The sequence below is a fragment of the Vulpes vulpes genome, chromosome 4 (genome assembly GCF_048418805.1).
Source record: "Vulpes vulpes isolate BD-2025 chromosome 4, VulVul3, whole genome shotgun sequence".
Classification (NCBI taxonomy): Eukaryota; Metazoa; Chordata; class Mammalia; order Carnivora; family Canidae; genus Vulpes; species Vulpes vulpes.
Window position 1 is genome coordinate 138,279,740 of NC_132783.1, and position 72,089 is coordinate 138,351,828.

The window sequence follows — 72,089 nt, forward strand, 5'->3', positions numbered from 1 at the left end:
ACAATGTTCCATAGTGACAGATTAGATAAGTGCCAGAGAAATATATAGGCCTGAAACAAGAATTACTAAGCAGACATCTTCAAATATGCTTCTTAAGCAGGGACATTTTAAATGGTGGTATTTATCATTAATATGTTTATAGGATCTTTTAAATTTTATTTAACTTTTGACATATCTCAAAGAATGCAATCTATCAGATAACCCAGTATTTAACAATTTCTCTTGAATATGATGCTAAAGAGGCCCAGCTTAGATGAGAGAATATGGTGTTTCCACACAAATTTGATGCTTTCTGTCCCGAAATGTTTTATCATTATCCTATTTTTTTTTCATTTGTTGGCTTTCATACTGTTCTCCAAAAGTCTAGTTTTACAATGGAATCCCATTAATAAATAATTTAGCATATAGTCATATAAGAACTTAGGATTTTGAAGATTTCAGGGGATAACCAAACAAAGTGACAAGGGACAGGCATTTCTGAAGATGAAATAGAGGAAACGTGTAATAAGAGAAATACATTTGGGCACTATTTTCCCACTGGTCTATGCAAACTCAGAATGACCTTAACTTCTTCACACCTATTAAACTCAGAAGTAAAACTAGTGATTTATTTTTGATGCATATGTCTGAACTCAAGCATTTCCTCCCTTTTTCTTTTCTTTTTTTTTTTTTTTTGTTTTTCTTCTATGCTACTCTCTATCTGTTGCATTGCTGCCCAAAACACGTGGTGTTTATGAATGATTAATTTGATAAAATAAAATATGTAACGCCATGAACTACTGTCACTGCATTTTGTGAGCTAATATAGATTTTCATTCTTTTACTGGAGTAATAGGAGTAAAGTGCACTAACTTTAACACTGAAATTTTTATTTTGTATACACCCATGTAATCATACTTAAATGGGGCAGGTGGGACGCCTGGGTGGCTCAGCAGTTGAGCACCTGCCTTTTGCCAGGGCATGATCCTGGAGTCCGGGGGTTGAGTGAGTCCCACATCGGGCTCCACGCAGAGAGCCTGCTTCTCTCTCTGCCTGTGTCTCTCATGAATAAATAAATAAATAAAGTCTTAAAAAACAAAAACAAAAACAAAAAAACCTTAAAGGGGGAAGGTAAAAATAATTGCAGGACCATGGATGACTGCCTCTTGACATCACAGTCAATATTCACCTCAAGTTAACATATTCTAGCTTCCCTCAAAATTGATTTATTTTGCTTGTGCTTAAACTTATATTAATTGAATCAAAGAGTATATAATGCAGTTATTTCATTTTATAAGTTTCTATGAAATATATTTTATTCTTTGTAACTATAATTTTGTTTTAACGTGCTGTGTAGTATTCTTTCATTGAGTATATAAAATTATTTCAATATTACCTTTTTAACTTTCTTTTCTCTTCCAGAGCAAGTAAGCTTTATTTTTTAAATATTTATTTAAATTTCTGTTAGTTAACATAAAAATTGAGTAAATAATACAGACTGCCCACATATTCCCTTCCCCCTTGGCCCTCATAGTTTCCCATTGTTAATACTTTGCATCAGTATGGTACATTTGCTGCAATTGGTGAACCAATAGTAATATGATCTTATTGACTAAAATCCATAGTTTGTATGAAAATTTATTCTTTATGTTGTACAGTTTCATGGGTTTTGACAAAGTGTCATGTATCCACTGTTACAATATCACATGGAAGAGACTCACTGGCCTAGATTCCCATTCTATTGCCTTAAAAAAACACCACCACCACCTGACCAAGCTGCTCATTAGTGGAGCAAGTAATACTATCTGTAGTGGACTGATATGAAGACACATGATAAGAGCCTGATGCAAGAAAGAGTAAATAATAACAAGCAATAATGAAATATAATATAGAGCAGTTGGTACATTTTCACTTAATATAGTCACGGACATTTAGGTTCAAATCTATCATAAAAGTATTTGTTCCTTTTTATCCTTTCTGAGATTTGTTCATTTTCTTTCCTTTTGTGACCATCATGAATTTAAAAATTTTCTTTTATTGTCCCATTTTCTCTATTAACATGATAATTATACATTACTTTTAGCCATATACCCTGAGTCCTTGACTTTTGGTACTGAATCTTAAATCAGTTCTTTTACTTTGCATACAAAGCCTGGCTCTTCCAGCCAAGTAATACAAGAACATAATATTCTGCATTTATTTACTCCCTTCTCACCAATAATGATATCATTGTCATATATTTTAATACAATATATTTTTAATCCTCCAGCATAGCATTAGTAACAATTAATCATATTAAATGCATCCACGCATTTTATGTGTCCTATGCTTTTCACTACCTCCTGTTGCTCAGCTATGTGATATACTTTAAATTTTGCCTAAATAACTTTAATATTTCCTTTAAGATTGCTTTGCCTTTCTTTTAAAGATTTTATTTATTTGACAGAGCACAAGCAGGAGGAGTGGCAGACAGAGGAGAGGTGGAAGCAGGGCTGGACCCCAGCACCCCAGGATCATGACCTGAGCTGAAGGCAGACATTTAATCAACTGAGGGACCCACACAGGCACCACTAGGATTGCTTTGCTGATGAGTATCTTAGTTCTTATCATCTAGTCATGACTCTCTTTACTGTTACTTGTAAAGGGTATTTTCCTTTGTTACAGAATTCTGGTTTGGTATTTGATTTTTAAGTATACTAACAACTTCATCTTATCATCTTATTACTTATAACATTTAGGTTGAAAAATAAGATTATTGCTCTTACTGCTATTTTTTTTTTTTTTTTTATGGTACCATGTCTTGGTTCCTCTGGTTGATATAAAGATTTCCTCTTTGTCTAAGTCTTTCCATAGTAGTATTACTATGCATGTGGTAGGCTGAAAAATGCTCCCCCAATCATCCAAAATATAATTCATTTTCTAAGCTCTAGAATCTGTAAATAATATCTTCTCTGGCAAGTAAGGAAATTAAATTAAGGATCTTGAGAGAAAGAATTTATCCTGAATTATGCAGGTGGACTCTAAATGCAATCATATGTATCCTAATAGAAGAGAGACAGAGATTGTTTTGACACAGACACATGGAAAAGATGATGTGAATATGGAGGCCACGACTGGACTGATGTGGCCACAAGCCAAGGAAAGCCAAGACATGCTGGGCAGCCACCCAAAGCTAGAAGACGTGAGAAATGGATTCCTCCCACAGCCTCCAAAGAGAGAGCACAACCCTGCTGGCCTATCAATTTTAGACTGCTGCCCTCTGGAACTGAGAGACAAAAAAAAAAAAAAAAAAAAAAATTCTGTTATTTTATGCCACTAAATTTGTGGTAATTTGTTGCGAAAACCAAAAAAAAAAAAATTTTCTTTCTTGATGCAGTTTTTATATTCAAACTCCATGAGTTTGTGGAGAATCAGGAAAACATAGAGTGATATATTTCAGAAGGTTGTTTTTTCATTTGGTTTAGTTTTCATTGTTTCTCAGACTCTTTCTATTCCTCTCTCCTCTCCTCCTGGGAATTCAGTTATCGCATGTAAGAATATTTCACTGTTTTGACATATCTTTTAATCTCTGTTATGTTTCCCTTTTTGCCCCACCCTATGTGCTTGCATCTTTATATTTTCTATTACATATTTCCTGACTTATTCTCTTTTCTCCAAGGTCTTATTTGCAGTTTAGGCCACACTTTACAATCTATATTGCATTACGGTATTTTGGATATTGTTCTATTAGCTTTTAAAAAATTGACTTCATGCTCTGGTGAAATTATCTACTTTTGCAATTTCCTTTCTTGAAAATATAATTTGTATTTACTTTTTAATCTGGATTTAATAACATATCTTGAGAATCTATTTATGGTATTCTGATATCTGCTGTCTTTTCCTGAGATGTATGTTCATTGGTAGTGTTTCATATCACATTTGATAAATTTTTGACCACACAAATTGTGAATGAGTAAGTACGGACTCTCTGGATGGTGTTATCTTCCAATTATAATGATTTGAGATAAGTTTATAGGGAGATCATGAAAACCAGAGGAGGGTGATATGTTACCAGATTGGCCCAAATTACTGAATTGCATCCTAAGGGCCTAAGACATAAAGGGTCTCAAAAGTATTCCAATGACTAGATTATGTTTTCTAGGCTTCTTAGAAATCTGTGAGCCCACATTTTTATTGCCCAAGGCACATGAAGCTTAGCATTTATCCTTTAAGCAACATGCACTACCTTAGCTTTCACAACTTTCCAAGGGCTGTATTGCTTAGTGTAAATGATTTTATCAAGGGGAAATTGCAAGCAGGATAAAATCTTACCTATCTGTAGCTTTATGTTCTTCAGAAACTTGTGTCTTCGTGTACTGGCTTTTTGGTATCTCTGTATCTACGTTTTATTTACCTAGTCTAAAGACTCTGCCATAGGTTTTGGTGCCCAATTTAGTTTGGTCTCTATGCTATAATGAGAATCAGAAAGTTCCCTGGAAAGAACAATTATTTTGAATGCAGGGTCCAAATTGTCATCATATTTTTATTTATTCCTGGAATTTCCTGGTTATGCTAATTGTTTCTGATACCTATAAACAATTAGGTTGGGTTTTTTTTTGTTTTTGTTTTACCTTTTATAACTCTCAGCAAAGATTACTGTAGCAGGATCCTAGAACCATTATTTTAAATAGAGCAGCTATGGCAATGTCCTGAATATACAATGACTGTCTGTACATTAAACTGGAATAAAATATTTTGGGTTAGAGCTATGCTTTTTATGACTAAATATTATTCGTCTAAATTAAATTCTCACAAATGTATTAAATGATTAATATTTTGATAAACCTTGTTGAAAAGTCTGTTGCAGGGATGCCTGGGTGGCTCAGTGGTTGAGCATCTGCCTTAGACTCCCGTCGTGATCCCAGGTCAGGGGATCGAGTCCCACATTGGTCTCCCTGTGGGGAGCCTGCTTCTCCCTCTGCCTATGTCTCTGCCTCTCTCTCTGTGTCTCTCATGATAAACAAATAAAACCTTTTAAAAAAAATCTGTTGCATATCTGGGTAACCTATGGAAAGTGAAGTTGAAGTTAATTTTGGAGGGTGGGGGGTGTTTTTAGCACCTATCAAAAGGTACTTAAAATAGATAAATGATATTGAATAATTGTTTAAATCTATGGAAGTGACAGGCAAAATTTAAATAATATACAAACTGTTGGTATAATATATGCATTTTAGAGTACAGAAGTCAAGTAAATTCGTAGGATAATTTTGTAAATATAAATCATGCCAAATATATTTATGTATTTATTTTATATGTTAGAATAATCAGCCTTGGTTTTAATGACACAGCAGATTTTCTATATTCCCAGCCCCTTCTCTGTGTCATTTCAGGATGCCATAGTAAGTTTCTATTTCTCTTCAGCAGAGGGAGTTAAACTTTAACCAGCAGATAAGTTATACAAGCCTGTTTCAGATACGTCTATTACAGAGCTTCATGGATAAAAGGGATTTGATTTGAAACAGAAGAAAAATCTGGTACATTCAATGTCTGGTGAAATCTTCTAGAGGCGCTCAAGTACACAAGTAAGCAAAATGTTAAATCATGATATGGTCAAGGAGATTAAATGAAGTCTCTGAAGCACAGAAATAGATCACCCATTGAAGATATTTGGCTAAGAGCTTGACTATAACCACATGGAAGAACAGTTAATACCATTTCAGTTACTAATGAGTAAGCAGAAACCAGAAATGTCATTACAGGCTTGGCGTATCCCTGCTTCTTCACGAGTCCCTGCCCTCTTCATGTATGATCCTAGAAATAGTTAGATGGCCCTATATTAAGGGTCTGAGCCCTTGTCATACCTAGAGCTTTTTCTGCAGAACCCTTGGATCGTTTAGCATTTTACTTATTTGCATACATCAGATATCACTAGAGTGGTTTGACCAAATAAAACTTGATTTCTCTCACTGTGTTCAACAGTTTGTGACCTACAGCTGTTCAAAAAATAACATTGCCTCCCTCTCTGCTCTTCTTAACATACAATTTCTTTTCATAACTGTAAGGGGGCTGGCTCCACCTTTACGTACCATTTTCAAATCATACCAGGAAAAAGAGTGAAGATAAAAATGCAAAAGGAATTCTGTTCCTTTTTATATGGAAAAACTGAATGGTTTAAAAAGGGTAGTACTTTTGTTTTTACATATCATTAGGCATAAGTGCACATGTGGCTAGATAAAGCTGTAAGAAATTGGGTTTATAAAGTTAGATGTACTTGTTTTCTCATTAACCATAGCATTTTTTATTTAATCAACAACAAAAAAACGCGAATTGGTAACTGGCTGTATCTGTACAACTCTCTGAAGATAAAAAGCAGTTACCTGCTATCCATCTCTTACAGTCACTTGCCAGGAAGACCCAGGTCCTAGCAATATATACTCTAATGACCATCATGGAAACCCATGTGTACAACTACACAAAATTCCTTATAATATGGTTTGGGTCTGACTTATAAAGACTTAAAATACAGTGGTTAAACATGATACAGCTCTATTTCTTTTTCAGTTACTCTATCCCAGGTTGATAAGGCAGCAGTAGTAACAGCCCAAGTACCAGCTTTCTCCTTCAGAAGCTTCCTCCAAAAAAAAAAAAAAAAAAAAAAAAGAAGCTTCCTCCAAGCCAATAAAAAGCACTACTGTTTATCTGCAGTCCTTAAAATTTAATCACTTGGTATGTTCACCTTAAATTTAATCACTTGGTATGTTCAACTTCAAGGGAGGATGAGAAGTGGAGTCTTGATTATTGGAAATCAGTTAATAAATGAATATTGATGGTCTGAGGAACCCTAGTAGGGTCTCTGCCACAGCCATTTTTTTTTTTAATACAAACGTGATCATTCCTACTCAGCTTATGTTAATTTCAAGAAGGTTTCTATGCTTGTTTTATGCAAGGATACTGTCTACGATGATGGAAATACATGGTGGCCACCAGCCACATCCAGCTACTGAGTACATGGAATGTATTTAGACTGGCTGGATAACTTAATATCTAGTTCAACTTTAAACAATCGCAGATAGATGGTGGCTTTCACTCCTGGACAATGCAGGTCTAGATATTCCCAATAAAGGGACTAAGTTCCTCAAATGTGTGCCAGCCTCTGGCAATAAAGGTAACCCTTCAAACTATATTCACTAGAGAAACAACAGCAAAAATAATTTAAAGATCCATCAAGATATCTTTATATCAATAATTTGCTCTCTGAGCTTTTAATCTGTCATTGTGTTACACTCTTAGGCAGTGGAAAACTAAACAACCAATGACTCCATAGGTGGTTGACTAAGTAAATGTTAGCTAAGAACAAATGGAAAATGATAGCAAGTTTTTTTTTTTTAGGTGTGTGTGTGTGTGTGTGTGTGTGTGTGTGTGTGTGTGTTTATTTTAAGGCAGAGCTTTAGCTCAGGTTTTCAGAGAATAAGAACATGTCCCTAAACACCCTTCTACTTTGTCCTTTCCACTGTAAGATCCTTATATAAATCTGTGAAGGTGACCTGCAAAGCTATAACTTGCTGAAATGAGCCCTCAGAGTCTTGTTTAGAATCTAGAGCCCACAATGAATGATTATTGATGTTTTCAGCAGAAAAGCTGTCAATTAGATGTACAGTTTGCCATAACAGCTCCAGGGTATAAACCTGAACTCTTCTGTGAATTTACCGGAACTTCTGTGCAGCCACAGGGCCAAGCACACAACTCTCCATTTGCTTCAGGAGATCCAGATGTTCACCTTATTTGGTACTGTGCCGGAAATTGGATTGTGAGTTTGATGTATTTTTGTCTTATAGCATTGCAGGGTTTTAGTCTGTTTATTTTTAAAAGTATGTTTATTTTTTTTCTGACTATGAAATAATACATGTTCAATGTAGCTAATTTAGAATGTATGAAAAATATGAACAAAATTATAGTTACTTGTAATTCTACAACATAGTGATAATAACTGTTATATTTTCTGTAGGTTGAGAAAACTGCTATTTTCATTAACTTTGCTTTACGATGTAATGTTTTAAAAGCATTTTGTTCCCCCTGTCTCTGTTCCCTCATTTATCATTCACACTTCTCAATGCACTGCCATCTGGCTTTCTTGCTGTCAATCCATCGTAGCTTTGTTGCCAAGGTCACCAATGGTTTTTGTCACTAATTTGAATGGACACTATTTAGTCTTTATCTTACTTGAATTCTCTCCAATAGTTCAGAATCCTGTCCCACCACCTAAAGAAGTTTATAAAAGCTGCTGAGTCAGACTGCTTCCAAATTATTGTTTAAGCTTCTGGGACTAAACCCAGTTAACTTTTTGTGCCAAGAATGAATTAGAACTAAGTCTATTTGCCTCATATGCTACTAGTTTACCTCAAAAATTTCCAAAAGGACAAATGTATTTGCTCAATTCTTATAAAACAGCTATCTGTAGCACTGCATTTTGCTCATTATCTCCCCATGGCTATCTTATCTCCCAGAACACATCACTCTGGTAAGGCAGTCAGTCAAATGGTCAACTATAGCCAATACCAGAATGGACATATAAGTGGGGTACCTGGTGGCTCAGTTGGTTAAGCGTCTGCCCTCAGCTCAGGTCATGATCCCAGGGCCCTGGGATCAAGCCCCACATTGAGCCCCACATCACACTCCCTGCTCATCAGAGACTCTGCTTTCCTTCTTCCTCTGCCCCTCCCCCTGCTAGTGCTCTGTTTTGGTCTCTCTCAAATAAATAGATACAATCTTAAAAAAAAAAAAAAAAGAATGGACATAGAAGTCACAGCAGTCTTTTTGAATTCCAGTTCTCTAGAGCAGTGGTTTCTACAGGGTTGAACACATGTCTTAAGCAGCAGTGATCAGAGAAATCTGGAGGGTACTGATGTATATGATAAATACTATGGACTTATTGAGGCCCATTTTTACACATTAGAAAGAACTTGCCGGAAATTAAAGCCAACACAAAAGAGAGAAAAGTATAAATAAGAGAAAATAAGATAACCTGATGATGCAGTTTGAGCCCTGAAATATAGGTAGTTCTTGGTATTTTACTTACAAGAAGCCAGTAAACTACTTGTCCTGCTCTCTTTTCCTCCATACCAATCTACATACCTATCTAGCTAGATAGCTAGGTACCTATCTAATCAAGATGCTAAAAGGAACTGCCCTAAACACTCATCCTAATACCTTCACATAACTTCATATGAACCAACTCCCATCTCTCTCCTTTTTATATTTCATCTGGAAATCCATGATTTTAAAAAAAAAAAGTATTTATTTTAGATTTTCCTATTCCTTTCTTTTCTAAGAACTGGTTGTTCATTTGAGGACCTGAAGTTGCCCAAACTGCTTGGTTTGGCCTATACTGGAATCACCAGGATGGTTTATTAAAATACAGATTGCTGGGCTCCACCCCAGAGTGTCTGCCTATTTGTTCTGGGGTGAGACCCAAGAATTTACATTTCTAAAAAAAAGCAGTATTACTGCTGATCTTGTGACCAAAGTTTTACTCATTAGCATTATTAGGAAAGAGTGAGGACTTCCAAGTTCTTGTAAGCCAGACCAGGAACCCAAAGTCTAAGTCAGACTTTATTAGATTTGTGTGAAGGTTTACCAATGATCTTCTATTCTCTGAAGATATACTATAGAAATTACCACAAATAGAAAAAAATAATACAGTAGCCTTTATAAAACTAAAAAATAATTTGAACATAAGAAGTTAAGCAATCATCACATTTATTTTAAATCGAACTAATATAGAAATTAAAATGAAAATTATGATTCTGTCAGTAATCTGAAGACATACTCATATATTAATAAAACATGGCCTTCAAAACTGATAATATGACTAAAACTGTACCTAGCAATACATACCTGTAAAAATAACATTGAAAGTGCTAACCACCTCTTAGGTTTTGTGATTAGGATATTTTCAAATGTAAAATCCTTATATAGTTTCCAAACTTTCAAAAAAAATTCCAACTATATTAAGCCTTTTGCTGTTATACTAACAATTATTTCTTTACATGTTAGGAAAAAATTAATATAGTAGGTATGATTGCTCACTCCCTGCATATCTCCAAGAGAACCTGGAATCATGATTGGCCCTTGGCCAACTTCTGGGAACGTGGCCTTTAGAAAGTTCTTAATGCTAGTGATTGATGATTTCGTTATTTAACTGGAACAATATACCGTGCTGTACCAGTTTCTCAGGCTTGCTTTGTACAAACCTCAAGATTGATGATGCCTACTTTGTTTGGTTGTTGGGGGTCCTGACTTTCTGTTGCTATGGCTGAGAGTATAACACCATGTGTCTATGTGACCTGCCCTGAATTAATCCCCAGATTCTTAGACTTCAGTGAGTTTCTCTAAGCAGAGACATTCCACACATATGCCTGTAGTATGCTTCTAGAAAGAATGTTCTGTGTAGCCTTAGGTGAGGAAGTGGGAAGCCTTTGTCTTCTTTCTGGACTCTATTCAATGTGCATTTGTTTTCTGCTGCTTTTGCTTAATATCTGTTGCTTTTATAAACCTTGGCCATGAGTATAACTTACTATTATATAGAATCTCGTGTGGTCTTCCAGTAAATCATCAAATATGAGGCGGTCATTTAACCTCCAAACAATATACGTGTTTGTGTAAGTGTCGGTGTGTATGTGTGTGTGATGAGTACACAACAAATGATTATCTAATAGTTTATTCTCTCTCTCTGACAGGAAAATTAAATGCTTTATTAGAAATATAAAGGACTAAGTATGCAAATTACTAAACAATTTAATCAGTCACACCTGTAAGTCCCCTGAAAATTCTCATTCATTTATGCATGCATTTACTTATGTAACAAATATTTAACAGAAATATTTGTTAAATATATATACTACATGCTATGTGTTTGATATATAATAAGGAAAAAACAGTCCTGTCTTTACTTTTAGTTCTCGTTTCCAAAGGAAAAAGACACATGCATGGAACACTGCAATTCAAAGTTAAAAGTTACATCAGTAAAGGAAATCATCACCCTCATTATTGTTAGTGCTAGTCTATATACGGTGAGCAGTTACTCCATGCCAGTCCTGTTTTAGCCCTAAGCATTACTATATAATATTTTAATTAAGGTCATAATAATGTATCTGATGATATCCAATTATGATTCAAATTTTGCAGGTGCAGAATTGAGTCACTAAAAAACTGAGTGGTTTATAAAACATCACAAGGTCAGTAATCTGGGTACTGTCATTTGAACCCAGACAGTTTATTCTGATCCCAGAACCTATATCATCACTACGTCAATGCCACAAGGTGCTTCAGAGATGCAGAGAGGCTTTGAAAAGGCTAGCTGAAAAATATACCATAGATTAATTAACCTGTACGTTTGAAAAAAAAAAAAAAGCATGGCTAGAGCAAATTTTACAATAAGTATTGGAGTTTATAGGAAGGAAGAGGATAAGTATTCCAGGTAGTTGGAAACTCAAGAAAGCAAGGATGGCTTCAGGGACATGTTCTTAAAAGGTCCCTCAATTGGCTATTAGTGATCTAGCATTATCATTCTAAAATGTTTAATAATTTGGTATTTGAATTGTGTTTTAAGAGAAGTTTGCTGAGACAATGTTAACATTTGATGTGGGCTCCCAATGCTACTTCCCTATCCAGAGTCCAAGACACCTCAATTAGCTTCCCTTTCACAGCCTTGAACCAGTGAATTCTCCACGCTTAGATTGTGGTGGGGGCCAGGGCTTTCATGCAGGAAGGATCGGGACTGGCAAGGGGACAATCCCCTGCAGCCAAGGTGCACAGCATGCTGACAGCAGCCATCTCTGCCATGGAGTAACAGTGACACAGACATTCCCAGAGTTGCTTGGTGGAAGTCAGCCTGTCACCCATCACCAACCCAGGTATGTGTCCTGGCATGGAGTTTCCAATCTCTTGGTTATTTCTCTATGCACAGGAAAGTGGAATCATAAGAAAGGAAGATGCCCATGGGTGAGGCAATTTGATTTTAAATAGCAAATGAAAAACATCATGATGGATTGAGAGAGAGGCCCTAGAAGAAAGGAAAAATGTTTATATGTTAATACGATCAGTGGGCATTGTTCACTGGCTTTTGAAGAAGGCTACCACACTCTTTCATTTTGCGCCGAGCCCTCCAAATCATGCTGTGATCCTGTGTGAGAGTCCATGGTATGCCATGCTTTAGTAACTGAAAGAATTTCACTCTGAGTGTTTCAGATGGCATTTAATGACATGGCTGAATTCTAGAGCGAAAAAGAAAAAAAACAAATTAATACATATCAAGAAGTTATATTCTAATGACAATAAAGAGTGAGTGAGGTGTTTCAGGTATAAGAATCTGGTGAACGTATTTGTAAAATAAACAGCTAATTCTCACATCATTGAGATGGATTTTATAAAAACAATTCTATGATCAGGAAGGTTTATTTGAATTCCATTACTCTCACTTAGATAGTAGATTGTTACAACTTGAATGAAGTAATGACAATAAAGGAAAGAGCTGGAGTAACTTAAAAAAAAATTTGGAGGGGTACCTGGTTCAGTCAGTTAAGTACCCAGGGTCTTGGGATAGAGCCCCACATTTGGGCTCCCTGCTCAGCTGGGAGTCTGCTTATTCCCCGCCTTGCCTCTCTCCCCAGTTCGTGTGTACTCTTTCTCTAAGCTCAAATAAATAAATAAATAAATAAATAAATAAATAAATAAACAAACAAATAAATAAATAAAATCTTTAAAAAAAGATTTTGGAGATGTAATAGACATTTTTGAATGAGAAGATGTGGGGGAGGGATCTTGCAGTGTCAAAAAATAAAATTGCGGCAAAATCTTACCTGAAGATATAGTTTGGAAATTATTCAATAGAAAAATAAGTGTTTAATAAGCAATGGGAATAAATTAAATGACCTGGGAATGTGTGTTATTTGAAAAGTTAGGAATGACAAGTTATTACCTCTAAACTCATGTTGTCCATTACAGTAGTCACTAGTCATCTGTGGTTATTTTCTTAATTAAATAAGATCAATAAAATTTAAAAATTACTTCCTTAGATGAACTAGTCACATTTTAGGAGCTCAATAGCCACACGTGACTACCGCTACTCCATTAGCACAGATTATAGAACATTTCCATCGCTACAAAATGTTTTAATGGACAGCACTGCCTAAAACCTCTGGAATTCAGGGATAGATCAAAAGACAGCAGCTATCATACAAGAATGAGACTCAGTAACTAAAAAAAGAAGGAGAAAAACAGAGAAATGATGGAAAGCTTTTCAAGGGAAGAATGGTCAACCATCTCATATGCTAAGAAGAGTTCAAAAATTAGAAACTAAATGGTCCTTACTCAATCCCAAAACATTTAACTGGTTTTATTACTGATCTTCAAATCAAGCATAGTAACAGGATAAAAGGTGCTTAGGCAAATGAGATTTAGAAGGTAACTTCTGAAAATTTTTGCTTCCTCACTCATTTTTCTACACTTAACTAACCACTGGTGTTTATACACTTCCAAGAAGATATGAACAGAAAAATACAAACTGTTATGTTTACATACTGACCAAACAGATTTTCAAAGATTGTTGTGTTTCTCTAAGCAGATTAAGATACATGTACAAAAAAACCCATTTCTAGGAAAAATTAAGAATCATAAATATTATTAAACAGAAATAACACTTATCATAAAAGTGAGGCTTACATACACACATATTTTCTTTCTACACTTTAAAAATGTTGCTACAGTAGAGGCTAAACTTCTCATCTCTTTCACTTCAAAATATTGGTGAAGAAAATAGTTTTGAGAGGCACTAAAGTATATTCCACTTGCTTTGATTTTAAGATAAGAGTTCTTGAAAATGCTTTGCATACCTCTTATTACACATAATTGTTTTATTCCTAGAGACTTTTGTCCCTTTTTTATTATACTGATAGTATTTTATTTCCATGTGGGCTTTACATGTTTCTTCTTTCAATATATAATATTGAGTATATCTCCTTTATTTAATATTTCATACAGAATTACCTTCATAGCTACCTGTGAATGCCAAATTCTCCTGACATTTACCATTTTTCTCCCCCCTCTAAGATCTATTTAATGTTAGGGAAATATTTTCACATTGTTAAAATGGTAACTTTCTGGGAAAGAACTGAATGTGTAGAAATAAGACAAGCCACGGAAAAGGAGAAAAAAAGAATTAAGAGCATATTAACATATACACAGCTAGAAGCAAAGAAACAGATGTTTATGTATATGTTTATGTGCATATACTTACACACACATAAATAAATACATTTAAAATCAACACAAACGAAGACTGAATAGTAGTGATCCATTTCATAAGAAGTATAATAATCGTAGAAGTTCTTGAAGACAAAGAAAATGCAATTACGCTTCTGGAAACAGATTTAGGATTTATAAAACATAATTATAATTCAATAAAATCTATATTTATGTGACACTTATTAAAACAGTCTATGATTTCTAGAAATTAACTTGTACTTAGCATGAAAGTGAAATATTAAAATTAATGAAATTATAAGTGCTTGTGAACAATCATTCTGGAACTGATATGCCAAATAAAAAGTAAAAGCTAATAAAATGATATGTATAATCTACCATGTTTATTTGACTTTGAAAAAGCTGCTTAACTTAATCAACATCTTATATTCTATTAAAACTTTCAACCTGTTTGTTTATGTACATGATTTTTTAAAGTGGAAATTACACCCTTTTCACTAAAGATAAGCTTTATGATGAGAAAAGACAACCATAGAATGAAATAATCAAAACATATAAGTCTATATTTCATTATTTTTCTTAGTTGATTTTCCCCTTATTGACACGAATGAAGAAACAAATACTATACAATATTTATTAAGCCAAAATGTGTTTTTTAACGCAGTACTACCTTCAACCGAATATATCTAAAATATAAATATTCTATATAGTATTATGTAAAAATTAGCAACAGATAAAAGCTAGTAAATATTTTTTTTTAGTTCTCTTTCAATATTTGTCTTGTCAGTTACTCAGATAAAAAATATCTAAGAAAATATCCTTTTGAGTACTGTGCAACTTTCAGTACTCCACTCTACTGTACATCTCACCCTGGACATTACAGGGTTAGTCTCAAATCCTTTGGCTTGCTACAATATGTCTTTGGGAAAGTTTCTTTGCCTCACCTGTATCATTTATAAAGGAAGGACAATAATGCATAACCACTGTTAAGATATTAAGCAATAATACACTTAAAACATTTAGTACAGAATGTTACACTAAATATTTGTATGTTATTTCTCTTGGTATACTCAAAACATGTGCAAATTAAGCTGGTAGGCTTTGACTTTAAGGAACTGTTAAGCAGGCATTTTTCCTAGGTCTACTGTATTTTTACATTGCTTGCTATTAGTAACAGCAACACTTGTATTTAGTAAAATGTCTATACTATTCATGAAGGATACACTTGTAAAGTGCTAGTGAAGATAGAATATATCTGCACAAAATGGTGATTATTGTGAACATTTAAAAACATTTATATGATATAATCAACAAAAAAGTTTAACCATATTTAAATTATTTTTTATTCCTGAAGGGGTCATCTGTTTTTTGAAAAAAACTGGGGAGAAAAAAAATATTAAACAGAATTTCATGGAGACATGATTTCCCAGATTAAAATTTGAATTAGAATGAGATAACTCACCGAGTTTCCTTAGACTGTCCTTTTAAAAGAACTGTTCACTATCATTTTATATTCATAAAGCTATCCAATTTAATACTGAAAAAGGAAATCAAAATTCTCAAAGGTACAAGAAAACAGATTGTTGATGAGGTTTTTTGTGTATGAAACAGAATATTTTCTGCTGAACAGAATAATCCTGATTGTCTTTTAGTACATAAAGTGTTTTCCTTTGTATTATCTGAATAACACATATATGCACAAACTAAAGAAAACTCTTTTAATCACTATGTGATTATCAGATGTCCTCACTTTGAAAAAAATGATATAATAAATAATCCATCAATTTTCAATATCCCTGAATAGTATGCTTGCTTGAATATACACATATTTTTATATATTTATGTGACATAATTTCTATGAAACATCAATAGGAATTCCTAATTTAATCATTCATTCTTTAGCCAGTGTCATGAAGAGTTTACATTTACATTCTCCAAACTCTGTAACATTTTAAATAGATATACTTAGGGAAAAAGAAAATTATCTTGACAAACTATATACTTTGAATTGAGTAACTTGTTACTGTCATATTTTGTATAATTGTTGAGATTATGATATAAAATTAGCATCAAAAAATAATGGAAACATTTTTATGAGATATTCAGGTAAGTAACTTCTAATGTTTAGATATAAAATAATTTGTAATGAAAATATTCAATGTGTTAAAATAAGAATATGTGAATGTAAAGGGAATATTTAACAAAATATTAATAATTACTTAATATTATTATTTGTGTTTTAATTTATCTAATATACTGAGAACTTTCCTTTGTAATAGATGTATCTAAACAAAGATCCTATTCAGAACAACATTTCATTTTGTCATTGTGTCTCTTTTAATTTAGAAAAATACATTTCTTTGCAGGTACTTGATCTGGTGTAATTTACCATGTTCCAGAACTTTTACAATCTGTACTCATGGACTCAGTTAGCTACTCTTCTCTCACTTCTATTACCTACTATGCAAAATTTGTATCTGCCAGCATTCTTAAATCCAAGTGAAACATTTTTGGCAATACATCTCACGTGATATTATGCATATGCTGCTCATAGAAAAACTAATATTTGTGTTCCATTATTTGTGTCCTAACAAATTTATTAGAAAGGTGTAATTTTTTCTCCCTTGAGAAAATTGTTGAATTCCTCATCAAACATATTGGATTTAATATCAATTGATAATACCTGTGTGAAAAAATATTTCATTAGATTTTCAAAATGATTCAATAATTTCTCATTTATTTGTCATTCTTCTAACGAACTCTAGGGTTAGGAGATCTGTGTCACTGTATGATTTTATTAAATTAAAATTTGTAAGTGAAACACACTGTGCAGGATGGTGAGCCTCAACTCAACAAAAAACACAAGAGAAATTGAAATAATAATTTTCTGACTCACAGAGTCTCAGAGACAATAAATGGCACACCTGGAGGAACCACAGGGGCAGGTGAAGTCAGGGTGCAGGCATAAAGGCCCACAACTGAGGGCATGTGATTCGATTAGGACCCAAGGTAGAGTGCTTTGAGGTTCCCACGCTAGGCTAGATAAGTCAATTCAAACCAAAAAGAATGGGTTTTCATAAGCTTCAGGGGGTCCTACCTAAGAAGTGCACATGGAGAAGGTGCTGGGAGGTGGAGGAGACTGTTTATCACAGGTCTGCTATAGTCACGTGAGAAACCTACATTAGCTAGCGCTTCTTCAGGCTTTTTGGGTACCTGCTGGCAAGAGGAGGCCGGTGTCCGTTTAAAGCACCCCTGCAGGCCGCTAGATGCCAAGGCAGAAGCTAAGTCTACATGGTCACCTCCTGTGTCAGCTAGCCTACTGTCAGTGCGAACGGCTCATCTCTTTGTCTCCCCTAGAGGCAACTCTAGAGACAACACTTTGAGATGAGAGATGTTGATGGCAAGCAGATCCCTGAATCACATAATCAAAATGGTTTAGAGAGTCACACGACCCAAAACAGACTTGCATGAGGAAGAGATATTTTCACGGTTCATATTAAACCACTGCTTATGTGCTGCAGTAACAAGCCTGATTCAATGGGATAAGAAAAATACTCATTTAGTCTTTTCCTACTGGGTTATTAGTGGTTTTTTTCTTCTGAATTCCTAGGAGTCCTCTATATATTCAAGAGGATATGTCTTTCTCCCTCTCTTTTTCAGTAATATAAGCTGTACATACTTTTTCTAAGCTTCTTATTCGTTAACCTTTTATTTTGTAGCTTTATTTTTTAATCATAGTTAGAAAAAATTTCATCTGCCCATTCATCTAGTAATTTTGGTTTAAATTTTTTACATTCAAATATTTCATTTTTTAGTTAAGTCTGGTTATGTCATGAGGCACAGATTAAATTAACATTTCCACATCTTTGAGATAGACTATGCAATTTCTATTCTTTTACTAATTCATCTGAATATTTATGTTAATAGGTTTTCTAATAACCTAATAGTTACTAATCTTTTAAATCATGAAATATACTTACTTGATTATGTGTGATAATTTTAAATGCAGTTTATTGTGTTTGAGAGTCATATGGGCATTCTATGTCTATATTAATATGAGACATTGGTTGCTGTTTTAATTCCAACTGGCATTCATTTATATGGATTCCTTCATTAACTACTCTCAAAAATGGTGTAAACATAGTGGGATTTTTTGCCATTAACAAACTGAGATGAATGATCTAAAATATCCTACTCTGCTCTTTTTGGGGATTATTTTTTAAAAACTTTGTTTTTCATAGGGTAATAGATCCATTAGACTATACCTCCACTACTGTGAATTCTGATAAAATATTTTCCAAAATGTATACTTCAGACTTCCAAATTTATTTTAAAATGTGGTGGCACCAATTAATCACATTACTTATGATTAATTGTACCTCTTTTAGTGGTTATTTTCTCCTTGTTTTATCTTATTTTGAATATGTGTGCTTTCTTTTTCGTGACTAGATGAGCTCATAGTTTTTTTTAAGTTGTTTTTAAATACTGGGTTTTTCCCCCTGAAATTTCTTTCTACTGTGTTCTAATTCATTGATATCTGCTTAAAATGTATTTATCATTTCTTTCTTTTCTTTCTGTCTACATTGTTGTTCTTCACTTAACTTTTTTCATATATACATAATGTAAATGTAATATATAATGTACATAAAATAATTAATACATATAATATTGGTATTGACTTTAAGTGTTTAAAGCTTTAAGTATATTCCTGGGTACTGAGTTATCTTTTTCACACATACATTAATATATGATATTTTCAATATGATTATTTCAAAAAATTCTATAATTTGTTTTGGCCAAGATTTTTTTTTAAGATTTTATTTATTTACTTGACAGAGAGAGAAAGACATCATAAGCAGGCAGAGTGGCAGGCAGAAGAGGGAGAAGCAGGCTCCCCACTGAGCAGAGAGCCCCATGTGGGGCTCCATCCCAGGGCCCTGAGATCATGACCTGAGCCAAAGGAGACACATAACCAAAGGAGCCACCCAGGTGCCGCTGTCCAAGATGTATTTGATAAGAGTTTTTGTGTTGTTTTGTCTTGTGTGTGTTTTGGTTTTTAACCCAAAGTTGCCATAGAATGCTGTTCATATTTTTTTTTCTAATTTAATAAACTTAGTAAATTGCTCTGTTTTCCTTTTTAGTATACAGAAAATCTCCATGAGTTTCCATTGCTATTTGCCAAAAATGTTTATTTTTTAATGAAAATTACAGCTTTTAATACATATATCTATATGATTTTTACCAGTTTAGATTATCCATACTTTTTATTTTTTTATCACTTCATTTCCCTTGAATTTAGAAAATGTTTTAAAAATTAGCATACACTAGGTTAAATTTTCTTACATGTCCTATTGTCCTTATTATATTAAGAATATGTATGCTATTTGGTGCATAGATATCTCTAAATTTTTTTAAGATTTTATTTATTTATTCATGAGAAACAGAGAGAGAGAGATAGAGAGAAAGGCAGAGTCACAGGCAGAAGGAGAAGCAGGCTCCATGCAGGTTGCCCAATGTGGGAATTGATCCCAGGACTCTAGGATCACGCACTGAGCTGAAGGCAGACATTCAACCACTGAGCCCCCCAGGCATCCTGATATCTCTAAATTTCAAAGTGTCTTTGTAAATTGTATACATGAGCCATAATTTTTCTTTGTAATAAGCACCAGTAAAATTGATAAAACTTTTTTTTTAATGAAACGTTTAGAAGTCTGATTAAATGAAAAATACAGGAAAGGAGAAAAAACACATAGATATTGGAAACAAAAAAGAATTCTAATATAATACTTCAAGCAACTCTAGAAAAATTAGAAATCCTGGAAGCAATAGTAAATTTTGAGCAAAATATAAATACTAATAAATAAAAACCCAAGACTATAATTTTTTCCTGAGGAAATAGTTTCAAGCTTTGTAAATTCAGACAACTTATTTCTCCCATCCAATCTTCTATGTTTTTTATTTGAAAAAATAGTGATTATGATGGCATCAATTTCACAGGATTTTTGTAATAATTAAATGAGTTAGTATATGAAAGTTCTTAAAACAGATCAGCATAATTTAAGTGGCATATACATATATACTGTTATTATATGTATTAATACTAGATAGCTACTTTTTTTGAAACTAGAAATCAATGATAGTATAAGTGGACTTTATTAAAATTTCCAATATTTTATTTCTACTTACTTATTTGTTCTTATTTATGACTTTGTAAATCCAAAAAATGACTGAAATCTGCATTTTTTTTTTAATTTTTAAGAAACCAGCAAAGAATTTTTCTTAAAATATACTAAGGTTAGTATCAAGAGGAGAATATTCTATTCTTTTTTTAATGAGCATGTATTCACAAATTAAATAATCAAATTAAAAATTAAGTAATTCACTAATACACTATAATATATAATACACTATATAATATACAATAGTGTATATTATATAATGTATACTACATATTACAATATATTATATACTATAATATTCAATATACTATAATATATAATACACTATAATATACAATAATGTACAATACACTATAATATACAATATACTGTATTTTAACATAACTAAAATATAATAATACATATTGTATGAAAAAATAAACACAATTCACTAAGTAGGTTCTAGTTCATCTATACAAGGGTAGCTTAATACAAAGTCAATTTTTTTAATTTCTAGAAAATAGAAATGGAGTAACTGAACAAAAGTTATTACTTATGAATTGGAAGTCTATAAATTGGATTAAATCATTTAGTATTCCAAAGCCATAAAAATGGTCTGAGGATTGAGACTAGAGACTTCTGAAAATCAGCAACATAGTAGAATAGTTAGGACGACAAATTCTGGAATCAACTATCTGGGTTTAACTTCTGAAAATACAAACTGGTACTATTTCCCTCATCTATAAAATAGAGATGATGACGTTGATGATGGTGGTGGGGGTGGTGATGGTGGGGGTGGTAGTGTGGTTATCACAACATAAAATGGGATTTTATGAGAATTAGTTAGGAAAATGAATTGTAAAAGTCTCAGAACAGTGCTTGGCACGTAGTAAGGACAGATTGTTTGCTGAGTAAATAAAAATTTAAAACTTATGTCATATAGGCTCTGGACTTAAAATGCAGAAGTACGATTAAATAATGATGTTAATGGCATAGAGGCCAACAACATTATTGGTGAAAGAGATCAGAAACACCCAAAGTAGTTCACTTGACATGCCAGTACATCATCACTTGCTTACACTGAGATCTATCCTCCTCTACTCCCATTCCTGCTCATTACTTCTTTGGCTAGTGTCTACCCAGGGATCTTTTTCCCACTCATGTTCAACACCACTAATTATTGAACTATTATTTGATAATATATTAAACTACCATTTGATAGTACTAAACCACACGAATGAGAAGCATTATAGTGTACTACCATTCCTGTTCATTATGAATGAAATTATTGGTACATGTATATATTAATTTTTATAAACAAATAATGGCAAAAAAAATATCTTACTCCCTGGTCTTAATTATTAGTTATTATTTTGAAATAAAGTGAAAGTTTTGTTTCCACATTCTATAGATCAGTACAGGAAGACATCTGTATGCTACAAAGACTATTCCATTTTAAGAATGAATAAATCAGTGTTACTATTCTTGGTATTGCTGTCAAAAAAATTACGATTCTTCTCTTTAGGAAGATCTAGCTCTTTGTATCAAACGAAAGGTTGAACACACAAAATAAAATGTAACAAAATTCTCTAGGGGCTTGTGATAGTGATTAGGTGTCAGAGAAGATGGTATTTCTCATTCCCATTTTAGTTAGATTAAACTCCTTTGACTGAATGAATCCTAGCTAATGAGATGAGGGTGGAAGAGATGTACAGAACTTTCAGGCCATGGAACCAGGATACCCTCATTAACCACTGTACCACCACCACCCTCCCTTTCCCCATTTTTCAATGACTATAAGAACTGTGTATCATAAGATGGAAGAGGTCACAATTACCTATCTAATTTTAGAGAATTTAAATACACTAACTGGAGGAGTACCACCAAGGATAGTGATTCAACTTGCCCTGTAAAGGGGTGTGAAGCAAAAATAAAGTTTTGTTGAGATTTCTTTACCAAGACTGAGGAGTATTTGCTACAAAGAGCTACTATTGCTAATTATGCTACACAATACCAAGACATCTAACTTAGTATGATAGACACAAATACTTTTCCTTTTTTTAATATTTTATTTATTTGAGAGAGAAAGCATGAGCAGGGAGGAAGGGCAGAGGGAGAGGGAGAAGCAGACTCCCTGCTGAGTGCAGAGTCCAACACAGGGCTCAGTTCCAGGACTCTGAGACCAAGACCTGAGCCGATGCCAGACAGTTAACCAACTGAGCCACCTAGGCAACCCAATGGACACAAGTATCGATCAGTATCCACCAAAAGTGTTTAAAAAGGAAAAAAATTAAATCATTTTACATTAACTAATACATATATAAATGTATCTATTTATTGGAAGATAAAGGCTCAACTTCTTTTCCTGAAAAATGGATGTTCTCCATTAGTATGCCTTTTTTTCCCTATATAAATTAACTTGATAGTGTAAAACTGACAAACTTTGATTCTTTAAAGTGAAACAAGAAGTCAAAGATAAAGAGGAATAGTTTGAGTGAATAGGCAGGTTTATATGAACCGCTTCCTTTTGTTTTTATATTGTCTCACCCTAACCTAAATAGATACCATCTTTTTATCATCTTGTTTTCAAAGAGATTTTCCCATAAATACATTTTTCACACACATTATTTAATGTTTAAAAATGAACGATTTTCTATATACGGTCATTCTACTACAGTGCTTTCTTTAAACAGGAATTTGCTCTAACAGTATTGATATACTAGGGAATATTTTGAGCACAAGGCTAATTTCAAATTTGTGTATGTGTGATTTCATATCCAAGAACCACTTGGTGATCAAATAAAAATGCACCCAGCAGAACTGAGCCTTCTAGGAATATAAAAGCACACACATATACAAGCATGCACAGACACGGGCACATACAAACATCTTCCACTTACCACAGTTCATTGTATGTGCAATAAGCCCTGCCCATGGGCATCAGACATTACAATTTCCTTCCGATTTCAGATAACCCTACTACCACCTTTTCATAACAACTAGAAAGACACAACTCTCTGGCACTCAAAAATTTAAGGGCTTTTTCAAGGTGAAATGCCGTATCTATCATATTTATGCATTTAACTGTTAACATGTATAAATCTGTGCTATCATTTTTATTACATTACTCTCAATTTTGCATGTGTCACTGATAATGTTTCTGATGGTTTGGCCCCCACCCGATTTTTCACTGTGCACAACTGTGCATAGTAGGATAACCTTTAGGAGCACATATATTATAATATAATATAACTGAATAGAAATATAACTGATCCCATCTGTCTGAATATCAAGAAGAAATTGAAAAGAATCAGTCAGCCTGGAAAGACAAGTAATTGAGATTTGGTTTAGAAATTCTAATGTAAAACAAAACACAGTTGTATGAATAAGATAGCACTCCTTACTCTGGAATATTTACCCATAATAGTTGTGCTTCCAGAGCTGAGTGTGTTGTCATGGATTTTTCCTCAGTTATTCCAAGATCCTGAAATTTGTCATCATTCCAAAAAGCCACAGAAAACCTTTTTCAGATGTTACTGTTTAAGAAGGTTGCCTGATAGGTGTATACTTCCCTATACTACCCTCAAAATTCAATTCACAATATTTACATATGCCAGTATGTGTGTAGTATACTGCATAAAGAAATGTGTGATGTCAACAAACAAGATAATTTCAGGACACCGGTCATAATGGATTAGGGCCCATTGTAATGACCACAAATAACCTTAATTACCTCTGTTCTGAAATTAATGGGGGTTATGAGTTCAATGTATGAATTTTTATGGGTACAAAATTCAGCCCGTAATACCGTATCACAAAATTCTTATTATTATTACTAACTACATAAAATAAGCATACACTTTACCAAGGGATGTGGGTAAATACTTCATATTTTTCTCATTTATTTATAAAATTAATAATTTAATAATTTAGAGAGTTAATCTGAAGTAGATTGTGTCTCTAATCCAGAAAAAATGTTTCACTTTGATTTTTATAACATCGTTATCCTCACTTCATAAAAGGAATTAAAGTAATTTATTTTCTTTGCCTCTTAATCACAAAAGAACACCATAATATACAATATTTCTTGAAGAGTTATTTTTTTCAAATGCCATTAAAATCCTTATTTTCTGAACTTAAATGTTGCTACAGGGACATACGGTCTTCTAGAATGCATTCTATCTTTTTAGAGATTTGCTTCTTCTGTGAAAAAAAAATACTATCTCCTTAGTTTTTAAGTTTGTTACTTTCCTTAATTTAACATTTAACCTTTTAACTTATATTTCCCTAACTCATTTTAAGTGTTTCCATATTTAGAAAATATAATTGCACCTCTTATATTCATTTACTTCAAGAAAGCATTTTAAAATTACATCTTAAACTATTTTCATATATTATGTAATGCTATTTTATTTTTCAAGAATACCAGTTCTCCTCATGTGGAATGCCCATTTATCTGAATACAGTTATTTTCTAATAATTTCCCATTTTGTTCCTTTTTCATTTTACACCAAATCCTGAAACATTTTATGTCCATGAATTTATTTTTAGCCAAGTCTGTTCTTTCTTTCTGTAACATGTGGTTTTGTTAAATAACTAAAATAGGCATATCTTCCATTCCTTTTTTGAATCTTTTCAGTGCATTTTAACTTCTTTTATTATTTATTCTTTCTTAAATATCTTACTTAGATATTTGTAAATTATTTTATTTTCCTCATAACGAGTTGTAATTATGTGCTTGAAATTTTTTTTCAGTCATGAAAACATTCTTCCTGTTATATATTCATCTAGCACTTTTTAAAATTTTTGTAGTTTATTCCATTTTCTTTATAATATCTATGCATGAATATACTTTTTGCTTAATAGCAATATTAGAATGGGTACATATTTGTCTACACCTCTACTCACTCAAGGAAAATATCTGTGTTTGAGGCAGTGGCCTCGGAGGTAGGAAACTAGGTAGCTGGCAGGTTTAATTTTGGTTTATTTTTTAGAATAGATTATCTCTCATCATTCAGCTATTCCTTCATTGGAGCCATATGTCTCTCTGCACTTCAAGAACTCCTTTTGGGATGAGCATATGCTCCAGGTAGGAGATCATCATGATGACAAACTGTAGTCAGAGTGCTCTCTTTGGTGATGTAGAGTGCATTCATTATTCTTCAACCAAGTTGCAGAAATAATTACAGAGGCCATGGAAACTGATCTCTTTTCTTCCATGATCTCACTTCCAGGCCATTTTTCTTGGTTTATCTTGCCCATGATGTGGTAATGGGTCAAACTAGAAGAGTTCCTCCTCCTTGCCATGTCCCAACCACATCTTTGAACCGAAGAGCATCATTGGTGTTTGCTTGCCTTTTTTTTTTTTTTTTCCTTTTCAGGACCATTTCACTTGGCTTTGTTCTAATTTCATCCGAATTTCAGTTATTTGATAGCTATTATTAAGCTTTATTCTTTATAGCTGTATCATTTATAATATGGAAGATTTTTCTAATTTTGTAATTTGTTTTCAGAAAAATATAGAAAAAGAATAAAAATGGCTGTGTTTTTGCTACCTTTATTAAAATATTGCATATTATAATTTTAAGGTCTTATTCTAAAGAACTATAAACTGTATTTGGATTCCTACTCATCAGTTACATTTTATGAATATGATTAAATCTGTCTTTATAAAACATAAGGGAAGAAGTATGTAATGTTCATGCATAGATATACAAACATAGTTTTCATAAATGTCTTCTAATCTTCCCAATTGTACTTTAAAATACAATAGAGTTGTGTACATATTTTTTTTTAAGAAACATTTCCAAAGCACTGTAATTCTGACCAGCTATATTCCACCAATCTTCCCTCCTGTGCTTGGTTATGGTGAAAAGAAACTATGTTAACTCTTTAGAAATTAAGACTGCATAGAAATGCTTTTCTTTATTATATCCAATAATATAAGTAAGCAATCTCTAAAGTAATAATCACTTTAAACAGTGTCAGAAACCAATAACTTAGTTTATATAGGATGTTCCTATTTACTTAATTGTAGGATGTTACTAGATATATAGCAACCATCCGATTAATAAGCACACATTTTCCCCTAGTCCTTGATTTCTTCAAGAATAGACAGTTATCAGGAAGTTTTATTAAGTCTGAACCTAACAAACTGAAAGTTGTTGTAATTGTGGTTGGAAAGTTTGCTCACTCTCGATTCCTCCTAGATTTCTTCCTCTGAGGAGCACCCACACACTACAGGCAGCAGAGTCACGGCAGCTGTATGGACAAGCAACTTTCTTTCCTGTCTCCAGGCTGACTTCAGGCCGACTTCAGGCCATGCTCCCTTTGAAAGCTAGCACATTCTATTATGGGGTGTGCAGAGAAACCCCCTAACTGTGCTGTCATTACATGGCAGAAAAAATCATTCCCTCTACATACTGCTCCTATTACTACCAATACATGACATGAATAGCCTCACCTTTTTTTTCCTATACATTTATAGTTTTGGGAGTGTTTTCCATATTTCTATTAATTAAATAGAAATTTAAAAGCACAGAGAAAAATGGAAAGATAGTATACCAAGCATCTATATGCTTGCCATTTAATCAAAGATTTACCAACAGTATAATCATCTTATTTGTTCTACTTTCTGTGGTTTGCAATTGTGCTGGCATTTTTTAAAGCAAGCCCGTGACTTTTTTTGTTATTCAAATAAATGCCTCAATATGAATTATCTACCTGATAAGGAATTTACTATGTGCTAACAGCTAAATCATGTAATTTCTCCCAGAGTGTTCTCTCTGACTTCTATTTTTCACCCAAGTTTGGACCACCATTATTATACTTATTTTCCTGAAACAGATGGCTAGCTATTTTTTTTTCTTCTCTGGTAATGTTTTTCTGTAATCTTCTACTTAAAGAGCACCTGCTGTGGTCTTTTGAAAAGCAGATCTGATCATGTCACTCCTAAGTTTAATAACTTTTAAGAGTTATTACCTTCTAAATAATGTCTAGACTCCTTAATATGTGTCATATGTTCTTTGTAACTTGGCAACTGATAACTTCATCAGCCTTTCAACTGATTCAATTTAATGCAGTGTAGTCAATATTTTCTCTCTGTTAGTCACTGGATGTTTACATATCCTATTTGTTGGCTGGAATAACTGATGCCCAGTCATGAGCCTTTTAGGTTTAGCTCAAATGCCCCTTTCTGCAGGGCGTATTAACTGGCCTCCCAAGTCCTGGTTATCTGTCCTTTCCAAATGCTCACATAGCACATTATAATTACCTCATCACTTATACTGCAAAACAAGGTCCTAAGCACTTGTCTCTATCATTCTTGATTTATCTTTTAACTCTACAGCTATTCAGTTAGTAAACTTGCTTGATCTTACCTGCAAAACAAGTTCAATGTTTTCACTTCTCTGCTTATCCACTGTTTCTAACTGAACCAAGCCACCAAATGTTATGACTGAATTACTGGTCTCTCTGCTCCATTTCTTACTTTAACTCTACAATTATTATCTACAATTAAAAAAATCAAGGGAATCTTCCTATCAAATCATTAAAAAAAATCCCCACGATAATGATTCATCTTGGAGTAATTTATTTTTTTCCAGTATGATCTTTGTGGCCTGGCCCTTGCTAAATCCCCTTACATTATCATTCTAGGTCATTGTCTACTTTCCACATACTGTTCAAGCCCAATTTTCTTTGTTACTGGAAAGTGTTAAGATTTTCTTTATCAATTCAAGGGAAACTACTACTTCTCTAGAACGTGTTTCCAACAACTTTTGCAAAGATGGCGCCTTCCTATCCTATCCTTCATGTAAATGTTATGATGAGAGAAATCTTTGAATTCTGCCATTTTTCTCAATACCGCTTTGGATTTACGCCCTATTAAATTTGCGGACTAAAGGATACCAGGTTTCCTTTGTTGTTTGTGAGTATTCTGCAGATCCTTAAAAAGAAGGAGTATTCTCCTTTACTGGAGGTGAGCATTAGAGTTCTTCAGAGAAACAAAACAAACAGGAGGTGTATAAATACAGAAGCCGACTTATTATAAGGAACTGGCTAACGGTTCCAGAAGCTGGCACATACAAAATGTGTTGTGTGGTCCAGCAAACTGGAAACCCAGAAAGGCTGATGTTCCAATCCAAAGGTTGTCTGCTAAAGAACCTTCTCTTCCTCAGGGGAGGGTTAGTCATTTTATTTATAATGCCTTCAAGTGATTGGATGAAGCCCACTGACATTAGAGAACAATCTGTTTTACTCAAAATCCATCAATATAAATGTTAATTTCATTCAGAAACACTCTCACAGAAACACCTAAAATGTTTGGCCGTACCATGGCCCAGCCAGGTTGATGTGTAAAATTAACCTTCACAGAGTCCAAGTGCCATAGTTATATGTAAGACTCCTTTAACAATTATGATTATGTGGTGTAGGTCCACTTGACCCATATATTTGTTCCCATACTTTTCATATTCAGATTGGAAGAAGTGTAATGAAGATGTATATTGTTACTATGTTACTTTTTTTTTTCCTTTGCATCTCCTATGGTTTCAGATTTATGACAATTGGGGAGCTGGTTTAGTAGATAAATAATTATTCATATTCTATGAACTTCACTGTGTATATCCTATACTATAAAAAATCCACTTTTGTCTCCTTTACTGATACTATATTTAACTCTATTTTGTCAAATATGAAGAGTATGATCCCTATTTCTGTATTTTTCTGCTATATATTTGACTGTTACTTAGTTTTCACCTTTTAAATATCCCTATATGTGTTGCTTCTGTACAGAAACATCTTAGACATCTTTAACAGTCAATCTGAATTTTTTATCAATAAGTACTGCATTCTTATATGTGCTGTCTTTTTAGAAAAAAAAATGTTAAGATTTATTTATTTGAGAGAGAGAGAGAGAAAATGAGTATGAGTGGAAGGGGCAAAGGGAGAGAGATAATCTCAAGCAGACTCCACATTGAGCACAGCATCTGATGCATGACTCGATCTCATAACCATCTCATAACTCTGAAATCACAACCTGAGGCAAAACCAAGAGTCATACCTTTAACCAACTGCACCACCCAGACACCCCACCCTGGTGCTGTCTTTTTTTAAAGTGTGTTTTTGTTTTTGGAGACGGTTTGTATATATATTTTTAAAGATTTTATTTATTTATTCATAAGAGACACAGAGAGAGAGAGAGAGAGAGAGAGAGATGCAGAGACACAGAGGGAGAAACAGGCTCCATGCAGGGAGCCTGATGTGGGACTTGATCCCAGGTCTCCAGGAACACACACTGGGCGGAAGGTGGCACTCAACAGCTAAGCCACCGGGGCTGCCCTCCTCACACAAATTTTAAGTTGTACAGGGTCTACTTTGTCAGACAAAGCACCTATTGTATATAATCTTTTATTTGTAATTACATTGAATAAGGCACTGGTAGAAATATTTCCTGTCATCTTATTACACTTGACAACTTTTCCTCTTATCCTGGAACGGGGTTCAACTCTGATCTACTACAGCCTCTAGTTCTTAAATATTTCCTTTTCCAATATTCCTTTCAAACCCTTGCACTTACTTTCATACTTTGAAGTAACACTACAGAGTTCAGTGAGAGTAGGTTTTTCTTACTGAATCTTTGCAAGGGAGGTGTCCATTCATTTCTCCAACCAACACACCATCCAACCAAATAAATATGTGTGTACATATAAATGCAATTATACCCATGTGTGTATGTGCCTGTATGTGCATGAGCATGAGAGAGAGAAACTCCTTACCTGTCAACCAATAAAAATACCACTGGTTATCTTTCACTTACAATCACTATGCATCTCACAAGAAAGGCGTCCTTGAATGTAAATGAGGTAAACACCACAAAAGTTTGAAGTATCATCAGGGAAACAGTACCAGAAAACAGGAAAATGTTGTGATTAGCCAATGAAGAAAAAACTCTGGTATTCATACTTAGAGAACAGAAAGGAGAATAATCAAGTAAGTAATGACACAGGAATGCAAAGAAGAACCAGTACATTATAGCACTCTGGGAGACATGGCAAATTTTCCAAGGCCACCCACCTAGCTTAAGACTTTTCATACAACAATAAGTTCTACCTCTTGTCCTCACTTACTTATTTTCCACACAACACCCAGATGGCATCTTTCATAATTTATGTCAGATTGAGGTATATTGTGCTTAACCTATAAATGACTTATTTTACTCAAAATAGAATCCAAAATTCTTCCTTTGTTCTCATCTTTCTCTGAGCTCAAGTAACTTGGCCTCATCCCAAACATTCTCTCAACACTTTGATTCTTTGAAAGTTCCTTGAACAGACCAAGCCTGCTTGTGCCTTAGACACATCGTCTCTACTTTCCCTTAGGATATCATTCTTTCCCAAAGATTTTGGCTGAAAAATTGCCACAAGAGAGGGGCCTTCTGGTCTATTTACAAGAGAACCATCCATTCTTCTACTTTTTGGCCAGGTTTTGTTTATCTATAGTGCTTATTATCAGCTGAAAGATAATTTCTTTCTATTTGTTCAAGTTCTACCCACCTCATTTGAATGTAAGTTTTCTAAGCTCAGAATGGTCAACAAATGTTTATTGAATGCATGAATGAATGATGGTGCCATTTTGGTGGCTTCTATATAAATGCAACATCTAGAACAACAACTTTAATATAGTGATAGGCAATAATACACATTCTGAATAGATTGTGTAAGTGGTTAACTTGGATCAATACTATTTGTTTCATAACTGCAGTTCATTACCAAGAAGGAGGAATGTTAATTAACAGTATAATCATAGATAAAAGCCTGTTAAATACATTTGATGGAGGAGGAGTTTGATTCATCGCAGATTAAAATGTGATGGGTCAAGAACAAGGTATTAAGTGACTAATTGGTCAAACAAGATATTTATGAAGGCTAGAAAAAAATGTGAGTCAAATAAGAGGGACCTAAGATAGGCAAAAATATAGGTATTTTGCAGTGGAGAGAGAAGTGCTAAAGGAAAATCCTCAGATAACCTAAAAGTACTCAGGAAGATAAACAAAGTTTCTTCCATTGACACAGAAAGACAGAACACATTTAGAATTGACCGCATGAGGAACCCAAGAAAAGAGTATAGACAAGAAAAGTTTACCTATAAACACTATATATGAAGGAAGACCAATCGTATTTGTGGACCACTGAAGAAAAATGGAAAGCATCCTGGCATGAGAGCCAAGGTGAATAGTGTAATGTTAACTGTTAAATATCAGCCTAGTGGCGCCAATGGAAGGATGAAAGATAAGCACCTTGACTGCAAGGCTTAATTATACTAAGATCACATGCTTTATCTGATCCATTATTAGGAAACCTAAGTTTGAATCAGTCAATCATAAACAATTGTTACATTTTTACAAAAGTGAAATAAACTAGGGAAGTGTCCCTCAAAAAACTATTGAATAATCTTTTATCTTTACCACAGAAATTTCACATTGTCTGAGATTTACTCTCTTCTCTTGCACAGATTGTTAGGCTGGGAAAGTTGTACAACTTGCTCCTCCCCACACACAGAGCTTCACAAGTACACGCACACACCATAACTAACCTATCTCCAACATTTTTTTACTTACTTAACTTGCTTCAGCCTCTGTGCACCCACGTTCCCTCTCATTCTCCTACATGTGTGTAAATGTTAAGTAACCCACAATATTTTCATACTAAAGGCTGAATCCAGCATTGGTTGAGTTAGGATACACTGAGATGGTATCATGTGATGGGGTTATATGACAGAAAATGAACACAGCATCAATTCCTTGATCCATTCTTATACCCCTCGTTAACACCTAAGGCTTAAAATGGGCAAGAAGAGAGGTTAGTTTCGTATAAATTATGGAAGTATCTGTTTTTTAATACATAAAAGTCTTATGCTTTAGCAACTCTTGGCTTCTGGTGGTAAAGTCTTTACCATTTTAAATAAAATAATGCTAAAACTCATGCAAAACCACAGGTGGTTCAAGAAACATTTGGTACTGTAAGAGGGTAGAACTCTCCTAATAACAAAGATTATTTTTTTATTTATAGTAAGAATTATAAGTAATGGGTTCCATTATATTCTGTTAATTTCTCCTGAAAATGAGTAATTAAGTTGATCTGTAAAATCATTCTGAAACACTTTTCACCTTTATTAGTATTCTTTTGAAAATATTATTTAGCTCATATTGAGTTGAACATCAAATATATGTTCATGAGTTATATTTTCTAGAAATATTCTTCTAGTGCTTTATTTTAAATATTTGAATTAGCATAGTGCTAGTTTCTAAAGGTTCCATTTCTTAAAGAGTGGGAGTTAATGTAAAATGGGATGGTCAATGATGATATTATCATCCATGCAGTTCCAATGTAATTAACATGTTCTAGAAATCAAATATTCTGTCAAACAAGTAAAAAACAATTACAGATCACAATATGTAAGACAAAGTGTTGGTTGTTTGTTTTCACAGGATAAATGATAAAGAAAAATATCCTCAGGGTATGGTAGAGATTTGGCAGTGAATGAAGAATGAAAAAACCAACCAGCAGTGGTAAGAGTGGACATCCCTGTCTTGTTCCTGATCTTAGGGGAAAGGCTCCCAGTGCTTCCCCATTGAGAATGATATTTGCTGTGGGCTTTTCGTAAATGGTTTTTAAGATGTCGAGGAAAGTTCCCTCTATCCCAACACTCTGAAGGGTTTTGATCAGGAATGGATGCTGGATTTTGTCAAATGTTTTCTCTGCATCTAATGAGAGTATCATATGGTTCTTGGTTTTTCTCTTGCTGATATGATGAATCACATTGATAGTTTTACAAGTGTTGAACCAGCCTTGTATCCCGGGGATAAATCCTACTTGGTCATGGTGAATAATTTTCTTAATGTGTTGTTGGATCCTATTGGCTAGTATCTTGTTGAGAATTTTTGCATCCGTGTCCATCAGGGATATTGGTCTGTAATTCTCCTTTTTGGTGGGATCTTTGTCTGCGGAGAAAAGGGAACCCTCTTACACTGTTGGTGGGAATGTGAACTGGTGCAGCCACTCTGGAAAACTGTGTGGAGGTTCCTCAAAGAGTTAAAAATAGACCTGCCCTACGACCCAGCAATTGCACTGTTGGGGATTTACCCCAAAGATTCAGATGCAATGAAACGTCGGGACACCTGCATCCCGATGTTTCTAGCAGCAATGTCCACAATAGCCAAACTGTGGAAGGAGCCTCGGTGTCCATCGAAAGATGAATGGATAAAGAAGATGTGGTTTATGTATACAATGGAATATTCCTCAGCCATTAGAAACGACAAATACCCACCATTTGCTTCAACGTGGATGGAACTGGAGGGTATTATGCTGAGTGAAATAAGTCAATCGGAGAAGGACAAACAGAGTATGTTCTCATTCATTTGGGGAATATAAATAATACTGAAAGGGAATATAAAGGAAGGGAAAAGGAATGTTGGGAAATATCAGGAAGGGAGACAGAACATAAAGACTCCTAACTCGGGGAAACGAACTAGGGGTGGTGGAAGGGGAGGAAGGTGGGTGTTGGAGGGGAATGGGTGACGGGCACTGAGGCGGACACTTGATGAGCACTGGGTGTTTTTCTGTATGTTGGTAAACTGAACACTAATAAAAATTAATTAAAAAAAAAAAGAAAAAACCAACCAATTGCAAAAGTAACAGACATGTTGCATTTACAAGCTGAAGATCTTTAGAGATTTTCCATGTCTGGATAGATCTCAGAGTTATTATAAATAATAGGAGTATGTAATCCTTTTTAAGCAGCTTAGATAAGGGCATGAAATGTATTGACCAGAGTAATTCTTGTGAAACTCCACACCCTGTCACTTCACATGTATCAAGCCCGATCTAGACACTCATTTGCAAAGATGTCTGAGAAAACAGCCTGGAGATCAGTATAGCAACAAATCTATACCAATCTACATCTTCAAGAATTTTATAGCATTCCTCTTCATCTTCAGTTGAGTGTGTTCCTGCTTAGACTCCACTAATAATAATGCCTTAAAAGCTCAAGTCCACTCAAGTATGGTGGATATGCTTTGTGGTTTCCTTGCTAAATGTCAGACCAGTTGAAGTCAGGTCACATGTTTTCTCATTTCATGGGAGAACTTGGTCCTTTTTACAATGACACAACATTCCAAAAGACTTTTGCATGGTTTCACATGGGGTCTGGATCATGTTGCACATATGTAGGCATGGCCTTCCATGACAAGTATACAATATGTTGAATTAATATATTTTCATGGAATTTGTATCAATTTAGTACATGCTATAAAAGTTACATTACATGTTCAAAAGCTTTCTCAACTTCTAATATGCTATAGTTCTATGCTCTCAGGCCAAATAGAAAAGATCAAGGTCCTCAAAGTAGTTTTTGTATTCAATTGCGGGATTATTTTTAAGTATCATATGACTAAAATTATTTTTAGAAAATTACCATATGCCTCTAGGTTTCAAAAGGACTCATGTATTTCTGCTTTCAGTTCATTTTTTTCAACATCAAAGTTTTTCAAGTTAGAGGGCATTTTTTAAAGTATATTTATTTTCTGGAGGCTCAGCCATTTTCTTTATCCCCCAAATACTATACAATTCACAGGCATTTTTACATAATTTGCTAGCTTCTTCTGTATTGATGACAATTAGTCCTTATTATTCCCTATTGGGGTAATCAAATTTTGGTGAGTATGTTAGCTATCTAAAATGTTGAAATTATGTGGGTTTTTATACTAGTTTCATAATAGATTTGCTTATTTAGCATAATGATATAATCTACTGTTGTAATTGGTATTCAGTTAAATTTGTTTCTGGTAACCTTTGCCTGTCTAAAGCTTTTTTCATTTCTTTTTTCACTGTACCTTTTTTATTAGCTGTATGTTTTCCTTGCAAATGCCTCATCCGTTTTTGAAAACACTTTCTTTATAAGTTAAAGAAAATTGCCAATTTTAGAAAATCTCTTAACCCAGTATAACCTACTTGACCGATAACCCTTTTATGTTTTTGATTATAGTTTTCTTGTGATCATTACACACTGCCATTGAGAACATTTTCTGAGTTCCTTCTTCAAAAAACAACAAAAGAGCAATGACAAACATAAGGCAATAACTTCAAACATAAAGCAAAGTGAAATAACGAAATTTTCTAAAGACACTGGAGTTTAAAAGCAAAGTCTGAGAAAATACAATATAAAAAGTGAATATGTGGAGATTAAAGATGATTAAAAGATACTTTTAAACTCCCCAAAGGGAAATATCAAAATATTCATACTTGCTATTTTACTAATCGTCTGAGCTTGCCTATGAAAGAGACTAATGTATTCAGAGGGGAAGTTATTTGAGAGTTTAGTTTTTATCTTATTATTTGTAGGCAATTATAAAAACTCCCTATAGAATTATTTACAAAAAGCAACCCAAAAACATCTGAAGGCACACATATTCTGTATACACCCACACACACACACACACACACACACACATGCACATGCACACAATGATGGACCTAAAAATAATAGACCAACTCATAAATATTTTTCTCTTATTCTCAGGGATGAGCTACTAATAATGGAACTAAATGTCAACAGCTGGGGCGTCTGGGTGGGGCTCATAGGCTGAATGTCTGTCTTTGGCTCAGGTCGTGATTTCAGGGTCCTGAGAATCAAGTCCCCGCATTGGACTCCCTGCAGGGAGTCTGCTTCTTCCTCTGCCTATGTTTTGGCCTCTCTCTCTCTCTCTCTAATGAATAAATAAAATCTTTTAAAAAATGTTAACAGCTACATCTACTATCCTAGATTTAAATCTTACCTCAATTGAGTATCTTTAAACCTGTTACTTAAGCCTATTCACATTTACTTCTATACTTTATCTACAATGATACACTGGTTGTAGATATAGAAATTATTAATCATATAAATATTTTATATAATTCTTATATAAAAAGCACATATTTTGTATGATATTTGAGTCCATTTCTTTTTTATCCATTTCTTAACCTTGAAATCCATATGCTGATTTATCTTCATTTATAGGAGTCTGAAAATTATATTTAACAAAAAAATTAAACACCATTAAATAGTATCCTCATAGTCTAGGAAAAGCCTGAATAAGCTAATTTGAGGTCATGTTAAATTATAAATGCATGTTGTATTTCAGGATTAGCAAGAGAAGAAAGCCAAAATGAGGAGAAAGTTACTTTTCAGCCAATGGTGCAACATCAGTGAAGAATACTGTCAGCTAATTACTAGGGCAATTTGTAGGGAAACGCATTAAAATCACAGTAGAATATGCAGTGGAAGCTTAGATAAGCATATTATAATAATGGAATGTGTACAGTCTTACTCATTCTATAAAGTACAGTGATCCAGAAAAGTAGCTTCTTTGCTATTTCCCTTTAGTGATTTGGCCTCTTGTTTCCCCCCGAGTGATTCTTCCACTGATTATCTCTTCCACTAGATGGCAGGCAAGAGGAGGGAGTGGTAGTGAATCTACAACCATGACCACAATTACTTTCTAAAGCATTAAAATTGATGACTAAATGCAGCCAAACTGAATAGTGATCAGCGTACGGAAGATAAAAAAACTCAATTAGTTTGAACTAAATATTAATAACAGCAGCTGCAGGAGGGACTATATTCTCTTAAGGTTCCATCAGTCTTTATTTTATCTTTCTCTGGGAAATATTCCCTATTTAGAAAGTTTAGCTTCACTTATGTTTTCCTAAAACAACATGTGCATCGCCTCTGTAGTACTCAACACATTTCTGACTGAATAATTTCTCAAGGTTGATTTAACGCACACCTCCCCACCAGCTCCCAAATACAAATCTTGTAAGATAGGGACTTACTCAGTTTTTTTAAATTTCTTCATCCACAGACTCAGCATAATGCACCGGGAGACAGTATACGTTAAAAAATTATGTATTGATGAGCACTGAGCAATGTACAGAATTACTGGATCACTATATTGTACACCTGAAACTAATATAACACTGTGTTTTAACTATACTGGAATTAAAATTAAACATACACAAAGTATTTAAGGAGTAACTAAAAAAAAAAAGGAATAAAATTAAATTAATGGCATTATACTGTTTGGGCTCAATTTATTCATTTATCTTAACCAGTAAAACTCATGAGAATGATACATGGAGACTTTATAGTCTCTTTATTAAACCAGTTATAACATTTAGGTAAGATATGCTCAGAAGAATGCCCTAATGATAATATTGATACCTAAGGGAAGATGCCCACAAAAAGAGGATAGGAACACAGATATATGGGCTCTCTGAGCATATGAACAGTATTTTACCATGTTATAGTTCAGTATATGGCATGCTAATTTCTCTGATGAGAAATCTAAAATTGCATATTAGAAGATAACACTGTCCTTGCTGCTCCTTGTCCAGTTCATGTTCCATGCTATTGAATTACCTTTCTGCCTTGAAATCTATCTTCCTCGTTCTTTACGGCTGAGAAGATTCTGTGCTGATTCCTCAGGGAACATCTACATATTACCTTCTCAATAAAGTGTTCCCCAGTTTCCTAGGTATATAATTGTTCAGTTCTCTCTGTTCCCATTGCACATTTTGTAACCTCTGCAATTTAACAAATTTTATTGTGCTTAGCAGTTTACATGTATGTTTCCTCCTAGCTCTTGGATCTCCTCACAAAATGAACTATCTTTTTATCTATAGTAGTTTTCACAGTTCTTGACATGTTAGACTCCTATAAAATTTGTCAACTAAAGTAGTAAAGTACATTTAGGTTGAAGGAGAGCTAAAGAGCTTTATCATTGAGAACAGGTATTGAAATAGTATAATCAATTAAAGATTAAGTTCCATTAAGTAATATAAGACAAAAATCAATTTTTGAGAGTTATATCCTTCTTTTACTTCTATGATTTGATATTTAGCTATTCACCTCTGTTGGATGGTTCTAAAAGTATTTTAAGTCTTATTACTATAAATATGTGTTTTTTTTTAAATCATCTATTGATTCAACTGAATCCCAACCATAACCCCATCAAAATAATTTGATAGATTTTGAACACCTGGTTCTAAAATTTATATGGACTATATTCCTCTAAAAGAGCCAAAATATTCTTGAAAAAAATAGAGGATTTACTCTACAAAATTTTATTAAAGTTATAATAATGAAATAATGTGGGTTTGTCACAAGGATACACTTATATAGTCCAACACATAAAGAGACCAAAAGGACACCAATATTTATAAAAATGTCATTTCAGAGCAGCATAAGAAAGCCAGTCTTTTCAATAAAGGGTAATTATTAAATGGAACAACCATATAAAAATGTAATGACACATAACTGTTCACAGTAAGTAATCAGATACAGGCAGAATTTATATCTAAAAGAGAATTTTAAAAAGTGAAGATTAGATGATATATAAGAATATTTTCACTAATCTGAAAATACATATTATTAACCCAACCTTTTGGCATATGATTTTGCATTTCTTCCCTAAAGATGTGAAGTATATTGACCTACTGTCCCCTTTTAACTTTTGGTGTGACAATTTGGCTTATTTTGTTTAAGATAAGCCAGAAATGACAGGGTGCCATTTGCAAGCTCAGGACTTAGAGGGCTTTGAGTGTTTCCTCTTCACTTTGCTCTTGCCTAGAGAACATGGGCCAGCAAGCCCTCTGGTCCTGGGAGAAAGATGGGAGAGGCACATGGAGAGCCATTCCATTTGGGGTGAAGCCTAAAGCAGACACAACTGTACCACATATGTTTGATGAGAAACAAAGCCACCCTACCAACACTAATTCCCCTGTATACTTGTTAGGATAAATTAAATATTGTTGTTTGAAGCTATTGAACACTGGGATGCTGTGATATTGGAGCACTACTTTCAGAATACCTAACTAACTAACTAATCTGGGGAAGAAAAACTCTTTTTATTTTTTATTTTTTATTTGAAAAACTCTTTTTAAACACAAATTAACACTCAACATAAAAAATATTAATAATTGAGTTACATTAAAATCAACAACTTTTGTTATCAAAAACCATAATTATAAGAGTGAAATTTAAAGGGGAACTTTTTTTTCCAGAAAACATAAAAGTACTTTTACAAATCAACAGAAAAAAAGACATTAAAATTGAAAAAAAATAAAATAAAATAAAATAAAATGAAATTGAAAAACATGCAAGAGATTTTTAGACATTTCATTAAACACTCTATACAAATGACAAACGTTTGAAAAGATGCCCCATTTTATTATCAATTGCACTAACAAAAATTTCAAAAAAATAATGAAAATTCATGATTCATTAATGAAAATTATGAAAAATATGAGATACCATTACATACCCTACAATTAACAAAATATAAAGGCCCCAAAACAACAGATGTTGGGTATGAGGCAACTTAAACTCTCATACATTGTTTCAGTAGAACTGTGAAAAATCATTTGGCATCGTTTAGTAAATTTATTAATACATGCACGCATGATTGATCATTCTACTCATACGTGTACATGGAACAAACACTTCTATGTAATTGTGAGTTATAAGAAATATTAAAACAGGGGATCCCTGGGTGGCGCAGCGGTTTGGCGCCTGCCTTTGGCCCAGGGCGCGATCCTGGAGACCCGGGATCGAATCCCACATCGGGCTCCCGGTGCATGGAGCCTGCTTCTCCCTCTGCCTGTGTCTCTGCCTCTCTCTCTCTCTGTGACTATCATAAATAAATAAAAGTTAAAAAAAAATTAAAAAAAAAAGAAATATTAAAACAAAATTAAACGGACAATGAATAAACACCATATAGACACTTATCAGGTGCAGTTACACTTTGCTCAGAGGATACTTCATAGCCATTTGTGCATGTATTTATATCAAAACGCTGAAGAAATTAATGGACTAAATACCATCTCAAGATAAAAAAAAAAAAAAAACCCGGGACCCTGGGTGGCGCAGCGGTTTGGCGCCTGCCTTTGGCCCAGGGCGCGGTCCTGGAGACCCGGGATCGAATCCCACATCGGGCTCCCGGTGCATGGAGCCTGCTTCTCCCTCTGCCTGTGTCTCTGCCTCTCTCTCTCTCTCTGTGACTACCATAAAATAAATTAAAAAATTTAAAAAAAAATAGATAACTCTCATTTAAAAAAAAAAAAAAAAACCCTTAAAAATTCAAAATGGAGGAAATAATAAAAAAAAGCACATAACTTAAAAGGACAAATAAACTGCATAATATAGTAAAACTGAAATGAAGATTATAGTTATTTGAAAATATTAATTTTGATAATTCTTCCATAAAAATTATGAAGAAAATTTAAAAAATACAAAGTGCCAATATGAGCAATGAAAAAGGGAACTTCAAAAAAAAAAAAAAGAAAAAGGGAACTTCTTCATGAATTTAATGAGACTACTTAAAAAATTTAGTCAATAAAGCAAGCAATTCTAGTAAATGCAAAACTATTTTTAATAAAATTATAAAATTATATAAAATTATTTTTAAATATAAAATTATAGAAACCATTAAAGCTATTGAAATCTAAGTGGAAGAGTGCTGAACTTTATACATTTATGTGGAAGAAAAATAGCAACAAACATATCTTCTAAAAAATAAGCAAAACAATAAATAAACTTTTTCTACAAGAAGTTTTATGAAATGGTTTTCTCAATCTGGTTGAAATGATGAGTGAAATATCTTTTAAAATGGAAGTGAAAGAGGTTTTAAGGATGTGATAGTGTTTTCTGGAAGGGGAAAAAAAAAAACTGTCCTCTCTCATGGCTTAGTACAACTTCAGTTTCCATTTTAAGAAATGCAAGTTTTTTTAAGCGATGCACACTCATTTTTAATACATTTTTATGAACATCTACAAGTTCTCAGCTTCTAATTACTATTTTTATTGTTATACAGGGAAAGTGCTATCTTCTGAAATATATTTTCCTATATTAAACTGTATTTTGTGTTTTCCAAGGAAAATTAATCCCCAAAGTAACAGTCAAGATGATTATTATGACTTAAATGACACCAATTTTAAGAAACACAGATTTGTCTCTGTGCTAAAAAGGACACTCTTTTCACCAGTTAAGATACAAAAGGGAATAAAATTAAATAATATCTTGATCACATTTTTTTCCAAATATTAATTTATTACTTCAAAACTTTGAATCCAGCCACACAGAGGTAACTAAGTCCAATAATTATCATTCAAATTAATTGTAGCTCTACTCATTTTGAAGTAATTAAATACAGGATTTTTTTTAGTACTCATAGAAAAGTTGACACTAACTTGACCAAAGAAATTCATAAGATGTATAATTAATACCATGTAGGAGATACTTGAAATGTACCTTATCATTATATGATATGTATTTTACACCTGAAAGTGTAGAAAAAATAAAATTTTATAAAAGTTTTTCATTCTAAAGATCAACTTCAAAATAGAAAAAGAATACAGCTGAGACAAAATTTATGTTTTTCAAAATAATTCAACAACAAATATGCAATCTATTTCTGTATAATGATAAAATATGTTTTAATTTTATATTAAGATATTAGAGATAGTTATCATATCATAATATACATGTTCGGATTATTTATCAAACACTGCTAAAATAGAAAAGCTCTAACAAACTACAAAAGTAATTTGATGTCTCCGAAACATTAATATGAACTAGAAAAGCAGCAAGCAATGATTCACTATGTTCATACACTATTTTAATACCCCAAGAGGTAACTATAAATAAAACTTTTTGATCTTTTTTTTTGTTTAATTTAAAATCAATTTGCCAACACTTGTTATAACTCCCAGTGCTCATCTCATCGGGTGCCCTCCTTAATACCTGTCACCCAGTTACCCTACCTCCCTACCCACCTCCTCTTCTGCAACTCTGTTCCCCTGAGTTAGGAGTCTCTCATGGTTTGTCTTCCTCTCTAATTTTTCACCAATTTCCCCCCTTCCCTATTTCTTATATTCCACATATGCATGAAATCATATAATAATTATCTTTCTCTGACTGACTTATTTCACTCAGCATAATACCCTCCAGTTCCATCCACATTGATGTAAATGGTAGGTATTCATCCCTTTTGATGGCTTAGTAATACTCTCTCGATAGAATGATAGATAGATCACATCTTCTTTATCCATTCATCTGTCAAAGGACATCGTGACTCCTTTCCAGTTTGGCTACTGTGGACATTGCTGCTATGAACATTGGGATGCAGATGTCCCATTGTTTCACTACATCATTGGGGTAAATACCCAGTAGTGCAATTGCTGGGTCATAGGATAGCTCTATTTTTAACTTCTTGAGGAACCTCCACACTATTTTCCAGAATGGCTCCACCAGTTTGCATTCCCACCAACAGTGGAAGGGGGTTCCTCTTTCTCCACATCCCTGCCAACATTTGTTTCCTGTCTTGTTAATTTTAGCCATTCTCCCAGGTGTGAGGTGGTATCTCACTGTGGTTCTGATTTGTATTTCCCTGATGGCAGGTGATGTGGAGCATTTTTTTCATATGCTTGTCAGCCAAGTGTAGGTCTTCTTTGGAGAAATGTCTGTTCATGTCTTCTGCCCATTTTTTGACTGGATTGTTTGTTGAGTTTCATAAGTTCTTTATAGATCTTGGATACTAGCCCTTTATCTAATATGTCATTTGCAAATATTTTCTCTTATTCTGCAGGTTGCCTTTTAGTTTTGTTAACTATTTCCCTGGCTGCACAGAAGCTTTTCTTGATGAAGTCCCAATAGTTCATTATTACTTTTGTTTCCCTTGCCTTTATAGATGTGTCTTGCAAGAAGTTTCTGTGGCTGAGTTCAAAAAGGTTGTTGCCTATGTTCTCCCCTAGGATTTTGATTGATTTTTGTCTCACATTCAGATTTTTCAACCATTTTGGGTTTACCTTTGTGTATGGTGTAAAATAATGGTCCAGTTTCATTCTTCTGCACGTGGCTATCCAATTTTCCCAAGACTACTTATTGAAGAGACTGTCCTCTTTACAGTGGATATTCTTTCCTGCTTTGTCGAGATGAGTTGACCATAGTGTTGATGGTCCATTTCTGAGTTCTCTACTCTGTCCCATTGATCTATGGGTCTGTGTCTGTGGCAATAACATACTGTCTTGATGATCACAACTGAGTACACCTTGAAGTCAGGCATTGTGATGGCCCCAGCTTTGGCTTCTGTTTTCAACATTCCTCTGGCTATTCAGGGATTTTCTTGTTCCATACACATTTTAGAATTATTTGTTCCAACTCTCTGAAGAACATCCATGTTATTTTGATAGGGACTGCACTGCTTGTGAAAATTGTTCTGGGTAGCATAGACATTTTCACAATATTCATTCTTCCAATCCATGAACACGGAATGTTTTTCCATCTCTTTGTGTCTTACTCATTTCTTTCATAATTGATCTTTTTCACATAATTTTGTTAATGACATTATTTGAAACATCATTTGAAAGTATGGATTTTAGCAGGTCTCTATGAAGGTCTCTGCATGGTTACATTTTTTTAATCCCTCAATGTATTTTTGTAATGGGCAAAAAAAAAAAAAAAGACTTAATATGTTGGGTCAGGAAAACAGTAAGTGGAATTATATACACACACACAAACACACACACACACACAAGCAGTTATGGCTAATGAATTATAATGAGTGACATTAGTTTGGGTACCAAAATGAAGTTGCAGGTGTTCATTCACTTTCCCATCCCTCAATTAATTTTAGTTGATTTTTCTACTTAATTATCTCTTTCAAAGCTCTGGAAGATACTTGACTCTTGTAGCTTATTACAATGTATTTTCCTCCCCCCATGAGCTCTTGGCAAAGAGTTGTATGATATATGAACCAGTGAAAGCACAAGTTGTGGTATTATATCTGAGTATTATATATACTCAGAACAGAGGTCTCTCCTCCTAGCCTAGATATGCTCCCTCTTTAATAATAAGAACCATCTCTTATTATTTTTCCTTTGTTAAACATAGTTCCTGATATTTTTAAAGCATTTGTTGAATATATGTTTATACAGGAAGGAGAACATGAATGAACAAAAATGTGTATGTTCACTAATACAGTTAGATTCTGACAACTTATGTTTTTGTTTTTGCTGGTGCTAATGCTGTTTTTAAAATAACTCCACAAATTCATTGACCATATCTTAATATTTAATGGTTTATTTGTTATTTTTCAGGGACTGACCTAGAGGATGCAGATGATTTTACAATAATAGCAATGAAGATGATAATGAAGTAAGATAATATTATCTTTCTATTTAATGAACACATTACTATAGAAATTAAACACAAAGAAGGGACACCTGGGTTGCTCAGCAGTTAAATGCCTGCCTTCGGCTCAGTGTGTGATCCCAGAGTCCCAGGATCGAGTTCCTATTGGGCTCCCGGCATGGAGCCTGCTTCTCCTTCCATCAATGTCTCAGCCTTTCTGTGTGTCTCTCATGAATAAATAAAAATCTTTTTTTTAAAATAAATAAAAATCTTAAACACACAAACACATATACACACACAAAGAAAAGACTGATATGCAGTGTAGCCTGAGAAATATCATGTTAATATATAGTAGTTGTATTTCTCTCTCTCTCTTCCTCTCTCTCTCTCTCTCTCTCTCCCCCCCTCCTGATATCAATAATTATTAGAAAAGTCTGCCTAACTGAAGTAATGGACCATCTTATTCTTAAAAATGAAAAATTATTAGTTCTTCAAGTCATTGGTGGATAAGGAGGAGTAGGAGCTCAAACTGAAAAAGGATACCAGAATAAGTAGTGGAAAGTTTTATGTCAAATTAATTAGCTTAGATTGTTTTCATAGCTGGTGATTGATTTTAAATAGAGCAGTGGCAGTGGAGAGGAGTATTTTGATTGACAAAATTAAAGAATATATTAATTTTAGTTGATCAACATTCCATGATACTTTTGAAAACTAGTCAGTGATATAATACATAGATACAAAAGTGAAGCTATATTTACCAGCAAGTTTACCTTTATTATACCAAGTTGGTATAATACCTATATTGTCTTTAAAGAAAGGTAATTCTTCCTTTCTCGAATGTTCTTTTATTCCACTTTATTAAGATATAATTGACATATAACTGTATAAGTTTAATGTGTACAGCATAATGACTTGACATGCATATATACTGCAAAATAATTACAGTAAGTTTAGTTAACATCCATCACCTCATAGAGTTGCATTTTTTTTTCCTTTGTGATGGGAACATTTAGGATCTACGCTTTTACCACTTTCAAATATACCATACAGCACTGTTAGCTACAGTCATCATGTTGTACATTATATATCTGAGTATTATACAACTGGAAGTTCGCACTTTTGGACCACTTTAACCTAATTCTTCCATCTCCAACCTCTGGCAACAACAAATCTGAAACCTTTTTTTCCATAAGTATGCTTTCATTTTAGATTCCACATATAAGTGAAATCATACAATATTTGTCTTACTTCACTTATGTGAATAAGCAGAATAGCAACAGGTAAAATTGTTGGATCATATGGTATTTCTCTTTTTTAATTTTCTGAGGAATCTCCATACTGTTCTCCATAGTGGCTGCACCTATTTACATTCCTCCCAAGAGTGCACAAAGCATCCTCACCATCATGTGCTATCTCGTCTTTTTAATGGTAGCCATTCTAACAGGCGTGAGGTGCTATCTCATGGTGGTTTTTATTTGCATTCTCCTAATTATTAAAGATGTTGAGCACTTTTTCCTGTACTTATTAACCATTTAAATATCTTCTTCAGAAAAATGTCTATTCAGGTCCTTTAGCCATTTTTTAAATTGCATTATTTGGGAATTTTAGTACAACTGAGTTGTGTAAGTTCTTTACATATTTTGGTATTATTAATAAAAGTTATTTTAAAATTTGAGTTTTAGTCTCAACATTTATTTTTCCAAAGATGCTGAGAATAGCACATTATAATTTACCATTGCTTTATCTAAAATCAAGGAATTATGGTAATAATGGAAGCAGGAACTTATAAATCTCCCCATGTAATCAAAGCATTTTAACATTATATTATGCTCAATTTTACAGGTTTTGTCTGAATTCCTAAAGGAAGTAATGTTTCTTTTTATTTTTACAAAATCCTTTGACTATATAGATACATCTACCCAAAACATTGTAAATTTGTTTCAGACTACGCGTTGCTGTTCTAAGGACCAAGTATCTGTATAAGCCATGATGATTTAGAACTGGAAAAGAAGAATGATTAAGATACAGAATCATAACTTTAGTAACATAAGTCTTTTAAAAAATCTATTTGTGGTAGCATATAAATTCAAGAAATGCTAATCTCAAGGTAATGGATCTATAACAAATTTGTTCAATTTCCATGTTGGACTGGTTGAGTAGAAAAGGTATTGAAGAAGGTATTTTCTCTTACCTTCAAAGAAACATGAATTAATATTAACATAAATTTAGCAGTTAAATTAGGAGTGCCCACAGAAAAGCCTTGTGGTAGCTACCGTAAAGTTGTGTTTCCATTAAGTCTGAGGATTTCAGTGGATCCTTGTCTTATTTAGAAAAAATAAATTATATATGAGTAATGAAAATACAAGATAATTTATACAGCTATATCCTCATAATGAAACTCTGACACTATAATTTATTCCTTAAAGTTCATACCTAAAGTAAATTACTGTAACTTCTGTATGCTTATCTGTGTTATATGCATGTAGGAAAAGCATTATCTACTGGGTAAATTACTATTACAATGAATAGATAATGATTTCTATATATTTTCAAGCACAAAAGTATTATATTAAATTTATTGCATTTTTAGTTCCCCAAAATAATGTTTGTTTTATTAAAACATGCCAAGGGTAATTTTTTTTAAAAAAACCCAGTACTGAAGACTTATTTGGGATTTCAATTAAGATAGAAGAGAACTGATGTTTCTGCCCATCCCCCAGGCTAAAATGTACTATGAATGAAGAAATGAAGGAAAAGCAGAAAATAAAGCCACATACCCTATAAAGCAAGAAAATACATAATTCTAACAGATTATATATGAAGAAAAAGTGTTAAGAGATGAGAATTACAAACTAGAAATGGAGATCATGCAGTGAGGAAGTATGTATGTGGAATCTGGCAAAAACAAAAATAGTACAACAGATACAAATTAAAACCCACAAAAATTCTATCATGAAACAGCCATATAATAATTACAGACACTAATGCTTCATATTATAATTATATATATTGTATATGTAACAATCATCTGTTATGTCTAACAGATATAAATTACAAACAATGGGATGATGTCCTAGAAGTGGGCAGAGTAAGAAGTTCTAAGAATCAGTTTCTCCACTGAAATAACTATTGAGGTAGCAAGAACTGTCAGTATAAACCATTTCAGAACTCTGTTGTCTGGCTGAATACTTGCAGTGTCCAGGGGAGAGCTTAATGAAAAAAGAAACTGGTATATTTCAAATTTTGGTGTTTCACATATCACCTACCACTTCCTGATTCCCAGCCTATGGCAGACAGTCCTGGAGAAGGTAATTTGCATTCTTCCTGTGGTTGGCTACTGCCATGGTGAACCTAAAGACCTTGTCCTCCAAAAATATGGGTTGTGTGTTTTGACCAGCCTGAAGGTTCACTGGCATGCAGGCTGGACATTGTTTCAACCACACTGGGCTGAAGTAACTTGTTGGAAGGCATCTATCAAAATAATTTTAAAAAGGCACTTTTTTGTTTAGTTTTTCTTATTGAATTCAGACATTTAAGGAGATCTCTGTGAGGTCATTAAGTGACTGCCAAGTTAATGAAACAGATATTTGAGTGACCACAAAGAACAAGGAACATAGTTATTGCAAAAATAGTTTGGAAAGGTCACTAAATCAAGGAAAGTTGGATGACTGTAGCTCTCAACAAAACAACACTAGGGACTGAGAAAATCTGATTTCCAACATTACCAGATAGAATTTTCAGTATGTTCAGTTATTAACAAAAACAAAAAATTACAAAGCACACAAAGAAACAAAAAAGAGAAAAAGAATGAAGAAAAATAGGGGATCCCTGGGTGGCTCAGCAGTTTAGCACCTGCCTTCAGCCCAGGGTGTGATCCTGGGGTCCAGGGATCGAATCCCACATCGGGCTCCCTGCATGGAGCCTGCTTCACCCTCTGCCTGTGTTTCTGCCTTTCTCTCTGTGTCTCTCACGAATAAATAAGTTTCAAAGGTGAGGCGGGTGCAGGACATTTGAAGAAATGATGGTTTGAAACTTTAACAGCCAAAGACAAAGAGTGCATCTTGAAAGTAGCAAGAGGGGTGCAAGAGGGAGAGGGGATTTGGCTAAGTGCCTGTCTTCGGCTCAGGTCATGATCCCACAGTCCTGGGATGGTGTCCTGCACTGGACTCCCTGGCTCAGCAAGGAGCCTGCTTCTCCCTCTCCCTCTGACTGCTGCTCCCCTTGCTTGTGCTCTCTTGCTCTCTATCAAATAAATACATAAAATCTGAAAAAGAAAGAAAAAAAGAATCAAGAGAGAGGTGATTCAATAAATACAGGATACTTTACTCAAGGTTATCAAAAAGAAAAAAAAGGATACAAGAGATGATACTGATATGGATATAGATATAAACATATGATATCTGCCTAAATATTGAGATCTTTTGGACATTTTTCTCTGGATGGGATGGATGGGGGGCACTAGCACATGTGCAGGGGCATCCTGGCAGGCTGGAAATTCAGGAAGAAGTTGATATTGCAATCTTAAGCCTCAATTCCAGAATGCAGAGATAAGAAAAACAGGCATGGTCAACTGAATTTTTCCAAGGCTACCAATGGGAAAAATAGTCTCTTAAAGAAATAGTGCCAAAACTTGGTAACTACATTCAAAATAATGAAATTGGACCTCTATCTAAATCCATATATAGGGATCCCTGGGTGGCGCAGCGGTTTAGCGCCTGCCTTTGGCCCAGGGCGCGATCCTGGAGACCCGGGATCGAATCCCACATCGGGCTCCCAGTGCATGGAGCCTGCTTCTCCCTCTGCCTGTGTCTCTGCCTCTCTCTCTCTCTCTCTCTCTCTCTGTGTGTGTGTGTGTGACTAATAAATAAAAAAAAAAATTAAAAAAAAATAAATAAATCCATATATAATTATTAACTCAAAACTGATTAAAAGCCTAAATATAAGTTTTGAAACTATAAAACTCTTATAAGAATACATAAGGGTAAATTTGACACCAAGTTACAAAAATAAAAAAAAAAAGAAAGAAAACATAGATAAAGTGGATGGCAAAAAAAAATTCCAATTTTTGTGCATCAAAGATTATTATGAAGAAACAGTAAAGAACCCAGAGAATGGTAAAATACTTATAAACTATGTATCTGGTAAAAATATAACATAAAGAAGTTATAAAGTATTATATCTTATCAACAAAATGACAACCCAAATTAAAAATGTACAAAAAACTTGAATAGACATTTCCCAAAGAAAATAGACAAAAAACCAAGAAGTACATAAAAAGATTTTCAACATCATTGATCTTAAAGAAAATGCAAATCAAAACCACAATGAAATGGCTCACTGGAATGGCTAAAAGAAATATAAAGAAAGATAGCAAATAGTGGTTTGTCCCCTCCCTCCTCCCATTTGATTAACTAGATGAATTATTAACAATCCTCATTCTGTTCCTCTCCAGTTTTCAGATTTCCAGGCGTCAGTGATCATGAACTCTACAGTCACCTAGCTGAAAAATGACCACCTGACTTTGAGCTTTTTGGCCCTTGGTTCTGTGAACTCGGTATCTGCTAATGGTAACCTGTAGTCTATATAATCCAGCCACCTAACCACAAGAGCTGTTAACTTTCACTAACCTGTCCTCTCAATAAGCATTAATCACCCACTGACAATGTGCCCATCTCATCCCTGGCTTTTCTGAACAAATTATCATGGGGGCCCATTCAATTCCTTCAGCCATCCATACAATGGCATAGACTCCGCCTCATAGGAGCAGTCACTGCGTGTTGCCTATGAATACCATCGACAAGTATCATATGAAGGAATTAGGCTGTCACTCACCAGCAAGAGTTAGCGAGTACATGGATACCATTCTCTCGACATCCTGTGAAGAAATACCCTTCGACTTGCAAACAAGTGTGTGTACTATGGTTCTAGAGTCCAGCAGAGAACCATCTTTTTGTGGCTCTTTCATTTATAAAACATGCTTGACAGGTGGTAATCAGGTTGTGGGAGATACTTGTTTGGGGTAAAGGCATCAAGCAGTTTGAGCTTAGGGGACACCTCGGTGGCTCGGTGGTTGAGCGTCTGCCTTTAGTTCAGGGAGTGACCCTGGTCCTGGCATGGACTCCCACATTGGGCTCCCTGCAGAGAGGAGCCTGCTTCTCTCTCTGCCTGTGTCTCTGCCTCTCTCTCTGTGTCTCTCATGAATGAACAGATAAAGTCTTTTAAAAAGAGAGGGAAAAAAAAAAAGCAGTATGAGCTTAGGAACCACATGTTTAGTAAGTTCTTAGAAATACCCAGAAAAAGCAATTTTAATTTTAGTGCCATGTGAAGTTGAGTCTAGGTAGAAGTAGAGTCTAGGTAGTTGAGTGAGGAACTGGAAGATTTTGTTGTCAGGCAAAAAGGATGGTTCAGCAATCATATTTTTCTCCAAAATATTCCACTGTTGTATACGAATTTAATTTTTCTATTATTGTACAAAAACAACCATGTACGTTAAAAAATCAGAATAAATCAAAATTTTAATTTTTTAAGACTTTAAGCTTTTTATAGCTTCAAGCTTTGAGTTGCCTTTAAACAGTACTAGATATCTAGACTCTTTTGATAATTTTGTAAAGTATTAATAAAAAGTAAAGGATTACAGACACTAGGGAGGTGTATCTAAAATAAGGGAAAGTAAATTCGTTTACTCTTTGTAAACTTACAGTATAATTGAGTGCACTTTCCTTAGCTCTGAGGCCTGGTTCTTTACAGGGCCTCCAACTTTCCACTTTTAGTGCAGTGAATGGGAAAACAGCATGGAAATGCAATGACTCAATTCTTTTACCCTGAACCACTTAAATAAGTGAAGGGATATTTACTCTAGCTATTTCTGATCCTGTATAAACAGGGCTTTTGATAGGGCATTGCAATTCACTCACGTTAACTACAGAAACCATAAAACAAAACCAACTTAGAAGCCAGGAGGAAAGGAACTAAATTCTCTTCAAATGTAGTATTATCTGAATAACTATCCTCCAGAGACAATGCTGAAAAGAGACCTAAGTTTAAACTGTGACACTGACACATACTCTTCTTTAGAAAAATTTCCTACATCTCTAGATTTGGTCTTTAAATTGGCAGTATGACTCTAGCTGTCCTGTATTATTCAGACTTCTCCAGAGAAACAGAACCAACAGGGTATGTATACATACAGAGAGAAAAATTTATTTTAAGGAATTGGCTAACACGATTGTAAAGGCTAACTAGTTCAAAATCTGCCAGGTGGGCTGGCAGGCTAGTGATGCAAGGAAAAGTTGATGTAGCTTGATTCCAAGGGCAATCTGGAAGCAGAATTCTCTCTTCCTTAGGGGATCTCAATCTGTTTTCTGTTAAGGCTTTCAACTGATTGGATAAGGCCTATTCACATTATGGAGGGTAATCTGCTTTACTGAAAGTTGGCTGATTTAAATGCCAATCTCATGTTTAAAAAAAAAAAAAAAACGCCTTCAGGCTGTATTTGACCAAATGTCTAGATGCCATGGCCCAATAAAATTAACACATAAAATCATCTATCACATATACCTAATAATAAAGTAAGGTGGACTAAATGAATAACGGGTTTTATTCTCTGGATCTTTAGTTTGCAGAGCTTAAGGGATATACATAAACCTACAGGTGAACAGCTAGTTTTGACAGAACCTTCAGTCGTATTGCTAAAAGTAAGTCAGAGAACGACATAAAGTACCAATGGCAAGCAATTCTGTGGTAAAGAAAAACAGGAGAGAAAAAAAGAAATCACTGAAAAGAAAATTTCTTGAAGTTTGGGAGGAAATGTACCTATATTAGTGAATTAAATTAAGTCAAAAATTTTTGGTCTTGTTAAAGAAAGCTTGCATTGTCAGTTTTTATCTTTCTTTTTTATACTTCTATGTTATTTAAATTTTCATAGCATACAAATAACTTTCAAGCATTTTTTTATATATATACATGAAGGATTGATATTGACTGAATTAAAACTTCAGTGGTTAGGTACTTCTGTACTTTAATAACCATATCAGCTTTAAGCAGATGCTACCATCTGTTTTAAAGCCTCTAGGAAAATTTAAACTAAGTTTAAACTATAAACAGAGGATGACTTATTTCTCATTAAAGAGAGGGAGAAGCTGATGATGTAGGTAAAATCACTTAGAACAATTTGCCAATGTTCCTCCAATTAAAATAGTGTCAATCAAAATTGGTTACAGAGATTCCGCAATATGAAAATTTTTACTTCGTTTTAGACTCACTCGTTTGCAACCTTTTGCCTTTAGCTCTGAATATTCTTAAAATCTTTCCTTTCCATGTATTTGTGTGCTATATTAAAATAGAGAGAAGGGATCCCTGGGTGGCGCAGCGGTTTGGCGCCCGCCTTTGGCCCAGGGCGCGATCCTGGAGACCGGGGATCGAATCCCACATTGGGCTCCCGGTGCATGGAGCCTGCTTCTCCCTCTGCCTGTGTCTCTGCCTCTCTCTCTCTCTCTCTCTCTGTGACCATCATAAATAAATAATAAAAAAAAATAAAAATAATAAAATAGAGAGAAGAAGAGAGATAAAGATAGGATACCCAGTAAAAGGAAAAACAATTGGGAAAAGAAATGAAGGAAATATCTCACAAAAATGTAAGAGTATTTTGGAGAAATACATAGAGATCAACCCATGCAGATAACAGAAAGACATAGAAATTTAGGAGAGATTAAAAAAAAAAAAAAGAAAACTTGATATAGTGTTGGACCCTGGCTCACGGGTGCCAACGCGTCCCGGTGGACGCCCCAGAGACTCAGACCCCAGACAGGCAGATGCAACAAGCAAGAGAGTTTATTGGACGTTTGCGCAAACGGGCTCTCTGCCTCCGAGGTGGCAGAGCCCCGATTAGCAATTACAGGCATCTTTTAAAGGCAAAAAACCGCAGGAGTAGCATAGCATTCGGGTTATTACATGATTGATTTCTTTGAAGGTCAACACGACCATGTTCAGGGACTTTCCCAGTCAGGGCGAGGGGGGATAGTTTTTTTATCTCGGAAGAACAGAATGTTTTTGTTGCTTGAATTCATGGGAGGCACCTGGTCCCACTCACGGCGGGGGGGGGGGGGGACGGGGGGGTGGGTTTCTTCAATAGACTATCTCATAGATGTCTCAAAATTCTATCAAAGAGCTAGAGAGAACTTCGTGAAAAAAATATGTATACGTATATGACTACATAGGGGAATGATTCACTCCAAGTAACTGTACAAGAAAATGATATTACTTCAGTTATGATATTACTTCAATTGGCAGTAAACAATATTTAAACTTAAAACAAATAATAAATACCGATATAGCCAAAAGCTGTCATTGTATTGTGAAGACAGACAAAAGTAAAATGAATGTTTTTGTTTTTATTGAAACATGCAGAAGAGAGAAAAATTCAAACTACTGGAGAGATTCAACATATTATATTTAATAAAAGAAAAATAAAAAAATAATTGTGTAAGTTAAAAGGAGATAGAAACGAGGCAGTGTTATTAAAGGTCACCTCCACTTCCTGTAAGTCTTGTATTAAAGCTGTAAATTTCCTCCAATAAGTTCTATATTTAATTTTAGTGGGAGAGATCCAGCAGTTCCTGTTTGGAAAGACAAATGGTGACTGCTCTTCACTGAAGTCTTTTATCACCCTCAAATCTATCTTGGCTTTGTTCTTCATGTTTATCCCACAATCTTATGGCTAAGAGTATATAAATACTCCAGAATTTTGTGTTACAGATAGATCGTGATCTTACAGGTGAGTTACAATTGAAGCTTTTCCAGTAATTTGTCTTTTAATTAGCTTTTTTGGTAATTAGAGGAACAGCCTGAGATTATTTCCAGAGTGGCTGCAAATCATCCTTCTTTACAGCAAATGTCCAGAGAAGAATAAATGCAGAACTTCAGACTGGAAAATTGTAGCCTTCCCTTCTCCATTCTATGTGGTAACTTTATGTGGCTTTTTGTACTGAACGTTAATGATCTCTTCATATCAGATTTTGAACTCTACATTTTTTGCATATATGTAACATAAAAACTTTTATAGATTTATATGTATAAATATTAACTTGGTTACATATTACATATAACAAAAATAGCTTTGATTAAGGTTGTAGAAGTTCACCTGTTTGAAAATGGCTTACGAAATTTCTTTTAAGATTTTTAATGTTTAATAATCAATTCTTCCTTGAAATTTACACAAAAGTTTTTTCTACAACAAAAAGTAAGGTATTCAACATTAGTCATCATCAGGGAAGTCCAAATCAAAACTACAATGAGATTATTACCTCACACTAGTCAGAATGGCTGCAATTAACACAGGAAACCACAGGTGTTGGCAAGGATGCAGAGAAAGGGGAACCCTCTTAGAGTCAGCGGGAATGTAAACTGATGCATGAACTCTGGAAAAGAGTACAGGGGTTCCTAAAAAGTGAAAAATACAACTATCCTGTGACCCAGCAATTGCACTACTAGGTATTTACTCAAAGAATATAAAAATACTGATTGGAAGGGGCACAGTGTTTATAGCAACATTATCAACAATGGTCAAATTATGGACAGAGCCCAAATGCCCAATGAATGATGAATGGAGGGACGCCTGGATGGTTCAGTGGTTGAGTGCCTTTGGTTCAGGGCGTGATCCTGGAGTTCTGGGACCAAGTCCCACATCGGGCTCCTGTGAGGAGTCTGGCTCTCCCTCTGCCTATGTCTCTGCCTTCTGTGTCTCTCATGAATAAATAAATAAAATCTTAAAAAAGAAAAAAAAAGAATGATGAATGGATAAAGAATTGAATATTATTCAGCCATAAAAGGATGAAATCTTACCATTTGCAATGACATGGATGGAGCTAGAGTATAATGCTAAGCAAATTAAGTCAGTTAGAGAAGGACAGATAACATATGATTTCACTCATAGGTAGAATTTAAGAAACAAAACCAATGAACATAGGGGTAAAAAACAGAGAGGTAGACCAAGAAACAGACTCTTTGGCAGCCCCAGTGGCTCGGTGGTTTAGCCCAGGAAGTGATCCTGGAGACCCGGGATTGAGCCCACATCGGGCTTCCTGCACAAAGCCTGCTTCTCCCTCTGCCTTTCTGTCTCTCTCTATGTCTCTCATGAATAAATAAATAAAATATTAAAAAAAAATAAAATTGAATTGAATTTAAAAAAAAAAAGAAAGACTTAACTATAGAGAACAAACTGATGGCTACCAGAGGGGAGGTGGGCAGGGGCATGAATTAATGGGTGAGGGGTATTAAGAAAGGCCCTTGTTGTGATGAACACTGGGTGTTATATGGAAGTGATAAATCACTAAATTCTACACCTCGAACTAATATTACACTGGATGCTAACTAGAATTTAAACAAAACCCTAAAAAGAAAAAGAAAAAAAGTAGCTACTGATTTAAAATAACTTTAAAAACAGTAGTCAACCATTTGCTGCATGTCCATTTCACTATGATGAATTTGGGCTGTTGTCTTCTGTAGGGTTAATATTACGTTTATACAATTTAAATTAAGAACCACAGACTATTTTTAACTTGACAAGTTAATCAGATTTTATTACCTGATAGAATGGTAATTCTGCAGAGGCAGAATTTTACCTTACTCATTTTATGGAAAGACTCTTTGCTTAACCTATTTGGAATGCAAAATATCTTTTTTTCTTCGAATTTCAGTATGCCATAATAAACTACAACATATTTTCAAATTACATGCAGATCAGCAAGTATAACAAGGGAAAATGGAAATGGGAAAAATGACCAAATGTTTTACCTACCATGTATCAACACAATGATTATGTTCTCACAAAAGAAGCCTCACACTTTTACTTTAAAGTACTGAATTTACTCACAATCTTATCAGGCTGACCATGCTAGAATTTTTATAAAATTCTTGGCTAAATGGCAGAAGAGAGTTCCTTATCCATGCCAGATAGTATATTCAATGGTTCATTTTATGATTCGAAGATTAAGATCTCAACAAGACAGACATAACTTATATGATTTGTACTAAAAAATCATTTTCCCTTTCATTGTTTTACTCAAGATAGTGCTTCTTCAGACGCCTGGCCATTATATTTCCTTTCTTTAATTTTTCACATATCTGAGCAGTGACGATCCCTCTCACCAAGAGTAGCATTCAAATATGGATTCATTTCTTGTGATAGTCCATGGGTGAGTCCTTTTTACTTTGGTTGGTAAAAGCAAAACCACCACTGAAATTAGTATTTTTAAGAAAAATAAAAGTTTATTAGATTAACATACAATGGTAACATTCAATTAGAATACTGTGTGTGCAGTAGATATTAAATAGTGTATTTTCCCATCTAGCTATCTTTTCCTCCTATTCTTGTTTGACACTCAATTGTTGGTTCTGTTTCTGTTTTCCAGTACATCTGTCTTGGAAAACAGGCTGAGTCAAAACTAATTAATCTAAGCAAACCCTAACATAGCCTTTTTTGTAACTCAGTGTTGAAATAATGTGAATTATGGTGAAATAAATGTGAGTCATTTAACTTAAAATGATTATAAACCTATAGGAACTATCTTTCTGATTGGCAAGAAAGACAGTTTGCATCTGGAATACATAGAGGAAAAAATATAGAGAGATATAGTTTATATGTAAATATATACTTAACCAGAAAGGACTGCAAAAGCCATGTCTTAAGTGTTTGAAGTCTGGACTCCATAATGGACATCAGGCTCTACTATAGTATCTAAGAAGCAAGAAAAATATCTCAATGACATAGGCATATATGCTGAGAGAAATGAAAGAAGTATAGCACTATTTTTGGTAAATGTATAAATAAAAACACTCTTCGTCTTAATCAAGGACTTGCTTTTATCTGCTTGATATGTGCATAGCCCAGTTTGATTGGAAGGTGGAGATAGCATCATCGAAAACTCTTGGTAGAAATATTCCAGGACCCTTAATATATATAGCCTAATAAGTCCTAGTAGGTTTGGAAATAGATCTTATCACTTGCAGTTCAATCACTGCACAGATATCTGGCCTACAACTTTTGACACTCATGGTTTTCATCCATGGACACATTCTTCAGGAATTTCTTCCTTCCATAAAACTGGAAGCTCAAACATTCTTGAGCTATCTACCATAAATATTTAACAGAGAACTGTAAACTCTTATGAAAAAGCACAGTGTTGGGCTTGTAAATTTTTTTCCAGGATTATTGAGATACAGTGTAAGTTTAAGGTGTACAATGAGTTGATTTGATGTACTTATATATTGTGAACTGCTTTTTAAAAACTTATTTTGGAGCACTTCTGGATTTTAAAAATTTAGGCAGTGTCATATACATACAACATGCATAATTCAGTGAAAGTAGCACAGCTGAGCCATGAGACTTTTTTTTTTTTTTTTTGGCTTAAAAGTAAAATTTTCAGTGGGAAATGGTCACATAAATATAAATAATATTGGAGTAAAAACTACCAAATAAGAACTATAAACTGTATCACAACAGACAAAATATTCTGAAAATTTAGCAATACCTGGAAAATCAAATTGCAATTGGGTTAAGGTTAGCTTGATACATGAGTACCGCATATTCCTGATTATTCAATATATAAGTATTAATTGTGAAATAGCTCATTAATCAATCCTTAATTACCTTTTTAAAGATTTGTTTATTTAATTAATTAATTCATTCATTTATTTATTTGAGAAAGAAAAATCACTAGTGGGAAGGGGAGGAGGAAGGGCAGAAGGAGAGGGAGAAGCAGACTCCCTGTTCAGCAGGGACCCCAACACACAGTTCCATCACAGGACCCTGAGATCATGACCTGAGCCAAAGGCAGACACTTAACCAACTGAGCCACCCAGAGGCCCCTAATTAATCAATTTATAATATGGCTTCAAAAAATTAAACTTTAAACCTTCTCAACTCTTTTCTTTTTTAGAGAGGGAGAGAAAGAGGAGGACAGGGTTAAAGGGAGAGAGAGAGGATCCCAAGCAGGCTCCAACATGCAGAGCAGCACCTCTACATGGGGCTCCATCTCATTCCCCTGAGATCATGACCTGAGCCGAAATCAAGATTCAGACATTTAACTGACTGAGCCACTTAGGAGACCTGAGTCTTTTGGAATTCTTGAATTACTTTTCCTTTGAAGTCATGTAATTTAAGAAATTTTAAAATGTGATATTGAATTTAAGTATCTTGAATTATTTTTTTTTTATTTTTTTTAAGTATCTTGAATTATAATAAACAACAGACTTCCTGTCATAAAAGTCAGTTTTATATCACTACCTATACACAGTAGCATTTTGGTAAATTCCACATTGTCACATATCATGGGTTAAGAAACTGGTTCACTTAGGGCAAGAGAAAATCATAGAGTCAGTTCAATAAAGAAAAGATGCATATTCCCAACTTTCCCATTGTTTCCATAAAGAGAAGTGTCAGGATTGAGGTAATTTGTTATAAAGTAAGTAAACCCGGTACCAGCTTCTTCTTAAAGGTTCAGGTACCAGCAGTTCACAGGAGTTGTCTGGCATCAGCTGTTGCCCACATCCTGAAAGTCTTGGGGATCACTGGATATTGAAGCCCTCCTACCAGAATGTGAAAGTCACAGGACATATGGCAAACAGAAGTAATGGACATGTTCTCTGACTGTAGGAGTGAAAGGCAAGTTCCCTTCAATTAGTATTGTCCAGGCCACCCAAATCAAGCATGGAGCTATGGATCAAGTAACATCACTGTTAATCGTGACATATCTTAAGATACAACATTCTGTTATTAAAGCACTCTACTCACTAGTACGTGTAACAAACCACCCCAAACTTAGCATCACAAATCAACATTTGATTATTCTTATGAATTCTATGGCCTGGAATTTAGAGTAATGTGTGTCTGCACCATGACTTATCACCTTAGTACTAGAATCATATGGAATTGTCTTTAATATGTCATAAATTGTATATGTGACGGAATCTGCAACCTCAAGTAAGCTGTCAACCCTAACAACCACAAACAGCTATTCCACGTGTGCTCTGTGTGCAGACTAGTTTAACTTTCCTCATACAACTGTGTCTAGGTTCAAAGAATAAGCATCCTAAGAAAGACAGGTGAGGGGCACCTGGGGGGCTCAGTCAGTTAAGCATCTGCCTTCGGCTCACGTTGTGATCCCAGGGTCCTAGGATGGAGCCCACATCAGCACCCTGCTCACCGGAGAGTCTGCTTCTCTCTCTTCCTCTGTCTCTTCCCTGACTTGTGCATGCTCTTTCTCTCACTCTCTCTAAAATAAACAAAAAAATAAAATCTTAAAGATAAAGAGAGAGAGACCACCACAGAAATGAAAAATGACTGGATTCTGAAAGTGCCAAGCACAGTATATTCTGTACTTGTCCACTGACAAACACTGAAACTAACCTAAAACATATTAACTCAGGTTAAGGGGTGATAAAACTTCCTTCCCTTCCTAATTTTGTTTCTTTTTGTGAAAATAAAAAAAAAAAATTCTTCAGCCTTTTTGACTTTGGAGTTGTTTTTGGACTTCTAGAAAAACTCATGAGAAACTTTGTAAGAAATAGATATTTTGTCATCTGGGATCCTGTGTTGTGCTTGTTTTTTTCTTAGTACTTAATCTTCAGTTTTTGGGTTTTGAAAGAAACAAAGCCATCAGAATCTTTCTTATGGGAGTTAATTATGTAAGTTTTGTTCTAGTTAGTATGAAGGTAGCAAATAAATATGTGTCTGATGAATCGTGTTCTCTAGATTTCCTTTCATACTGCTTGACTCAAATCAGTTGGGAGGAAAGCAGACAATGATTGATTCTATTTATCCAGATCACAGAATTTAGTACATAAAGGTAGAAGCATAAGAAAGTCTAATAATATTTAAACACAATAATGTTTACATTATTGAATATTATTATTCAATATTATTAACAAAAAATCACTTTACATGATAGTTATACTGTAGAGGTTTGGTGTAGCATTCTAAATATTTTTTATACTTTTGATCAAAATTATCAGATTTCAAGTGTTTGAGTCAACAATATAATTCCACTTGACAGATTCTTGGTATTTATTTATTAATTACTATTTTTTTTTAGATTCTTGGTATTTAAAATTGAAAAGAAATGAGGATTGAATGGCAAATGATCAAATACATCCAAACAGAAGTAACAAGAAATGATTTTAAGATGGGGTTTTTACTTCAAAATAATCTGTATAGTTTATTCTTCAGTTATTTAAATTTCTTTTAACATAAATGATAATATGTAACCTCTGTAATCCTATATATTTTAAAACCTAAACTCATACTAATGGATACAACCTGACCTCTTGGTTTTAACTTTCTGTAGTTACCTCAGAGTCTTACTTTCAAGTAGGGCAGACAGTTGACCCTAGTCACCAGGTGGCATGCATACATTATTGTGTAATTACAGGTTAATTAAGATTTATTTATGACTCTACTACTCTAATTAGATGTTTTGACATTACAATATCTCACTGTGGATTATGACAGGGATATATTTTACTAAAATACTATGCTCTATTTTGATCCCAATTTAGCCTAATATTAATTTTGGTTTGAATCAAAATATATTTTGAACACCCTAACAGTACATAATTCCATAAGAAAAAAGCTCTACCATTTAGAAAAAAAAATCTTTCATATTTTTGATTCCCACAGAATCATTCAAGGAATATGTAAAAATTTTTTAAAAGATTTTATTTATTTATTCATGAGAGACACAGGGAGAGAGCCAGAGACACAGGCAGAGGGAGAAGCAGTCTCCCCACAGGGAGCCCGATGTGGGACTAGATCCCAGATTCTAGGATCACGCCCTGAGCCGAAGGCAGATGCTCAACCACTAAGCCACCCAGGCGTCCCGGAATATGTAAAATTCTTAGAAGGGTTTTGGGAAAGAAGGTATTCCTATGAGCCAAGATTTGTCTATTGTTCATCAAAATTAAAAGAAATACACAAAAATAAAACTAGGAAGAAATGAAATATTGAATAGAATTTATAATGTTGCCTAAATTTGCCAAAGAATAACTATTTTCTGTAAACTTGTATTTACAATGCGGTAATAGGTTACCTAGATTATCAAAGATAAAGCTAAAGTATTTGACTAAAAAATTTAAATCATGATCAGAAAAAAAATGTAGTATAAACTAACAAGATATTATTATAACCTTCTGAAGTTCCTCCATTAAAAGCAAGATTCCCTTCCAATTCTAATGGCACCAGATAGTTTTCGTTTTACCTTACACTAACTCCCTCTTCCAGATTTCTCAGGATCCTATCTTCCCTAACATCAACTAATCCTGATGCCTCCAGTGATCATTTCTAAAGACATAATGATTGTATTGAATTATTTCATCTCTCAGAAACATTTAGTGGGCTTTTTATATACTATTAAAGAAAAAAAATTCTCTCTTCATCAACTCTAGTGCAAAACAGAGTTGCATATAAAAGACACTGCCTACTTTCTATGCCTCCAAAATCCTTTCTGCCAAATCTGCTTCTTAAGAATCCATCTCACTATGTTATTGAGTTACCAAACAAAGGGATTCCAACAAGGCTAGTGTTTCTCTACCAGTAATTAGTAATTTGGTCACAGCAATTCGAGTCTGTCTCATGCATATTCAGAGGGCATACAGCAACCTGGAGTAAGCACTTTGCATTTATTGTATAGAGAAACACTAGACCATTAAACTATATTTATTGAGCAGCCAAAATGTGCCAAACATCATATTAAACGGTACTAATACAGTAGTACCCTCAAAACAGTCTCTCCCTTTTTAATCTTGTGCCAACACCCAATCCTCAGACTGTAAAAACAATGTAGTAACCACTAAGAAAGAAGGAAGAGTGACAGTTTTACTAAGCAGGTGAAAAATCGTAGCTGATTCTCCAGTTTCTGGTTGCTTTCCAGTTTCGTGTACCAATCTGTCATTAAGTCTGGCTTAAGCTGTTTCCTTCATGTTATTGGTGAAACGCCAGAATTCCATTTCACAAATGAGCCGATTGTCCACTTACTCATCTGAGGATATGCAAGATGTTCCCAGTTTCTCTTACATTGATGTTTCCCCTGCTGTATATCAGTATTTCTACAGCCAGTGAGGGGATATAGCTGAACAGCTTTTTGACTTTGAGGCTTATGGATGTCCACTCTATTATGAATATGTTATTTTGTAGCCAGATTTGATTTATGTCTCACAATGTGCTGCCTACCAGCCAGCCTCATGCCATAAACGCCAAGGCTTAAGAGCTACATTTTCCTCTTAAAATATTGTTTTTTGGCAACCTGCCTCCTCTTTTCAGGTGCAAACATTTAATGTAACTAATTAGCCATAAGAGAATATTAGAGAGTTATAGCAATGAGACATAGAGACATTTAGGATCCCATAGACAGGGATACTGGACCTTACGAAATCAAATACATCTTCATTAAAAGTTAGTAAAGCTTGGTCATCAGAGATCATCAGCCTAACAAAGAACTATTGTATTTAATTTTTTAAAAATTGTCGTCTTATAACCAAGCAATTCCTGACTACAATAATATTTAATGTTATCAGATTACTATTAGGATATATGTTCTCCATAAAATAAGTTAAGAACACCATATTATCTTCCTGATACTGTATACCTGTCTTTTTTCACTAATATGAATCCTACCTGTGCCAAAATTAGCTAATCTTTCTAGTCACTGATTTCACCCAGAATATGTATTTTGTCTATTTCTTGACTAGTGCTTTAATGGGCTAACTTCTACTCTTCCTTCACTTTGCATTCATAAATTTTGATTAAATGTCCTTTCCATACTTACACCAGAATAGTGATAAAACGTTGTATGGATTCCTTTTTTTTTTTTTTTTTTTTTTTTTGCTTATTTGTATCACTTGACTGAGATAGTATGAAAAATGAACTATACTAATTCTTACATTATCTGCATAAGGTACATTTGGCAGATAGGTATTTGGTAAATATTTGTTGAATGCTAAAACATTCTGCCTCAATCACACGGTCTAGGTGAAGTCATTGCATCTTTTTATCAGTAAATTCTATATTGCTACCTTTGGATTAACACTGCCTTGATTTTGAATTTCAGCACAGCAACTAACTATAGGGGTTTGAGTAAGGCTTTTACCTCAATGAATCCTAGTTTCATCATCTATAAAAACAGACAACTAGTTTTGATTCTTTTGTATCTGAGGCGATCAAGACACCAATCAATGATGGATGGGAGAAGAGAGAGAAGGAACAATAAATATGAAGTATATAATGTAAAGCTGCAAAATAATTGAAGCACTACCCCAACTCTTATGTGAAAAGTCCTCACTTTACAAGGTTTATAGTCATAATGCAGTAAGGTAGAGGATAAAGGATAATGATGTTTAGATGGAGATAATATAAGAAAATCAACAACAGAACACTATCATCCTTACCTTTTCCCCATCACTAACCCACATCATCCTTATTACTGTTCTACATATCCTCTTATTCTTTATTGCATTCTTCATTTTGTCTTTAAGTTTTTCTAAGAATGACTAGTACTAGTTCTTTTTTGTTTTTCGAAAGATTTTATTTATTCATGAGCGACACAGAGAGAGAGGCCGACAGGCAGAGGGAGAAGCAGGCTCCACGCAGGGAGCCCGATGTGGGACTCAATCCTGGGACTGCGGGATCACGACCCAAGCCGAAGGCAGATGCTCAACCGCTGAGCCATCCAGGCGTCCCTAGTATTACGTCTTTGTATAAAATATTTTTCTTTTCATTTTCCTTTGCTTATGTACTTACATATTCAACTTTGATTTCTTTTGTCTTCTTCTTGTACTTTCTTCCTATTTTCCATGTTACTGAGAAACAACTTAAGAGCTTTAGCATGAATAGTAATTAAAGAAGTAAGAGAGTATTATGGTGAAACCACCTATTTGTATACTGCAATTCCTCAAAGAATCTTGTGTCCCTATGTATTTGAAAAATCAAGTGCTGCATTTGATCAGATTGGAATGATCTGGCAGATTTGGCAGATTTGGCTTATTTATACTACAAGTATTTCAAAATAAAATCTACAAGAATATTTAACATCTCACAGTAGTATAAAATCCAGCACATAAAAGTTGATACTGCATTTTTTTCTTATTTACAAGAGCGAGAAGACCAATAGTCCACAACAAAATAATTTTGCTTATTTGCTATTAAAGAGTAAATATCATTTAACATCTGAAAGGGCACTTAACTTTATTAATAACCAGGAAAACACAAATTAAATTCACCATGGGAGTCTGCAGTACTGATCCTGACTGAAAATATGCCAGCATTAAACATATGGTACCTAAGCTTTCATTTAGAGTCCATACTGTTTTCCAATTCTTCACCTCCAAAGAAGCCATACCGTTAACTTGTAGTTCTAGGAGGCCTCTCCAAATTATCCTCACATTTGTATCTATACTTTTCACTATTAATTAATTTCAGATGACTGTCATATTCCCCTCCCTAGCTTGTAAAATCTTCATCTATTTAGTAGAAGCTAGCTATGTCCTTACACTAAACAAATACTGGTTGAATAGTGACTAACTACTTTATCCATCTTTTTGAGTTAGCATGATTAAAATTTTCAGTTAATTATTCATCTTTCCACAAGAGGTAATCTTCATTCCTGTCTTATGGCATCCCCAACCTACCATGCATTATTTAATTTTCTCCAAGGCCACATAAATAAACCTCTAATAAATCTCTTGGATTCCACTTATCACTCTCCCATTAACATGCATTGTGCCTAAGCAATAGGGGAGATATTTCCATGAAGAGGATCCAAAGGTAATATTCTCACCTTACAGCTTTCAACCTTCTTTCACATTATCATTTTGTTTCACCTCCACAGAAATGAAGATTATTATTGCTATCTGTATTCTGCAAAAGAAAAAAAATCTTACTTTTTAAAAGTACCTACTTCCAAACACATACTTATTTTTAAGGCATTTCTTTACTCTTATAATAATGTGTGAATCTAATATAGTAACTCACGCATTCCTTTGAATATTTTGATCACTTATTTTGCTAAATCTTTTCATCAAGATATTAGGTATGAATGATGGCTTCTTTGTTTTCTTTTAAATGATAATTTTTTTTTTTTTTTTTGGTAATCTTTGTCAATATGAAAAGTTTAACTAGGTTAAAGTCCAATCCAAGTAATTAAGGGACATCACTTTGGGAGTAATTAAAAGATAACTCCCGTTAATTCTGAAACCAAACCACTGAAGTCTGTAACTTAATAAGTGTCCACTTTTATAGCTAGATAAGGTGCTAATTATTTAGAGATTTAACAACACTAGATCATGTCAAATTCCTCAACGGTTACAGAATCTTGGGAAATAAGTTAGGGAAATCCTTTTAACTTTAGTATGACTATGTGCTCTATACTAAGAGTCAAATTGGAGTCTAGAAACCAATGAGTTAGTGTAATGCCAAATGTACATAAAGATAGGTTCTGTAAATTTCCCATGAGAGACGATTCATTATTTTGAAGATGTCAGACAGATTTAGAGTGAGTTACTTCTAGTTTCTCTTTATCCCTCACTTGCCAGTATATGTGAGAAGTAAGTTTTTCTGGACTGATACTCCTCTCTAATGTCCATCTTTTGCTCTCAGTTCTTAGGGCTTTGAACATTCATGCACCCATTTTTGCAAGGAAATGATGGCATAATCTTTAAATAGTAACATTCTCTGAATAATTATTCAGTAAGTAATCATCTAATATTATTCACAACTGTATACATATATTTGTAAGGGAAACAATAATATTTTGAAATCTTGTCTGAGGCACCTCAACACATTAAAAGTGAATCATTTTATGTGTTAAGCCTACATTTGTTTACAATTTCAGTTTTTATTTCATTGTATTAAGGATATTTATTGTGCTCATTATCTTCTTTCCCTAGGATTTTTGTTCTATTTCTATCAAAAATGCTATTGGGATTTTTGATAGGGATAGCACTGAATCTGTAGATAATTTTTGGTAGTATGGACATTTTAATAATATTAAGTCCTCCCATCTATGAACATGGATGTCTTCCTATTCGTGTCCTCTTCAATTTCTTTCATCGAAATTTTGTAGTTTTCAGTATACAAGTCTTTCAGTTCCTTGGTTAAATTTATTCCTAAGTATTTTATTTTTTTGGATGTTATTGTAAATGGAATTGTTTTCTTAATAATTTTTAGGTTAAGGTCATAGTATATGGAAATATAACTGATTTCTGTATGTTGATTTTTGCATCTTACAAATTTATTGAATTTGTTTATTAGTTCAAATATATTTTTGTGGAATTTTTAGGCTTCCTACATATAACATCATGTTACCTATAAACATGCAATTTTACTTCTTCCTTCCTAATATGGATGCCTTTTATTTCTCTTTCTAATCTAGTTGCTCTGGCTAGGACTTCCAGGACTACACTGAATAGAAGTGGTGAGAGTGGGCATCCTAGCCTTGTTCTTGATCTTAGAGAACAAGCTTTCAATTTTTCAGCAATTGAGTATGACATCAACTGTGCACTGTCTCATATATATATATATATGTTGACAGTTTTTCTCACAAAAGGGTGCTAAATTTTGTCAAATGCGTTTTCTAAATCTATTAAGATGACTATGTGTCTTTTATCCTATATTCTATTACATGGCATATTGTATTATTTGATTTGCCCATGTTGAACCATCCTTGTATCCCAGGGGTAAACACCACTTTGTCATGATGTATGGTCCTTTAATGCATTGGTGAATTTGATTTGCTAATTTGGAATCACAAAAGAAAGGCGAAGCAAGCTTGAGAAAAAAAAAAAAAGAACAAAGCTAGAGCTATCACATTTCCTGATTTCAAAATATATCATAAAGCTACAATAATTAAAACAGCATGGCAGTGGAATAAAAACAAACATATAAACCAATGAACAGAATAGAATATAGAAATGAACTCATGAATATATGGCTTACTAATTGTTGACAAGAATACCAAGAATACATAATGAGGAAAAGGAGTGTCTTCCCTACTGCTGTTGGAAAAACTCCACATCCACATGCAAAAGAATGTAATTGGGTCCATATATTACACCATACCCAAAAATCAACTGAAAATGGATTAAAGATTTAAATTAAGACCTGAAACTATAAAATTCCTAGAATGTTATCCATTAAAATTTATCAAGAAAACTTCATGACATGGGTCCTGGCAAAGATTTCTTGGATACAACATCAAAGGCAAAAGACCAAAAGCAAATAGACAACTGAAAGTATGTCACTAAAAAGCTACTGCACAGCACAAGAAACAATCAAGACTAAAAAAGAAAACCCTACAAAATAGAAGAAAATATCTGCAAACTATATATCTGACAAGAGATTAATCTCCAGGGGCACCTGGGTAGTTCAGTCGGTAAAGCATCTACCTTCAGCTCAGGTCATGATCTCAGGGTCCTGGGATCAAGTCCCACATCGGGCTCCCTGCTCAGTGGAGCATCTGCTTCTCCCTCTCTCTCTGCCCCTCCACCCTGGTTGTGTTCTCTCTCTCTCATGCTGTCTCTCTCTCTCTCTCTCTCTCTCTCTCCTTTCTCTTTCTTTCTTTCTCAAATAAATAAAATCTTAAAAAAAAGAAATTAATCTCCAAAATATATAAGTAACATCTACAACTTAATATCATAAAAAACAGTAGCTCTATTTTTAAAATGTGCTAAGGACATAAAGAGACATTTAACCAAAGAATGCATATAAATGACCACAGTGTGTGAAATGTACTAAATATGGCTAGTCATCAGAGAAGTTCAAATCATAACAATGAAACACCACTTCCCACTTGTTAAAATGGCAAAAGAAAGGAAGAAAGACAGAGTTGGTGAGGGAGTAAAGAAAATGGAACATTTTTACATACACTGTTGGTAGGAATGAAAAATGGTACAGCTATGGTGAAAATTAGTATGGAGGTTCCTCAAAAATTAAAAATAAAACTATCATATTATCTAGCACCCATTTCTGGGATATATTCCAAAAAAAAATTGCAATCAGAATCTCTAAGAGTTATCTGCACTCTCACATTCATTACAGTATTATTCACAGTAGCCAAAATACTGAAACACTAAATGCCCATCAGCAGATGAATAAAGAAAAAGCGGTACACACATACCATGGAATATAAATCAGACTTTAAAAAGAAGGAAATCCTGCCATATATGATAACATGAACGAATTTGGAGGATTATTATGCCAAGTGAAATAAGCCACTCACAAGACAAATTCTGAAAAGCTGCTCTTACCATAAGTGATCTAAAATTTTCCAACTCACAAAAACAGAGTAGAGCAATGGTTTGCAACAGGTGGGGAAGGAGGAAATGGGCAGATGCTGTTCAACAGGTATCTAGATATGCAAAATGAGTAAGTTATAAGTGTCTGCTGTACAACACTATGTCTACAGTTAACAATACTGTACTGTACAGTTAAAAATTTGTCAAGAGAGTATATCTCATGTAAAGTATTCTCTTCCTAATAACAGAAGTCATCCATGTCTCGCCCAGAACAAAGACAGAATGTTAACCATTAAAATTTATGAAAGAATATGGTTTTAACAGTTAGTGGGTTTTGGTACCACCAAACATAAGTACTTATCCTAAATTTCACATTTGCTAAAATATAAATCACACTGAAATACCAGTTAATCAATTAAGGTGTGTTTCAGAAAGGAGCAGCAGTATGGAACTTAGGCCAATCCTGAGGAAGTTAAAGTTACAGAATAAAAATTGAACAAGGCCACCTGTTTCCTAGAAGTAGCTGAAGCTAATCTCTAAAGAAGTCCTCCATGTTCTCACTTACGCTTTTATAATTGAGGCTGTTGATCCAAATTATGTCCAAGAATCTTTCCCATATGATAGTTTTAGTTTTCTAGAAAACTGTTTGTATAATTCATCCTCATATGTTTTTCATCAACATAAAAGTCATTTAAAAAAATCTATATTGAATTGAGTTTGCTGAACCGAATATGGATCATATGAGATCTCTGTCATAATGGAATGTGTTTAGAAACTTTAAATGTTTCTCCTCAACAAGTCCACCATTGAAAGAGCATGCACCTGGGACTATGGAAATGCGTGTTTAAACCACAGCTTTGCTACTTGTCTGTCAATGCATTATACTGAACAGCTTACCCTTCTGAGACTTAGGATTTTATCTCTAAACTAGAGAAAAGAAGGAATACATTTTACAGGTACTCAGAAGACCAGCAGTATTGTATATGAAATATAATAGAATTTATGTTATAAATTATTACAAAAATTAATTATCTGGGTCCTGAAAGTGTAGAGGCTCCCTGAAGACTGAACCCTTATAAAATGAAATTATTTGGTTTGGATTAAGAAATTCTATCTCAATAACCTTAAAAGCTATAAGAATATCTATGCCAGACAATCTTACCTATGTTAATAATACTATCTTATGAGTAGCTATATGGAATAAAATCAGGAAAAACAGCAAATCACCAAATATAACTCATCTCCTCACAGCATGCACTCCCCACTACAATCTGGTTTATTCACTATCCAGAGCCTTCAGGGAGTTTGCTTTTTATGCTATATTCAGAATTTATAGTTGTTATCTGCAAGGTCTATCTGATAAGACCTTACTCAGCCCTCACTGGGGATAGAAGTTCCACTGATCTCTTCTTAAAATGTAAATGTGATCATTCTTAAAAGACACGTTGTTCTTAGACCAAAGCTCTAAGTATTAGATTTGCCTGATTCTTAATAATTCTAATACAGCAGAGGCTTTTGCTTCCCCCCTGAATTTCTCAACATGATTCATTTATGCTGGCCTTCTGCCTTCTTGTAATCTCCTTCTATCTCTCTGTCTGAGGCTTTCGTGTATGTAGTTCAATTTATAAGAATGCCTTTGCCTTTCTTCTCCACCTAACTGCTTTGTTGAAATGTCTTTTCCTCAGAAAAGTCAACATTGTTCTCCCATTCAGATTAGGATCCATTCAAAATTTCCTTCACAGCACTTTACAGTTTTTCCTCAAACTTGTTTGGTTGTTTAGCTAACCCCTTATATTTACGTTTAGGTATGGTCAATCACCGCAAGGAATGTATTTATTATATGTAGTTGCTCTTACTTAGTAAAAGCATAATAAATATTTGTGAAATGAATGAATGACTGAATCTTAAATAAGACTACATGATTTTATTTCATGTGCTAATTTGCTTAATCATTACATATGGTTTGGTTTTATATTTCAACATTACTTTTAATACATTAATACACTTAAAGAACTTTGGGTAAAATGACTTATCAAAGCTATCCTTCTGGCTACCTTTCCCCTGAAAGACACTGAAATAAAATAAAGGTCTGGTGTGTATTCTATACTCTCATATTTTAACATTCTACTTGTATAGAAACTTAGGGCAAAATTAAATAATTACTGGGGATCCCTGGGTGGCGCAGCGGTTTGGCGCCTGCCTTTGGCCCAGGGCGCGATCCTGGAGACCCGGGATTGAATCCCACGTCAGGCTCCCGGTGCATGGAGCCTGCTTCTCCCTCTGCCTGTGTCTCTGGCTCTGTCTCTCCTTCTATCTCTCAAGAATAAATAAATAAAATCTTTAAAAAAATTAAATAATTACTTAAGTATAATTTTTTTTTTGCACTTAAGTATAATTTAAGTAAAATAAGGCTGGTTTAATTTATCAGTAAATTTGGGGGAATAAGATCATTTTTATTTCAGTATCACATTTTTTAAAAAGTTATCAAATTTTCAAGTATGCTATAGGAAATTAATTTTATTTTTTTAAGATTTTATTTATTTATTCATGAGAGACACAATGAGGGAGAGAGAGAGAGGCAGAGACATAGACAGAGGGAGAAGCAGACTCCTCAAGGAACACAATGTGGGACTCGATCCCGGGATCTCAGGATTATGCCCTGAGCATCCAGATACTCAACCACTGAGCACCGAGGAAATTAATTTTAAACACATTGACTCTACTTAAGACTAGAGCTTTATCTAAAAGAAATAAAAATACAATATGTAAATAGTATATTACATGCTACAAACTTATGAAATATTCTGATGAAATTGTTTTCAGATTTAATTTTAGTTAATTAATTGATCTTTATATGTATTTTCTACAAAGTGACATAGATCTAAGTAACAGCTTCTCTGTGTATCAATATATAGTATATATAAAATATATAAATTGAATTCTCCATTCTGTTCTTTGATAAAGCCATTATCCTAGACTCGTGCATTATGTGGAATTGGGAGTTTTGTGTAAGATTCCTCTGTTCCCATAGTACCCTGTGCTTCAACCTCTCATTAAAATTCTCAATTCCATTCTATTAAGTTCCTATCCTGACTCATTTCCTTGTAGAGTATGTTCTACTTGAGGATAAGAACAGACTTTTATTTCACTTACCTTAAAATCTAATACTTTCATTGTTACAACAACTGGTATCAGGTTTTATAGGCAAAATGA

The 72,089-nt window shown here is 34.0% G+C and overlaps 1 long non-coding RNA gene across 1 annotated transcript; it reads left to right on the plus strand.

The window, feature by feature from the left end:
- Positions 1-7,460: 7,460 nt before the first annotated feature.
- LOC140598475 (uncharacterized) lies at positions 7,461-50,611 on the plus strand. Its single transcript, XR_012000900.1, has 4 exons — positions 7,461-7,765; positions 32,863-32,943; positions 44,567-44,624; positions 50,053-50,611. It is a non-coding gene; the product is annotated as an uncharacterized lncRNA (long non-coding RNA).
- Positions 50,612-72,089: the final 21,478 nt, after the last annotated feature.